Raw genomic sequence first — 56,554 nt, 5'->3', positions numbered from 1 at the left:
ATCACAAAGACGCAAACTTGACACTGAGAGCTCGACAGGAAGAATATAACACATAAAACAGAGAAGACAGTGACTTAAACTAGAGGCCAGAACAAGAAATAACGTAAAGAGAACAAAACCAAGAATAACCCTTAATACAAAATCAAACCAGCACAACTGAAAACCCCAAACAAATCATAATTTAGAAAAACACCAAAACAGAAACAGAAAAAACTGGGTCAAAATGATCCAGAACCGTGACAAGTTCAGTCTCAAGAAAAGTTTTCTGGGCTTCTTGAAGGACATTCAAAGCTCTTATTTGGATCTTGGCTGCTTTTTGTTCTGTTCTGTGTCAAAATGATCCCACACACGGGCTCTGGGGAGTTCATTTCCATGACTTATAGGGCTCCATTGTATCTTCTTGTATCCAGGTGTGCTTTTACTGCACTGGCCGTGTGTTTGGGAACCCTGTCACACAGCCATTGTCAATCAGATGCTTTCCAGATGCTTTCCATTTTGCATTAAAATTTGACTCTACTTTTATGTGTCCAAAATTCCATAAATTTTTGACAAAATCCCCAACCCCACTGACTGAAATGCAGCCATGCACCATGACAGAGCCTCCACCATGCTTTACATTCACTGCTGTACCTCCCTCCTGACCTCCTCTGCAAATACTGACAACAATTTGAACCACAAATGTCAAATTTTTATTCACCACTTCGTGAGACCTATTGCCACCAATGTTCAGTTCAGCTCTGGTATAATTTTTCTCTTTTTCCCTCATTAAGATGAGCTTCTGGATGATGCATGATGCATGTCTCAGATCCTGCGTCAGGTCTTCTTCATATCTCTTAGGGACATGAATTCCAGATACTGTTCATCTGCTGTAGATAGCGTTTAGCCCACTTCTACTTTTGTTCTCCACATGTCCAGCTGTTGTAAAAGACAAACTGCACCAAGTTTCTGTACCAAGGTGTACCAATTTTTGGCTCATAGCTCTTTGGGAAGCACCCTGATGGTCCAGAAATATTATTTTGTGCCCGTGTTATCTTTTGCATTCGTCACAGATTCAACTAAAGAAATTGGAACAGATTATATGTGTTTCAGCTGTTAGTAACAACGTGACCGAAGACACAATTTAAAATGAGGGCTTTGCTAAGTTGTCTGGTTCGTCTCATGAGTTAGGTGCTTTTCTCTGCTTCGGTGATTCAAAGGTAAAGTGAACAAGAAAAAGCTTCCTCATGAAATGGTCAGGTACAACTGGACTAAAAATAATTGAAAAAGCAACCAATGTCCAAAGAAAAATTTTGAAGGACCTTCAGAAACCATTTTATAAAATTACAAGAAAGTCTGGCTCCTTGAAAGCAAAATGTAAAGAGATAAGAGGTGGCGCAAGACTTTGAAGACGTTGAATAGTATTTATGCAAATACTATGCCATCCTAAGCAGACATTCTTCAGTTAACGGTATTTAACAAGTTTTTTTTTTAATCTTCTTAGTTAAATGTTGATACTTTTTGTTTTCCCACTGCTTCTTTTTTCTTTTTTAATATTCTCACCTTAGTTGCTTGATACAACACGTAGAGCTACATTATATGCTTCTATAATCGCTGACAACTTTGAGCAGTCACTGGCTGAGGACAAAGCCATATAAGCAATCTTTATCTGCTTTGGCCATGTCCTGTCCCCTCCTCCACTCGCATAATCAGCACAAACCGTAGTGTCTTTCAGCAACCGCACGTGGACGTGTTGGTAAAGGGGGGCATTTACATTTAACTTAAAGATGCGTTCAGTGCCAAACTATTGTTTACTAATTTAATAGCAGAAGAGCAGAAATTGGGTCACTATTATGTTAAGTTTTAACGCGAAGAATAATTGAACTGATCAGTCGATACATTTCCCTTTTCTTTTTCTAGTAATATTTTTAGAATTGTTACTTACAGTAAAACAAAATTTTTAGAGATGATACCGAAAGTGTTGGTTCGGGGCGATTTAAAAAAAAATTACTTAAAACTACGAAGGATTTTTTTTTTTTAAAGTTGTAAACTTAAACAAAATGAACTAAACTACTGAAAAAAAGTCATTGTAACTGTGCGACGCTGCACTGCAGCCGCTGTTGCTGAATCGTTGCGGCAATAAACCGAGCAGCAGAGAAGAGTAGACCTACAACATCCGGGCAATAGTCAGCTTGCGCAGAAACGGAATGGCGGAGGTAAGTGAGCGAAAACGAGAAATGTAATGACCCAAATGTTAGAGAAGCTGGGCCGAATTTAAGACTTCTGTCACTCCGTACGATACACAAGACTGCCGAGGGTTTGGCCGGCTGGTGAACGACCGCTGAAAGAGAGCTACGGGGGCTATTTAACTGGGAAGCGGCGGAAGAAATGGAGAACCTCTCCAGCGTATCGCCTCTCTCCGCGTTCTTGGCTTTAAAGAGCCATTCCCTCAGCCTTGATAGTAAAGCCGTAGAAAACAATAGGGAGCCCGGTAGGGTCTAACACGGGGGTGCTGAACTATTTCAGGTGTGCCTTGCCGGCGAAGTGGGTTTAGTGAAAAAGTTGGGAGACATGTCATGACTCGGCGGCGGTAAACTCCGACCGTCTCTTTCAGAAATATTGAGAAGTAGTTATTTCCTTCTTGCCACTCGTAGCGAGCCGGAGAGAGGAAGAGGCGTTCAGCACCAAGTCGCAGGAAAGCGCCCCTGGTCAGTCAGACAGCGACCGACGGGTTGGGAGATTTTTGGTGACTTTTGGCGTCGTAAGAAGTAGATTATAATCTAATTTAGAGAGCGCTGGGACTTCATGTGAAGTAGGTTTGGGCGAGATTCTTGTACGGTTACTGCTGTAAGCGTGTTACCCAAAGTTTCCCACTATGGTTATAAACTCTTTATGTGGCCTTCATCCTGTACGTACATTGTATCTGATTAGTTCAGACCAAAGCCGAGCCTGGAATCGTGTCGATGAATCAGGAAAACCACCGTGAAGCTTTTTTTGTTAATGTAGTATCACAGCAAAACCGACCATCCTGTGGTGACAATTCACAATGAGCTCTTGGACATTTAAATATCTTTAAAGTTACATTACATTGCGCTTAAACTTCCCACAAGTGCTATGATCAATCTGTTATTAAGTTTAATACCTAAGTCTGGATAGCAGCAGGTCTCATACGTTGAAAGAAGAGCCCTTGAAAAGTGAGGAGTCAGCTGACCTGTAATGGGATGAGCCAGGATCAGCCACTATTTGATCCTGTGTTGTTCATGTGTTCATTTGTGCCGAGTGCCACGGCACCATTTTAATGTACTGTGCTATTTTACATGAGTTTGAATGCAACATAACAGACATACTGTCTTTATCTATGTGCATGTTTGTAGGTGGGTGATAAGCATCTAAACATGAATGCAGAGCTTGTGGCCTAGTGGAGAGTGGAGGAGATACAGCAATGAAGGCCCTCATCTGGAGAAGCAGAAGTCTTTACGGGTCTTAGAGGAGTTGGAGGAGGAGAAGAGTCCTCGCTCGATGAAGATGGCGACACCATCCCACACTGTATGATCACGTTCTGCCATGTTTATATGTGTGATAAACACAAAAATATTCAGCAAAATAGCTTCCTGTGATTATGGGAACCTTATAGTTGCAGGGTGTACTACATCACTGACAGTAATGGCATCGACTACTATTGTTCAGTACAGTTTTGTTACTCTAAAGTCATGTAACATTTGCTTTTGAAATAATTCAGTTACTAGTTCATAGAAATTTTAACAGCAGCGTTTTTTGACAAAAACGAAAAACAGTCTGAGGACCAAAATCTATCAACCACATACTGCAAGTGAATGTGAATTTTAATAATTTCTCTAACCAGCAGCATCGATAACTCTTAATAAACCCCCCTTTTTATGGCCATTATTTGCCTTCAATATAACATTTCAACAGAATTATTTTAAATTGTAGTTTAACAGAGGAGTAAATATGAAGTTGAAGTTGATGAGTTTCAGTACCTGACATCAACCATCCAAAGCAACAGACAGTGCACAAGAGAGGTGTAGAAGAGAGCGCAGGCAGGGTGGAGTGGGTGGAGAGGAGTGTCAGGGGTGATTTGTGACAGAGGTATAGCAGGAAGAGTGAAAAGAAAGGTTTATAAGATGGCAATAAGGTGGTGGAGTTAGGAATGAGTACATCAGAGGGACAATTCAGGTCGAGCAGTTTGGAGAAAAAAGTTAGTGGGAAGCTGAGATGTTTTGACATGTGCAGAGGAGAGAAAGGCAGGCAGCAGGAAAATAGGAAGATTCATAGATGCAGTGAAGGAAGACATGCAGAGGGTTGGTGTGACAGAGGAGGATGCTAGGGATAGGGTGCGATGGAGGCAGATCATCCACTGTGGCAACTCCTAAAGGGAGCAGTCAAAGAAGAAGATGATTTAAATAATCAACGCAACCATTTACTTTTCTCATAATCTCTACGTCTGTTGTCATAACATGTAAAGTAAAGAAATATTCATTTTTACCTTTAAAAATGCTGAAATTCTGAACACCGTGTTCAGGAAATGACATGGGACGTGCAGATGTTGACTCTGACATTTTTACAGAACAGTTCAATTACTTTGAGTAAACTGAGTCCACTCTGGGGGTGTTTTAGGCATCTTACAAGGAGACTGCTCAATCAGTCTGATGGCATTATTTGGACAGACCAGGGAAAAGTGTCAAGTGTGCTTGAGATAGCTAAACTGACAGACATGTAGATGATTTTCAAGAAATGTGGGTGTTATTTATACATTTCTGTGGTTTCTTTCCCTCTCATACCCCATCACCTCCCCTCCACCTGTCACTGCCTCCCTCTGTGCCTTATTTGTAGGCCAGTGAGCTTCCCTTGGAGGAGCTGCTGGCTTTCTATGGCTATACAGTATCAGATCCAGAGAAGGAGACCTGTCACATGGCTGCCAGTTTGCCAGACATGACACTGGACAAGGTATACAACCTGAGGTGCACCAGAACACACCCGTGGCCTCATTCGTCTTTCATTTATTCATCAAAACAGATTTTGATTGGTCGAATCGGTCAGAGAACTTTTGAGAATCAGTCAAAAATATCAAATTGAATGATTGTACATCTAATGAATATGCTAACTCTGTTTTTCTATTTTTACTGTTCTGTCTTTTGTTTTTATTTTTTTGTCTTATTATTTCTTGTTTGGTTTAGGATCAGATAACTGAGGATCTCTTCCCTGGGGAGCAGGAAGAATCATTAGCCGACGACCTCACCCCCTCAGTCACCTCGAACACCTCGGATCTGCTTCGCCGCATCCAAGGTAACACCCAGGGAGACACGCATTAACACATTTTCATATAACACTAAAACTCGCTGAAATTCTCTGAGCTAAAGAAAGGTTCGCAGTTTGAAATCGAATCGAATCGAATTTCTGGTGCTTTGATGACATTTCAAATAACACAACCTGTCAGGGTTTGTGATCCTAGGGAAATGCACTCATAATAAGTATTGATTCTATACAGTTCTGTGGAAGTTGTTATGAGATGTTCCTGTCTGATAGCATATATGTGTCACTCTTCATATGACACCATTAAATCAAAGGCAGAGAGATATTTCAAACTACAGGAGTTTTAATATATTGAAACAGTCATATCCAGATAGTGATTCTATGTGAAAGGTGCTGACTCTATAAAACATGAAAACTAAATGTACAGCAGGTATGCAGCTTTAGTGTTGTTCATGGTGCACAGACTGAACACACTGAACAGGTTAAAAAGAGGAGGTGCCACTTTGCTCATTGATTTTGTGCTGAATTGTGGTTCATACTGAGTTAGATGCAGTGTATAGTCATTTTATTTTTTATCATGACTATAAAGAGTTGTGGTTTTAAATATGCTTAAGATTTCTTTTATTAATCAGCAGAAAGATTTGGCTTTTAAGATGGCATGGAAAATCTTGTGGTGTTATTTGAATGTTCTCCTGATCTTTCTCTGATATTTCATGTGTTTTAGGTGGAGACAAAGACACATTGGTCGGTTCATCAGATGAAGACTCTGATGATGTCTCTATTCCATCCAATGAAGAGCAAAAGGTGGGTTACTGAGTATAGTAATCTTATTTTGACTAAGTGACTCTCAATCACCTTTAAGTTTAAGGGAGACACATTACGTTGCAACTTGTCTTTATGGGAAAGCAAATCAGATAAAATGCCAATAGCAAGACAGTTAGGCAGCAATAAAATATGGGTTATCAACCCTTTGGTAATGGTTCTTTTGATCAGTGCAATCAAAAGCTGAATATACACTAGGCTTTGGTTACATTTATATAAACATGACACTTTTTCCTGCTCTGGCACTAATTATAATTCAAAGTTAGGCTACTGAGCTGAGACCTAATTTCAACAGAACCATGATGCTTTTAATGGGCTGGCCAAAAATGCTCTACTTAAGAAAATTCAAATTCATATAAGCCAGAGAAATGGTTAATAGGAAAAAAATCTCCCAAGTTCTAAAACCACAGTGGCTCAGCTTTCTAAATGTAACAGCTTGTTTTGGACAGGCCTGTGTTTCTCATGGTTGTAGGTCGACACAAAGAACACTAACATGTGTACATTTTAAAATAAAATTTCAGCTTTTATAGGCATGATCACACGTTTCACAATTATTACTATTCATGTTTGGATTTCCTGTTTAGGAGATCATGGTTGGCTCCATGTATCAGGCAAAAATCCCTCCAATCAGCCCGTACACCTACCAGGAGAGAGGTAAGCAACTGAAAATGTCATTTTTGACAGTTGTTCTGATATATATACACATTTATATATATCAGGGGTGCAACGATACACAAAATTCACAGTTCGGTTCGATACTTTGGTGTCACGGTTCGATATTTTTTCAATACAAATAAATGTTCATGCTTTTTTAATTTGTCATTTATTAAAATTATAAATATATATTTTAACTCAAAAGTACAGTTTTTAAATTTAATGTTGCTGAAACAACAAAGTAATAAAAAAAATAAATCTATCTGATCGAGAAATCACTCATCTTTGGAAAAGAGAGTTTATTACAGAGAAATGGCTCTTTCAAAATAAAAGCTATACTATACGCTTCTTCTGGGCTATATTCTCAGCAGCATATTAAACATATCAGGTCCCCATAAGGAGAATCCTGTGCTAACGGCTGTCTAAATGACTCGGGTAAAGTTTGTAGCATGCGTGCTTGTTGTTTTTGTCTGCTTCGACTTGTTTTTGCACTAGGATGATGTCGGGGTAAATGTGCAGTAATATTCGTTGTGTTCCCACTAGTGCTGTCAGCGTTAATCTGAAATGACGTTAACGCCACAACACGGCAAATCTCCGTTAACGTGCTGCCACGGATCGCCCCGTGCATGGGGCTAGACGGCGTCAACACGTTAACGGGCTAACTGCGCTAACACACTAGTTCCCACCCATGTAATTGAGCATTGCGTGGCACATCCGACATACTGTTTTACTTTTGTCCATGACGCGCTTACCTTCAGGGTCATACTTCACATGAAAACCAAAATAGTTCCAAAGGCCAGATCTGAATGAGGGTGGGGGAGGAAGTTTGCCATGTTGCAACGAGCTTCTGTCTTGCTAGCTTGCGCTGCGCTCAGTAATGGATCTGCGCTCGACAGTGCAGCCTAGGCGGAGTAGTCGAACGCAGATCCACTGAGCTCTCAACACAGACAGCATCGTCAGAAGAAAAGTTGATAAAATAAATTAAAAATTTTGTATTGTTCGATACATTTGCGTACCGAACCGAAAGCACTGTATCGAACGGTTCAATATCGATATGAGTATCGTTGCACCCCTAATATATATATACATATATATACTCGACTCGGAAGTAGACCTGTTGCTCTGTCTGTGGCTTTTCATCACACTCGGGGACCACAGTGTTGTTTTCCGTAGACATTTCCCTCGTTGCCGGGTTTCAAAAATGGCGATGTTGAGTTTCGTGAATGAGACTCTCTTGACTCATTAAGTGACACCGCTGACCAGCCAATTGGTGGCATGCAGTCTGACGATGTCACATTTTAGTATCTGCTCAGATCACTTGGAACCCCGGCCAAGCATGTGTACCTTGTGCCTGGTACGTTTTTTTAGGAATGATCTAATGGAAAATCCTGAAAACTGTGGTGAACCGTGGCGAGTTGATCAGATGGTACTAATGGAAGAGGGGATTACGTGTTTAGTACTGTGTCCAAGCACTTTTGACTCCCCAGAGTTGGTGTGATTGATGTGTACTGTGCTGTGACCTGCTTCAAGATGTAGGACCAGCACAGTTCTGTTGGACTCAGCTCAGTGTGCAGAGTGTGGTCGTGCTGCCTTCATTAAAAATTGCTGTTACATTATTAACAAATCTATAAGGAATGTGGGAGGACAATTTGTCACTGCTTCTAAAAAACCGCCCAAATACATCCACAAAAAAATACATCAACCTCATTGTGCTCGGCAAGACTGCCTTTCAAAGCATGTTGATGCATGAAAGAGTGAGTGAGTGTGAAAGAGAGGAGCTGAGGCACTGAGAAAAACCGAGGTGTATTCAAGTCCATAATGTAAAGCACAGTGCAAACACGAACACGATACAGAGTAAACGTGTCTAATGTGTCCGCTGTAAGTCTGAGAAACTGTGCCTGTCACCCTCTAGCTTACAGCACCGAAGACCAGTTGTTGTGGAGGCCAGGGGTTCTGCCAGTGCATGAAGTGGAGGAGTTCTTGCTGAATGCACAAAGACCCCGTGGCCAGGAGGAGGCAGTAGGAACCGAAGAGGTCATTGTCCAAGACAATGAACAGGTACATCTCAGCAAACACTGCTGGCTACTTTTGTTTGTTTAAGCTAGTCTGTAGTAACACGTCAGCGACCCCTCTTCAGTAACGAAGTACTCTTCCTTCATGGCAATGTCGCAACTGCCCCCCACACAAAGGCGAATGACTCATCTTAACCAGTTTTTAGCTGTGGTAAAATATATAAATGTGCCTTCTGTACACGCTGAAAGAAACAAACAGCTGGATAAAAAGAAGTCCATGTATTATTAGATCTGTGTACTTGAAGATTTTACTTTTGTCTTGTTATTCAGATGTCTGGATTACTAACCTCATCCCAATCTCCTTAAGACGTTTCAGAAGACTTCTTCTACTTGTCTCGTTTAGTCTGCATTACCTGAACTCATAGTGGACCATGGCTAAACATGGTCAGCCTTTATGTCCATAATCAAGAGTTCTTGTTTTCTTTAACTTGCCTTAAACTGAGAGGTAAGTCTTCACTGAGTGACAGTTTTTGTGTTTCCTCTAAACCTTCAGGCACTGTACGAGTTAGTGAAATGCAACTTTAATGTCGAAGAAGCACTGAGGCGATTTTGTTTCAACGTGAAAGTATTCAGTGGTAAGAACTATCCTGTTGTCCTACTTTCCCCAACTGGGCATTTTACACCTTTGTGAACAACCCAGAATAAGTTTGTAATAATGATTGGTAGTATGTAAATTTAAAGTCATCAGAAAATTGTTGCACCCACAGGTTTCTTCCTGTTAAAAGGGAGTTTTTCCTTCCCATTGTCGCCAAAGTGCTTGCTCATAGGGGGTCATATGATTGTTGGGTTTTTCTCTGTATCTATGAAGCGCCTTGAAGCGACTTTTGTTGTGATTTGGCGCTATATAAATAAAATTGAATTGAATTGAATATGTCACAGGTTTTTGCAGTTATAGTATTTTATACAATTTTGTAATCCATTAGCAAGGGCAAAACTTAACCGAGGAATTCCCAGACATGAAACTGTGGCCTATTTTCAACCGTTGACCCTAGTTAGGCATTTATACCCACAACACACAAAATTTTATCATATTTAGTTACATAAAACCGTTACCATACTATACAATATAGATACAAGTCAATAAATAGAGATAACTAGGGAAAAACATAAATAAAATGAAATGCACATAAAACGATACAGAAATTAACAAATGATTTTTATTTGCCATTAACCAAAATTTGACTTTTAATGAGAGTCAATATCTATAATTAATTTGATTTCAGGAGGCCTGACAGGACATGCTTCCTGAATAGGTGACAGGTCATTATGGAGAATGCTGATTGTCCAAATTTAGATCTTTGATGTGGAGTTTTACAGTGTCCAACATGGTCCTAGTGACTGCCGTCACCGTCTTATGCATCTAGATGTATGCGGCCAGTCTGCATTTAAAAACTACTTTAACATAAAAGATATGAATGAAAACATCAAAACTAAGTGGACTGTATTTTTTTAAATTCATTATTTAGAGCCTGTTTATAAAAAGATACAAGGTGCTTAGTTGTAGATGGTGATACTTAGACCCATACTGTCATAAAATATCACAAATTGCGAAAATATGAAAGAATGCATAAACAGCTGGGCTGCTGCAAAGTTCATCTAGTGTTGAATAAGATTGAAAACGCTCAGATTGGTCTTAACAGTCTTTGAATTTGTTTCATGTTTATCAAATTTGAGTTGCGGATCTCAAATTATTATTAAAAACGTAAAATGTTCAATTCAATTCAATTTTATTTATATAGCGCCAAATCACAACAAAAGTCGCCTCAAGGCGCTTCATAGATACAGAGAAAAACCCAACAATCATATGACCCCCTATGAGCAAGCACTTTGGCGACAGTGGGAAGGAAAAACTCCCTTTTAACAGGAAGAAACCTCCGGCAGAACCAGGCTCAGGGAGGGGCGGCCATCTGCTGCTGTTATCATCAGCCTCTGGGTAGCTTGCAGGCAAATCACTGATAAACAGAGTGCAAAGCATTGGAACAAGTAGCAGTCCTTGGGGAATGCCCATTCTGTTTTTCAATAGTTTCACTAATTTTCTTTCTTGTTCATCCATCACACACTGCACATTTGGGTATATCGTGATTGGCAGTGTCAAATGTGTTTTTTAGATCAAGAATAACAAGACCCTCAAAAGTTCGTGTGTATTCCACCCCCACAAAACTGCCACCAAAAAAGCCCTTAATACTGTTAGTAAAATAACAGGTTGCTATTTCTGCGTAATATTTTGGTCTAAAGCTGAATTGTTTCAGGGAAAAGAATTGATTGGTCTGTAGATGTGTAAATAGTTGTGTTACCACAACATTTTCAAGTATCCATGACAAAAAAGCGAGTATGAAAAAAGGGCAGTCGTTGAAAGTCAGCCTCCCCTGGTCTTCTCAATAAAGCCTGTGTTAGAATTAGATCTGCAGTAACAGCATACCAGTGTCAATGAAAAATCTATGGTATTCTTAATAAAAGAGAGAAATGCAGGCTTATTCAACAACCCAAGGCCAGTGTAGTTCTTTTCCGGTGCAAAGTATGACGTTTCATTACCATTTCGGTGGAACTATAGCTGCCAACTTCATCACTGCAGAGAAGGAATAACTCACTGATGTGACCTCATGACCTTCAAATCAGAAATGAGCCTTCAGTTTAAGTCCAGTTTTATTATGCTAGAAACAGGAAAGCAAAATTAACAGATTATGATATTAAGAGTGTCACTTTTCATTTCAGTTTTTCTGTTCTATTTAGTTTATGTGATTGTAATTACAATTATGTAAAAATGTAAAATTATTATGTAGTTTTATAAACTTATTTTTGATGTCCGCTGTCTTTAGAAGAGCTCTGCTCCTGGAGCGAGGAGGAGTGCAGGAACTTTGAGCATGGGTATCGAGTTTATGGGAAAAACTTCCACCTCATTCAGGCAAATAAGGTGAGCACCCAGAGGATGACCTGCTACCTGATATGCTGATTTAAAAGTGTTGACTATTTTCCGCTAATGCAAAAACAACCTCTTCTTATCCACAGGTACGAACACGCTCAGTGGGCGAGTGTGTGGAGTATTACTACATGTGGAAGAAGTCTGAGCGTCACAAGTACTTTACTCAGCAGGCTACCAGGCTGAGCCGCAAGAAGTACAGCCTGCAATCAGGGAGCATGTGAGTGTTGCTGGGACACCAATCTGAAGATAACCAGAGTCTTTTAGATAAAAGGTGCAATCAGAAAGAACGGCACATAAAAAGCAAGAACAGCCATCGGATTTCAGGTTTGTCTCCTTGTGGAGCACTGCACTGCTCCCCGCTGCTCCCATCTGTCCACTTGCATCTTAATTATGGCCAACAAATTCACTCAAACCTCTTTGTGAATTTGTCCTGTACTCCACAATGAAATCTAAATGGAAACAGTTTGGACTACAGAAATCCAGCAAATGTACATGTGCAAGTGATCCGAGTGGGACTTTACAGAGAGCAGTTCTGAAGTGTTAAAGTGTTGCACAAGGAGACAGCCTTGAAGGGGAAACCTGCTTTTAGGAATGTGTCAGGAAGTACTTCCAAACTCTGCCATATCAAACATGCTCTCCAGAGTAGCTCAAAGTAGCTTGAAGATTTTTGGTTTTTTTCTGATCCCTGCAAAAATTTTGGTATTTTGTTTTTCTAAATGGTAAAAATGGTAAATGGCCTGTATTTGTATAGCGCTTTACTAGTCCCTAAGGACCCCAAAGCGCTTTACACTACATCCAGTCATCCACCCATTCACACACACATTCACACACTGGTGATGGCAGCTACATTGTAGCCACAGCCACCCTGGGGCGCACTGACAGTTTGTATGATTCTGTCTCATAACAGAATCATACAAAAACTATGAAGCTCATTTTCATGACACTTGATAAAGAGGTAGAGTTCGGGTAAAGGAAGTGCTAATTTACACTTTGGTACATGTCTAGAATCACTTCCTGTAAAATTGCCAGATAGGCTTTGGACTTCAGAGAGGTCTACTTTCTAAGCGTGAGACCTGTCAGGTAGCTCAAGGATCAATTCTAAATCTCTTACTTTTTAATTCTTACATGCTGCCATTGGGCAGTATTTTCATGAGACACGGCCTCCTTAATATTCTGTGGGTTACTGATGATCCTGATAGTATTGATGATCTCTTGCTCGCTCAGTTTTAGATTAAACTGGTCTAGATGTTGCAGAATTTTTAAGAACATGATAAATAAAAATTGTTGACCTAACTTGCAAATTAGAAAACCTGATGCGCGCTTTTAGTGCGTTATTAGGTTAAACCATTGTTACGCTCTTTCTCCAGTCCACCGAATAAATTAAATAAATGTAGTACAGGTAAGTAAAAGGTCTACACTAAAACTACATCAGGTTACACCAGATGACCTATTACAACTGGAACCTGGAAGGGCCTAATTCTTCATTCCCACATGTTTTTGCTTCACTTTAACAGCATTTTGACAAATTCCACCTCACTTGATCTGTAAGCAAATAAAGTTTTCGTGAGCTATCTGTTAAAGTCTCTCACCTCAAAGGACATCTAAAGATGCTGGTGGTCTGCAAAGAGCTGGTTAATCCAAGTTACCGTATATGAACAGATTTTACAACAACTACTGTCTGAGTGAAAACTGTGAGCTCTGTAGGTCGCAAACACATAATTTATCAGAGCTGGAAGTAGTTCTGCTGTGTGTTGCAGGGAGGATGGAGACCAGGATGAGGAGGTTGTGGAACTCGAGGGAAACAACAGTTCCACAAGGTTGTTGCCTCACAGCTCCATGGGCACAGGGCAGCTGGAGTCCCCGTTACCTCCACAGTCGAACCTGGACCAGGACAAACAAGGTAAAAACCAGAGGTCGCCTCATAAAAACACCTGACGTGATGGCTCAGATGGAAGCTCTTTATATTTACTTTGGTCAGCTCTTGCCACACAAAATGTCCTTTCTTACAGAGAACTAAAATAATATTCAAATAATAGTGAAGCAAAGGCTTCAGTCTAAAGTGTTATTAACTGTGGCCTTAAGTTCAAAGTAAAGACACAAGCTTCTTCTTCTTCTTCACAAAAGAAAAAGTAGATAAACAGAAAAGTTTCAGTGTCTGATAAAACTGAAGCTATGTATGTTTATCCATCTTTTTGTACATAAACCATTTACATGCCATGTGAAACATACATGCCAAATCATCTTTCAGTCACGTTATACATGGGCTCCATTGATTTCCTGTTTGTTTATATATTCTTCCTGTTTATTTTGACATATTTATTATCCCTGTCTCATATGAAACATTTTATGTCTCCCTTCCTTTGTTTTCCCCAATATTTTCATGCTATACATTTGTTTTGTGTTGTGTTTTTGCTCGCATGTATGCACGTCTGCGCGTGTGTCTGTGTGTGCGCGCTTGGGCATGTTGTGCATGTTGATGGTGCTCCAGAAGAAGAGGGCCGCCCCAGGCGCAGACGAACTCCCCGTTTTCTCTTAAAGCCATGACCTCAGTCCACTCAGGCCACAGACAGCAGGTTGAGCAGCCTGCAGGTAAAGAGGATGAGTACAGAAAACTAAAATAATGTGGTCACTGGGAAATAATCAGACAAATAAATAGACAAAGTTTAATGAGAAAGGAAAGAAACGGGTCTAATGTAAACAGCCTCCTCTGGCTGTGTAATAATTAGCGCATTTGCAAATAGTGTCTGAATAATGTTGGAGATGTTATTTAAAATATTGCTTTTTGCTTTTTTCCCTTTGTTTTTTCCAAATACAGTTTTTTCTCTTATATACCGTCACATCTTTTCAAAATAAGACGGCTGTATTAAAATAAACTTCAAAATCAGTGTAGCAAAAAAAAATGCATTTATTGCAGTGGCTCGCTGATATACACAGCACAGCATGTGTAGAATTCACAGTATAAAACATGCAGTAAACAGAGTTGTGTAGATATTTCAGATAGTTCATAATCTCCTCATATGAGGAAGATGTTTGAGGAGATTACCCAGCAAACATGGTTCAAACTGCGACGTCGCGTCCCTGGTCAGGACAGGTCGGGGTGCGACGCCGATGTAGAGCGATGGATGTAGATGTTGTTTCCGCATAGAACAAAAGGGACGTCGGCTCGTCTCTTAAACGGTGAGAAATGAATATTAAGTTATTGCAAAGATGGAATGATAGCCATTTTTTATTATTTATTCATTATTTTTTCACAACTAATATGTGGTTGTGAGCAGATATCCACATGAATATTTCCGTGGATTTTCCATCGTCACGTACTCACAGAGTCGTTGGAATCTTTTTAAATGTTTTAAATAAACAACACTTTTAAGTTGTTTTCAGTTTCGTAAATCTGAATTTCTTTTCATTTTTTAGCACATTGGACAATTATTCCCTCTCTGTCTGCGACGTCGACTCAGGAATGCTTCATTTAAACATGAAGTTCGGTTTTCTCGACCTGAAAGCGTGAGGTCACGAGTTTGAGTCACCACTAAGGTTTCTTCTTTTCTTCTCATGCTTTTCTTGTGAGAATTTAATTTCTATTTCCTTTATTCTGACAGTAAAACAGAATTTTTAAACACAAACTTTCTCGTGCTTGAAAATCTAACAAGGACGTTCGACAAGAACATTCTTGATATGGGTTCAGCTTTCATTTTGGAACTATGACTATCGTTCGAGAAAAGACCGCCAGCCATTTAAATGTTTGCTGGGTACTCTGTAGTAGAAATAGGTACGCTAGAAGAGCACAAAAGCACTCCTCAGATGCCATTGTAACCATAGACATCAAACATACACCCTAGAATATATGACAACAGTAATGGAGGTTTTATTAATCTGTCGTCCTGTGAATTTCTGTACGTCTGTCCAGATGGCGAGCTGGTGATGGGCTTGTCAGAGCTGTGCGGCGACGAATGTCCTCAGCAGCTGTTCGGATGTCCTTTCTCTCTCCCGCCCATAGACGGCCTGCAGGAATCTGGCTCAGATAGTTGTTGTCCTTCAGCTCCAGTCCAGCTCCAGTCTCAGCTCTTTGCTGAGACCTCCCAGTGGGCCTGCGGGAACTCTCCGGCCCTCCATGACAACCACGGGCTCCCAAACTCTTGTTTCTTTCAGCTACACATGCGTGGCGAACATTTACTTTCTGAGGGCCCTGACTGTGGCACAGTGAGCGGTGGGGCCAGTGCTTCCCACATGCTGCAGGTGGAATTTAGCCTGCCGTCCTCTTCATCATCCTCAACCGCTGTCCTCCCGTCACACTTCCAGGCATTCGGCAGTTTGCTTCACCCCTCACCCGTCCAGCATCCTCGCTCTCTCACACAGTGAAGGGGACATGGAGATATCTAAGTGGTACTCTGTGTAATTTGCCCTGTGTGTTTTTGGTTGGTAGTGATCTTTTACAGCAGGGTGAAAAAGAAATGAGAGGACAAAAAGTGCGTTAATGCAACTTGCTTGAAAACAGATGGACCTATTACCTGTGTTAGCAGGTGACTTGTGTGCCTCTTCTTAAAAGGAGGCGCTCGAATCCTACGCCCATTGTGGAATGATGACTGTGTTAATCACTACTTTCAGGCATTGATTATGTGCTGCTGTCCATTATTCCTGAAACTGATTATTGACAATGTTGACCACTGCTGCTTTGTTTTCTTATTTATCAGAACAGACAAATTTGACTGCTGCTCAGATTTGGTTTTCCCCCCCAGATTCTTACCGTGAATACAGACAACATGACTGTTTTTATGCTCCACATATCAGTCAGCATTTTCACTGCTGCAGCCATTTCAGATCTGCTATTGGACTGTACCTCACCTGATGTAATACGGGGGTGGGGGGGTCTGACTACAGAGTAAAATCTGTCCACTTATACAACATAGAATAGTTTATTTAAACATTAACTTAAAATGTTTTCTCCTTTCTTGGCCCTACATATCTGCTTTGTCTTTATTCTACACAAAAGTTCATCTTTCTTAAGATTTAAAAAAATATGAACACCTTAAAGGAAAAAAAGTTCTACGGTTGATTTGAATATGCAGCAATGTAGGAGCCTAATGGGGCGCAATAACTTCCTGTTTTATTGTATTTTATTTCTTTTTTAAATTTCCTTTCTTTTTGCTTCTGTGGAAATTTTCCTCTTTTTTCCCACCACTGAAAATGTATATAGATTTATAAAGGTGCAGGGTTTTGTCATCAGTCATGAACACCATTTCTCGTATGATGAATAACTGCTACCATGACGAGCCTGTTTCATATAATGGGCTTAAAAATGAAAGACTGAAATATAAAACTTTACATGCTAAGCTGCCATATACAGAAGTGAGAATACCCGTGTGCAATATCGCTGAAATATAAAACGGTTCACGAGTGAAATATTTCCACCACATAAAGATAAAACAAAAACATAAAATATACATAAGCACAAAAACAAACAAACGCAGTTGTGGTCAGAAGCTTACACACGAGTCATCATGTGCATGAATGTCATTGAAATCTGGGGCTTTTAATTATTTCTTTGAACTGTTCAGTTTCTGGGGAGTCATCTTTAATGACTTTACAAACATGAATTGTGTTTGAATTTGTTTTCGATCTTCACTAATTCACACAATGTCAAAAATGTACATAGAGCTTTTCAGATTTATACATTTGGTTAAATTTCCTTTATCGACCTGCAGCTGAACCAGACACGTTAGTAGCTGACATTTCCAGCTGTAAATTTCTCCCCTCTTCTTGGCAGATTTGGTACAGTTCATACCCATGATGTATGTAAACTTCTGACCACAACAAAAAGATCAGCGACAAGTCAGAAAATCTGATTACTGAAACCAAAACAAGTCCTTCTCAGATCTCCAGTTAGCCTGGATCCATTAACATGAGCATCAGAACGTACAGTTTATTTATTTATGGGTGTCTATCAGCAAAAGAACAGATGCATAAATAATCAGAAGAAGTAGATCAAACCACAGTAGCTGTTCTCTAGCACGGGCTAGCTCTTGAAAACACAGCCACGTGTTAGATGACTCACATAACGTTCACCACAACGAACAGGAAGTCTCTCTCCAGCACAAAACTGTTACAAACATGAGAAGAAGCCTGACGCTTATTAGGAGCAGATTTCTTAGTCAGATGACGGATGAATTTGTTTTCCCTAGATTTGTTCCAGCATGTTTAGCATAAGCTGGGCCAAGACCACCACAGTGAATACAGTCCCAGCAGTGAGGCAGAGAGGTGGGACTGTGGCTGGATGAAGTGTTGGGGGAATGTTTCTTGATATCTTGATAAATGTCTTTAGATAAATTACTGGTTGACAGGATGACTCCAAGTCTCCAGAATTTTCAAAAAAGATTGTCACTGCCAAAAGTACCATAGGAAGAAAATAGTTTAAACTGAGACGACCACATCTGAATCCAACAGAGCACCATTAGAGTATTTTAAAGAGAAAGGCAGAGCAACAAAGAGCAGCTGAGAGGACTGTCGAACATTGAAGCCAACACGCTGAGTAATTAAAAAAATCACGATTTTTGTTGCTGTTTTGTCTGTTTTTAATATAATAAATTAAATGTTTTAATAAAATATTTAAAAAAAATTAAAAACTTCAGTTTTATAGATTAAATGTGACCTTGCTGTAAGAATATTGATATTACATGTGTTGCCTTCCAGCTAGTGCCTTGGAGGTTGTTGTTTGTTTTTTTCAATTTTCTATGTATATCCCATCCAAAGGGCACTTCAAATAAAGCAACAAAGAATCCAGAAGATGAACAAACTCATATATTGCTCGTGTTTTTATTTTAGCATAAAACCCAATCGCCCAAAGTTTGACTTAAACATTCAACAGTGTAGTGATGCTGCACGAGTGGACTTAATGCTTTTTCCACTCTGATGAATGAAGGTGAACAGTTTTCTCAGTTTCTGGTAAAATGATGCTTTTTGTAAAGTCAGTCATCACTCCGAACATCCAGAGAGGAAAGTGGTTTATATTTACAGCTTGTTGGTCCGAGACGTCGTGTATGAAGATTATGCCATCATAGAAGTTCAGAGACCTGCTTGTCTCAAGTTCCCAGGTAAGTCCCACCTTTGATCTGAGGAATCTTCTCTTCGAGCTTCATATATTTAAAATGACAAGTTTTTAGTTTATAATTGATCATTTATTGAACCATGCTGGCATGTCCCAAAACCTCTGCAAGCCACAAAGTGACTGAGAGCCTCGACTGAATGAAAAGAGCACTCAGCTAACAAATCTTAAAAAAGAGGCGAACATGATGATGACTCAAGAGATGATGAATGCCAGTTTATATATATATATTTGTATAGGGCATGATACACACCATACTATTAAATTGACTCTTACTGGAACTATTTCATGGATTCTTTTGGTAATTTCACAGAATCGTAATTGTACATATGTAATGTGTACATTAATGTACTAAACTTGCATGTCTGTAAGTTTTAGTCCAAGTTGCACAGAAAACAAAGATTTGGCCCCAGCTGTTTCCTTCCATCTATCCCTGTTTCTCTTCTCTCTGTGCTGGGCCTTTCAGTCCTCCAGGTTTAATGCTGGTTTCAGATCAGTGCTTGTTTTGTTGTTAAATGCTTATATATTCAGGCACTTTGGATAAGACAATAAAGGAAAACTAGTACAATTATTTTTATATTATTATTTTTGTCTGTATATTTTCTTTGTCTTTATGATCTTTGCTTTTAAGACATAAATGGCTTACTCATGAAAAAAGCAGACTTTTATCTGGCCTTGTTCTCCACATTTGTTATTTGCAAAGGAAAAGGAGTTATTTAACAGCTTTTCTCTTTTCTTCATTATTATCATTATTATTTTTTACTAGCATATTTATCCATCTATAAGCTTCTGCTTCTTTCTTATTTGTTTGTAATCGCTTTGAAAAAGTTAAAAAATAAATAAATTGAACAATGGAAATGTTCAGTTTCTTCCTAAAGTATTACTGGTTTTCACAGGTGATGTGGCACCACTTGTTTGTGCAATACGCAGTGTTCTACAAAAATATGAAATCGTAACAGCTAATAGTTGCGGTGGGAGAAATTGATTGCAAAAGAGCCATAGCTCAGCTGCTCCAGTAGCTCTCAGACTTGATCTTTAATGATGGCCACTTTTCTTAAGAAAAGCTCTTTGTTTTCCTTTTTTTCTGTCTTTCTTTCTTTTTTCTTTAATATAATTGTTATATGTTTATATCAATATTTTCGCTGTGTTATCCCCCTCTGTTCATAGTAAAACAGCAACTGTTAATGGGCCTGTTGCTGGTTAACCTGGCTCCAAATGTAGCTGTTAACACATTCACTTTAATAGTCCACAAGGAAACACCAACCCACCTTCAGGGGATCATGAGTGCTGATCCCAAGCCTGGGTTGTGTCAGGAAGTATAAAACCAGTGCCAGATCACATGTGGATCTATCCGCTGTGGAGACTACGTTGGGAAATCAGAAGCTGAAGTTTGAGTCTGAGTTTGCTGTCAGTACAACTTTAATTCTGCCCAAATTTTTACCCCTCTAGATTATGTGTTTTACCATCTTAAGAGATTTTGCCTTTGTGTCTTCTCTCCACTGTTATTTAAACAGCTTTGTGCCTTCTTACTACTTGATTCTCTAGCGCCCTCTTGTGGCACCAGGCTGCAGGTAAAGACCCAGAACAGCAGTGCAGCTTTCCTACGTTGTACGCGGACCATGGCCCCGTGGAGAAGCATGGACTTCATCACTCAGTAAAAACAAAGGCAGAAAAAAAAGAAAGTTCAATTAAATATTATATATAATTTTTAGGAAGGTTTACAATAAGTCAACCTAATTCCGCCACTGCCACTGATTTGTCAGCTGTGTTTCTGACATATTGGGGCCTTTTCTCACAGATTAACGATGCAGCACTAAAATATTTAACAGACTCTTCTCAACAAGAAGCAAAGTTATGCTGCGAGTCTACTCTGCAACCTAAGGCCTGAAAGTTTTTAATATCAAAGCTCAAATGGGAAGACGGGAGTGTTTGTTTTATGACTGTGTGAGCTGACGTATATAACAGTAAAGAGGTTTGTCACTGACATGCCACACTGATAATATTTTATCCATATATTTCCCTTCTTTTTATGGTCTTTATCTTTTTAAACTGAATATAATTACTTCTCAGAACTTCTATATATTTCAGCAGACTGTTTTCTGGCCTGGTTCCCGACAGTACGCCCTTCATTTATTGACATTTATGAGCTGGGTTCAGATAAATGATGGAAGGTCTTGTTTGTTGCTGGTAATGCTACTTTGCTCCATGCTGTCTGTGTGGATTTATGGGTCAGCGTGTGCTCCCACACAACAGCGCGTGAGCTAATTGGCAATTTCAGCAGTACCCTCATGGATTCAGTGCAGTGATCAAGTACAGCAAAGGAAAGAAAGTATTACATTCACACCAATGTTTAGTAGTGGGTGTATACTCTCCAAGGTAACAATCCGAAGGAGGGCAATCTAGCTAAAGGTCCCCAAGCTGCTGCATGTGTATGAGCAATGGAAGATTCATGTGTGCAAAGTAAGAAATCTCACAAAGAAACCTAAGAAAAATAAGAAAGACACAGAAAACGTGTATTTTTGAGTGTTAAATCTCATCATACGTTGAAATGACTCAAGAAGACATGTTGATACATATCCATGACAACAGATTTCCTCAACACTGTCTAAAACAGAGCCATAGATGACGGGTTTAGTGAGCAACAGGCAAAATGCGGCCTTCATGAAGAGTATCATTTTATATTTACTTGGGTTAAGTGTTTTTTAATCTCATATCAAAATTTATTTGATGTGTTGAAACATTAAAGTGTGATAAGTACAGAAACAAAGAACTCAGGGAAGGAGGCAAATGCTTTTTTCTCTTCATCACAAATGATGGCTTTCCAGATGTGGAAACTAATGGCACTAATGCAACTCTATACTGTCAGAGATGTAGGATTTAGAATTGAGCTAAGACACCATTTATATACTTAATCATCTCACTGACCTGTTGCCAGTGAAACTAATAAGTCGGAAAACGTTCCTCCAGTGTTTTGAGACTAATATTATAGCTAATATTTTCCATGAAGTAGTAAAATGTCTCAGTTTAAACATTTGATAAGTGTTCTGTGCTCATTGTAATAAAATATGAGACAAAACTGTGGTTTTATATGCTACATTAAGCACATTAAAAACAAAGAAACGTGAATGCAAAAAACATGCTAGTAACAACAATACCAACACCATCTCATGTAGATGTTTCTACCTTTGCTCAGGTGTTACCAAACTGGGTCACCTTAAATAAGGTTCCAGTTGCAGAGCAATTCAAAACCACTCCATTCAAACACTTTTTCATGAGAGTATTGCAGTATTTATCCTCCTCATTAATGAAATTACAATCACTCCAGTTGAATAACTCAGACTGAAAAAATAAATGGACATTACCTTCTACAGAAATGATAATGAAGCCTACTAGCATGCTTGAATTGTTGCTTTAGCAAGATATTTGACACTCAGACAGCTTTCAGAGACTCACCCAGTGGCCTAGAATTTAAGCAAAGAATGCTTAAGCACTCTGAAACATCTTAGACTCTCTGTGCTGACTCTTAACTGTCTGTTAAGATGCCCTGCTTCATGTCAAGGGGCTTGACATTGACTAACTGTGAGAAACATCACAAGCTTGTTCATTAATTGCCAGACTGGAAAGCTTCCCACTGGAATCTGAAATCTGGCAAGTAACAGAAAGTGTAAGCACAACACAAGAATTTCAAGGACCTTTATACATTTGTGTTGAATGAAGCTGAGATCACCTACAGTCCTATCTTTCACTCTGTTCATTCATCAGACCGTGAGAAGTCAAAGAGACACTGAAAGAAACAAGGTCACCTCTCAAACAGCTGAGCATGAGAACGAGAAGAAGATTGGACCAGTAAAAAACTGCAGCTCCATGCATTCTTTCCCAGGCATCAGCTCCATGTGTGTTAAAAGTTCACAAAGGTGTGTATCCGCTACTCAACACTCAAATAACACTACATTCACCTACCACAAAAAAAGAGAGCTGGATGCAAAGAAACGACACAAGCTTCAGGAGCTCAGTGATGCCCTGATCCAGATCTGGGAGATCTCCCTGGACACCATCTGTCTTCTCATTAGGAGCATGCCCTGATGTTGTCAGACATGCATACAGGCACGTGGAAGTCAAACAAACTTGTGAGTACCATTCACAGATGCTGCAATGAAATATTTGCAAAAGGGACCCGCCTGCCGCATCATTTTGCCACTTTGATCTGCAGGGTGACAATTGATGTGGCATCCTTTCGTTCCTAATACATTATTCAGCATTATTTTTGTGACCTCACGTGTTTTCAAAGTCTGTCTTTAATTTTTTTGAGCAGCTGATTACAAGTGTTGGTGCTTGCTTTGATGGAAGCACCAGGACTTGATCTGACCACCCATCAGTTTAAAGCAGGTTCCTCAATTGGATGTGCAAACTATGTCCACGCTGAGGATGCTAGCTTGCCAGAGTTGCACATAAACTCTTTGCCATGTGGGCACTCTGACTACACAGCTTCATGGTAAATGCCAAATACATGTTGAGAGTTTACCACCTTCTGAGACAAACCAGGAGTGAGAATGTGGACGTTGTATTCAGTGATCTGCCACTAGAGAGCGCTCTCAGTCTTGGGAAAACATTTTGAGTCTGACCACTTCTGACTTATTAAGAACCTTAAGGATCCCATTAAGCGTGCGTGTAAAGACAGGAAAAGACAAGGTTTCTTTGTTCAGACTCTTTACTCGATCTGCAGAAATAACATAAGCAGAACAAGCTGCTTGAACATCAAGCAGACTTGCAGTTAAGAGTTATGCTGACTTAGTACAGGACCTCCTGCTTGGATCAACCTACATGCATGAAGATGTGCAGCTGTTTCGTTCTGATAGGACAGTCATGCTGACACATCACCAGGCGATAAGGTGCACCAGGGTGTTAGAAGACTTTGAAATGAAAACTAAACACACATTTACAGATGAAAATAGTTATTTAGTTGTTTATTTTAATGGATCTCCAAATTTGTTTGATTGACCGAGTGACTGATTAATTGGTTACTTTAATGAAATGACAAATTGTGGTCAATTTGGGGAGGAAACAAAATAAGAATCAATGTGTTGGCTGATGGCATCTTTCTCTGTTTTCAGTGAGTCATACATAAAACCATAGATTTTTTTCACCTCAGAGTCTGTTGCAGAGTTTCTCAGCTTTTAGCTCATTATTTTTCTCCTGCAAACCTTTCTCCTTTGAGAGTGTGTTGCTCAGCACCTCCTGACTTATAACTAGTCTTATAAGTACTCAAAGTTTCATAAACTTTGACTTTCATTGAGAGTAATTCTTTTCTTCAAGGCATCAGCGTTATTTTCTCAGCTTGTGCTTATATTTCCAAGCTTCTTCATTCAGAGCCTTTCTGTAGACCTTCACGTGAGTTTTAATTAGGACTTTGCTCTGTGCCTGCATGGTGCCACCTTCTCCTCAGCTTCCAGTTAAAGGTATCTGTCCTTTAAAGTTTGTTCGATCCGCAGCTGATGGTTGACAACAGCTTCCAATTTGTCCTTTTCATTGTGTTTAACCGCACAGAGCCTCTCCAGTATTTACTTTTTCTTTCATTCTTGAAGAGATTCTGGCGTTCCCGTCGTAAGGCATCACTGTGATGACTCAAGGCCTCTTTTGACACTACACTGTTGTGGTTTCTTGCAGAGATTTTGCTCTGGATGTGTCTGTGGATCTCCTGAATCTCCTGTTGCGAAGCTTCATTCTGCTGCTTTTGTGACATCCAGTGAGTTTGGTTGTTCATGCTTGTCCTTGAGTTGCTGGATTTCCTTTTGCATTGCTGTGTTTTGTTGTCTAATTTTCTCTGTGGACTTTTTTAATCTCACCACACATTTCCTCAAAGGCTATTTTGTTGTGGACCTCTTCCTCTATGTGCTCAAGTTCATTATTGAGCACCTCATGCTGCCGGTTTATGGCTTCACGTTCTGCTTTAATTTAATTAAAGTCAATGGCCATGGCTATGTCTTTCAGGCTTTTGTTAAATTTGTTGCTACAGAGTGTGAATTTTATAGTTCAGCTCCTCATTAGCTTTAGAAATTTCATCAGAAAAGCTGTGACTCTGGAACAGTTTGTTGAGCTCATGAATTTGGAGTTGCAGGGTGTCAAGCTGCCAGCTGATGGCTTGCAGGCTCACATTAATGGTGCTGTAGCTGGCTGCTTCACCTCTCTGTTCCTGGTGGAGGTCTGTGTTGGCACACCCTGCAGACTCCTGTTGGCTGCAAATCACTTTTTGCTTTCTTAAAGCTGGTCAGTGAAATATGCCTGTCTGCATTATATTTACTACAGCTACATAAAAATAATAAGAGACTGATCGCACTCAAAAATGCTTGGTGTCCATAACTGTAACGGTACAATCTTCAAAATGCAAAGCAAGTTTCCCAACAAACATGAACAATAGTTCCACTGATTTTAGCATGTTAACAATTTCCCTGCAGTGTTCATGAATGTGTCAGTTTAAGAGGAATAATATTTCTGCAGTATTCTTGGCGTTTTATACGACAATCTGCTCCTTGTGCATTGTTCTCCATCTCTGTATTGATGTGTTTGAATTTCTTGAGTTTTCACTTCAAGTTTCTAGTTTGTATTGTAAAAAATATATTATATATATTTTATACTTTATATTGTAAAAATGAGACCCAACAATATTAGAAAGAAAACCTCAACAATCAGATTATCCCCTGTAAGTGTGGACTTGGTGACAGTGGGAAAGAAAAACCTCCGTTAAACAGTAAGAAAGCCAGACTGATAACTCACTGATCTACACGCTCAGGTCAGTAGTGTACATATTTAATGTTATACCTGAAATTTGAATCTGTTCATCTGGATGCAGCATTTCTATGTCCACATGGGATTTCCTTTTCTGGATTGTTGAGCATGAACAAGTGCCACAACCATTCATTCCCGTATGAATGTCCACTACACTTGTGAAGCTCTTGCCTGCTCAGTATATGAATGACTCTGTGAATCCCTGTTTCTAGCTTCAGTACTGTAAACTGGGGGCGAATGGGTTTGGGGGGAGGATCATATTTCTGGCTTCTTCTGGCACCTAAAAGAAGCCGTCTATGGTTAGGAACAACCAGAAGGGGGCAGAGAAGCCATAGCTTTAAAATGACTCCAAGTATGCAGCTCTCTGTTGTTCTGTGTGTTGTTGATGTTTACTTTGCACGCTATAACATTTTAATTTATCTACTGAGTTGATTTTACTGCTTAAAAACGTGTAAAATTCAAGTAAAGCTTCAGTGTGTGCATGCAAGATTATCTGCTTAACTCAAGGATGCTGAACTAATATTCTTCGGGGGGTAAACGTGGTGTTTGGCATGCAAACAGAGTGAACTGTTAATGCACACTCATGACTTAAAGCTCTACACACATGACTGCATGCAGACAGCAAACCTTGTAATGACTGGCGGAGGGGAAACATCCTGACTGCCTGGGGCATAAAGCACTGTGGCCTGGAGTCCTACTGATGTAAAGTCATGCTAATTTTGCTTCAGCCGCAGGATGCCTTGTAAAAATCTCCCTGGTTTTGTTGGGATGTAAATTCTGTCTTCTACCAAGTGTGCTCAGTCCTAACTTATATAAAAGGGTTGGCTAATATGTTTACTTCTTAGCCATACTTTAATATCTCTCTTTTATATGTGTGAGAGGGGTTTGGGGGAAGAAAGATCTCAAGAGAAAAGGGCACCAAGTTTGTTGTGTGGGTGTGATTTAAGAAATGGGAGCTGGATATTCACGTGAGGCTGCTTTAGTTCATTTAAGTAAACGTTAATAATTAACCCCATCAGTCAATTCCTTCTGTTAATACATTTATCCGTTTCGGGAAATGGCATCTTCCTTCTTCCTTCGTATTTTAAATCCGAGTGCACTTTTTTCAGCTCCAATTAAAGCAGTAATTGAGTCGTCTCTACTGAACATACATGAAAGGCGTAACACTGGCAAAAGCACAAAGAGAAAAAAACGTCTTCCTCCCTGTTTTCTGCGCACATGTGCGCAAAAGCTCGGTGCCTGGTGGCGATCGGATGAAGAGAAGAGCCAGACGAGGAAGCAAGGAGGAGGGATCAGGAGCAGTGGCGTGGTTTGACCGGAGTAAAGAGTTTATTCTGGATTCTGCGGACGCCTCCGTCACAGTTCAATCGGATGGTCTCTCTCTGGTCTTTATTTGATACCCAAATCAGTTATGTGCGCAAAAGGACGCAGAGCGTCAGAGGTGTGCTGCTCTGAAAGGAGTTTGGATAAAGTGGCGCTATAAGAAACTTACACACCTCCGCTGTCACTGTCATCGCAGCACAGGTACGAACCAGGATCCCGGAAGAACTCGTTGTACAGGTTACCCTTTGTTTTTAGAGTTACTTGTACGTTTCTGAGTGAACGAACTCAGATGGACTTGTTTACTTTATTCAAGAAAAAAAATTATCTCTCAAAGTTTCTGATTATAAAGTAAATTAGCGGAAAGAAAATGAAGGATCAGAAGAAGAAGAAGCTGTTCGTGGTGGTGGATGTGCTGTGCGTTACAGCTGGTAAGTTAACAACCTGTTCCTTTTATTTAGCACACGGACAATGCGCAAAAGTCGCTGGTAATATATTTGCGGCTACATCCGTTTCTTCTCATAATTCGCATTTTTTGTGTGTGTTTTGCACCGATAACAGCAGCTTAGGGTCTCTTGTAGTGATGGGAACTCAGCGGTGTTTGTTTATTTGCACGTTAAACTTTTTTAATCAGACAAAAGGTTTTCTGGCTGGCTGCTGATTTTAATCTCTGTTGCTGATCCAGCAGCTGGACTGCCACACTCGGGTCTGGCGCTAAATGAGCAGCCTGTCACTCACTTTGTTTATGGAGATCCGGGCTGGGATAACGTCCCGGCCTTAAATGTTGGTGCAATTTCACCATGGCAGAACATAAGAGGAAATCTCAGTGTCATCCTCCTCGCAAGCTTGCATGCTTCAACCTACTCACCAAAACTTTGCAGGACTTTACAGTGCCCCAGGAAGCTGAATATTTGTTTATGGAAATCTGATACGCATGTGTGCGCCCCGCTTATTCCACATATTTTGTCTGCCAGGAATCCTAAAAAGACTGCAGCCCAACTTCCTACGTTTGGTGCATTTCTCGACATTTGACTTTCTGCTGCGCTCGGAAACGGATGTTCCGCGTTTAACTTCAGGCAGAAACAGTATTTTCTGCTGTAACCAATGAACTAATATGTATCGGAATCGTCTCCTCCCTCCTCTGGATAGTGTCAGAAAATGCACCATACTAACAAACATTGTAGTAACAGCTTTCCACACTGATGAGTGTCTTTTGACATTCATCTTCAAGGTATGGAACACGATTAGGGAGGAAACAATGAATCCATTATTGGAGATTTACACGAACTGTATGAAATTACTTAATCAGTGCAGCTGTATCAATAACTCAATGCATTATAAAGATAATATTAATGTCACCGTATTCAGATTTGCATGATGAAAATAACCATGTACATACTGTACAGACTTTTGACAGACGTGTGAATCTTTTAATAATTAGCTGAGACTCAAAGGGGGTTTGTTAAAAACATATAAATACAGATGCCAAAATAAATAAATCACTGGGTTTAATAATCTGACAAATGTTTTCATCATAAAGATAATGATTAGATCAACTTTATCAAACAAAAAAAAACAACAAACATAAAAACTCTGAGCTGACATGTCCAGAAGAAGTTGTTTTCAGATGCGGACACAAGGATAATATGCACATGTGGAATATACCAGTGTGGTGGGAGGTTGGTTCACTGTGTTAATGCCACATGAGCACGACAGCCATCTGTTTTGCAACTTGCTGGTGTTTGGCACCTTGTTTATCACTTGTTTTGTCTCGGTTCTACCGGCGAGGTACAAAAGAGGAAGGAGTTCGGGACAAAGACTTCCAGGGCCCCCACTCCATCCCGGGCTTTACAAAGAGCTTAGGAGTATTTTCCATCAGTGGGAATATCCACAGACTGCTGAACATGATAAGCCTTACCATTTGGTTGTCACAAGTCTGGGGTTAATGTCTGGGTTGGTCGGATGGTTGGTCAGATCTCGATGGATTATCCACCCTTTTTGCCTTCGCTTTCCCTACTGCCACCCATGTCATTCACCCAAATAATCGTCAAGTCAACCCCAAGTTTATGTGAGGTTTCCCCAGGCGTGTAATAACAACACGATAGAGCTTATAATTATGCTGACCATTAGCCTGTATGGAAACAGTGTTGAGTTGGGTTTCTTCTGCATTTTCAGACTGTTTACATTTCTTGAATTTGTGAGCCTTTCAAATCTGCCTTTTTCTTCTCTCTGGACTTTTGCTCAGCCGAAGAAATATGTCTCACATTCAGCAGACTGCCTTCATCTATCCTTTGTTCAGGAATCCAAAGGCCAAAATCAATGGTAACATGAAAGAAATATTTCTTTGGCATGCTCTCTATCTCTTTCACCCTGCCCTGCCCAGGTCAAACTACACTGATAACTGGTGGTTTCATATGAATAGATGTGCTTCTGTCTTTTTTGTTGTGGTTTTTTTGTTTAATACAGTCCACAACACAGTTACTGAGCACCTTAATGGATGAATGTGGTGTAAAATAGCTGGTTTGTGGTAGTTTACTGATGCCTTCCTACTCGAGGTCTGTCGTATTGTGTATTATTTGTCTAGTTTAAGCCTCCTGTCTCTTTTTTTTGTGAGGGACATTTGAGGTTGTTGTACTCGTCAAAGATCTACCTTGGTTTTGAATTTCTTGTTTATTGTGAGCTTCTGGCCTCGGTTCTTCGTCTATTCTTCCTCCCTTCCTCCCACTCCCTACCCCGTCTGTGTAAGTCTACACTCAGCACAAATAGATATTGGGTGTTGGCTCGAGAAAGGAAAGACCGTGTTTTAACCTCTCCCTGCCCACAGCTCTGCAGGTGTAACATGTATGTCACAGCTCACCTCATTTCATGGGTGCTCCTGTTGGAAAAATGAATGACATTTTGAATCATGAGTAATGCGCTCGATAATACACCAGGCCAATAGACTAAAAGGCCTTGGGGCGAGGCACTGCCAACGCATTCTTGTTTTCCCATGTGTCCGCTCGTTATTGTCTGTAAGATTGTGCCAAACCTGTTCTGTGTCATTGATTGCTGACCCACTTACAAAACGTGTTATGTATGTATTGTACAGTATGTAAAAGTTGATATTATGTAAAAGAAACATACCTGCATTTCTTAAAATGGTGTTAGAGTCCATCCATCCGTCTCTTCTGCTTATTCTAATAAGGGTCACTAATCTCTAAGATTTACAGTATTTTATAATTTTGTTTTCAGAGAGTTGTATACTTATCACTTATCACTCTGCATTTGTTGGTTTCTTTTGCACAGCTAAAGAACAATGGCAGCAGAGTTTTTGATTTGCGCCTGGCCTGCACATATCAAGTTGTTCTCAGTATTTTATATGATCACAATCACAGTGACACATACAATAGCGCTTGCTCACAGATTCCCACGGCAGGAAAACTGTCAGACTTTCTACACATTTCATTGCATTTTCTACTCTTAATGCACTCTGTCCCCTTGCTGTGTTGCTTGCCAACTCTGGTTAGTTTGTCGGTGAAGCCATCCAGCGGAGTCTTCTGGGAGCCGGGCCTCTCATGTGGTTTTTGTTGGTAAGACTGATTGGCTTGAGTTCTCAGAGCAAAGCTATGAAGATGCTTGATGGGAATGGTTTTCCTTAGGAGAGCCATGTCATGGAAACTGAAGCCCTTTTAAACAAACAGACACGTTCCACTGAGAGAACTTAGTTTCTTTATATTTTGGTTGCTGATATTCAAATTATTTTAAATCGTTGAAAGTGAGGTTGAGTGTGGAATTCAGGTATTTTATAGGCATACATTGATTATTTTTGACTGTTTGTTTCTACAGTTTTTTTTAAGTTTTTATTTGTATGTTCTTTTATGTAGCTCTGCCATGTCGACATCCAATATTCTATTTTTCTGTATATTTATTGATGTTTATTACAGGATACCCACTGCTCTTTGCAGATCTACGTTATTATTTTGGACTTTACCAGAGCTTAGCATGATTCACAGTTCAAAATAATCTTTGTTTTGGTGTAACCCCCCAATTCGTGCACTCTGGAATAATCTCTATAAGCACTTCTCTCCTTAGGTAACCTTTTTTTCTGAATGATGAACAGCAGGTGTTTGGGGCTGCTGTGCTCACTGCCAGAGCTGTCACTGACATCATATAAAACCTCGAGTATCAAAAATGTAAACAGTGCTGTTTGATCACTAGAAAAAGATACGAGCTGTAAATAAGCCAAACGCAGTCTAAAAGACATGTTTCTTGTTAATGTCGAGCCAAACTAGATTTTAAGGACTAATCCAAACAAGCTGAGAACGTATAAAGGCAACATCAAATATATACAGGATAAAGTACGACACAGCAAGGCAGCAGTTTATTTAGTAAGGTCAGGATTATTCATTGTAGCTGCACACATCAGACTGCCTTTTAACTCCTCCCGCAGGCCTTTCTGGTTTAGGTTGAAACCTGTGTGGCCTACTTCTTTGATCCCCTCCAAACCCAGACTCTTTGATTGCTCACCCAGATTTAGCTGCTCTCCCACCACTCGCACAGCCTCGCCTGCCGCCATGTCTCCTTCTGCTCTGCTTGAAGCTAAGCACGCGTAAATGATGGACGGAGTGAAACAGTGGGATTAAAAATAAAGAATGGACCACAGCAGCAGCAGGATTTGGTGTGACTGGTGAAGTTGGGCGTTCCTCATGTGAATTAGAATTCCAGAGGCCTACGCCGGCAGAGGTTGTAGGCTCAGCACATACCTTCCACATTAGTCAGTCCAGCTTGGAGGGGCGACAGTTAGAAGGAGAGAGAGCTTTAGCTGGTTTTTTAACTGCAACACATCTTCTTGAGCATGACCTGCTTTGACATAAAAACATGTTTGAATTGGAGGGAACAAACGAAGGAGAGAAATTTTTATTCAAAGGAATAAAAAGTGGAAACACTCCAGCTAAAAGAAAGGGGGGGGGGAGCCTCCCTCTGTCCTCATCCACGCAGTCAGGAATTGAGTAAATGACTAAAGAGTGACACAGATTTCTAAGAAGCGGTGAAATGTAAGATGAAACTAAAACAGTCAACAGGAAGAAAAGAAGGCTAGAAATACAATAAGAAGAAGGTGACCTTCATGCTGCAAAGGCAGGAAACCAGAGTGGAAGAAATTAGATGGAAGAGCAAATGTTCCAGCTACGACCCCGAAGGAAAGTCTTAGGCCCCGCAGGGCATCCTAAGGGCATGGGAACACCCATCTCACGCCACACACAGGCCATGCACTCTTTAGGTATGCATAATAAAAACCCACACTGTATGTTTTTCAAATTAGGGAACATAATTGTCCATCTGTGTGGTTATGCAGGTGCAGCAAGTTATGTCAGAGAAACCACGGTGAGTAGGTGTCAGTTATTCTCAAACTATGACTTCCAGATAATCATGGCAGTTTGACTCAAGGGACTAAGGTCTCCAGAGCAGAAAAATGGACCCTGTACAGCAAATACATGTAGACATGAAAAGGAGGGAAGGGAAATGGAAGAAAAAGACCTAAGCTAGCAGAGGATGTGACGGGCCTTGAATGTCAGCACCAGAGTGCGATTGTGGTCCAAATGGTCCTGCATAATTGCACATCTACCAGCTAAATAAAGCATCACCCAGTGAGGCCTCTATATTTACAACAGAGGGAGAAGTGTGTGGGAGGACACTGTGATCGAGTGAGTGACAGAAAGAGAAGAATGAATGGCTTTAAGCATGACAGAGAAACAGGGGGAGAGGATGTGATTCAGCAGCGGTGGAAAGAATGAACATGCTGCTGTTGTTCATGTATTAATTAATGCAGAAATCTCCCTCTGACTGAGCTGGATTCCTCAGACAGTCATTCTCAGTTACTCTCATATAGCTTCATTTTGCTCTAGTATCCATTGTAGCAGTGGGAGTCACCAAGGTATTACTGCAAAGTGGAACCAAAGACTCTAAAGTGAACTTTCTTTAAACGGAGGCAGAAGGACTGCACATTAGAGGCTCAGGCAGGAGCGTTTCCTGGCCACATTCTCCTCCCTCAATCTTTGGAGGAAACATCCAAAAACAAGGTTTTCCGCACGCACAAGAAATAAGTCTACTCTTTTTATTGTTACTTCCATGTATTCTGTGTTCTTTCAGATTTTCTCAACAGAAAAATCTCCAGTAGAGTCAGAGACACTGCTCGGTCTTTAAGTGGAGGCAGCTCTGGAGCAATGTCAGTTTGGGTTGTGGGATTGTCTCGTGGTATGCTGGAGGCCTATTTTGTGTGCCGATGGGTCTAATTTTGTCTGAAAACTGTGTTGGAGTATGTCTGCTTTTCCAGAGACTGGCTGGTTTGTTTCTTGCAGATATTATACGCAGGGGGACTGCTCATGAGACACACTCGCATACGCACCTCAGGGCGTACCATTTATTTTGCCCATGAGAGCAGTCCAGACTCCTTACATCATTTTATTTCTGCCGTTTCCCCCCCTTTTCATCTGAGCTTCTGATTCATGACTTAAAAGTTAAAGGCAGGTGTCAGCTGAATTAGTGCTTCGTGGATGAAAACAGACATGAAAAATTAATACTTTTTTTACAAGTCAGAGGGGCTTTTTAAAGACCTGCAGGCTGACTTCATTCAGTCCATAAACCCTGTCCTGTTAAGAGGATTTAGTAAGCATTAAAAAACATAAAGATATTGAGCTGATGAGATGAATACATTTTTGCAGGCAGTAGAATAATGGTGATGATGGACGTGCAAAAGCTGTTTAGCCATGTGTGAATTTGTGCGATATTTCATTAGCTGGCACATCATTTTAAAGGTTTTTTCCCCCTTAATTCTTCTCCTGCTTTGCTGTGATTAATGGCCTGGTTCTATCATGCGACTCCAGCATAGAAATAATTATGTTGTACTGCTGCTTGACATTTACCATTCTGTGTTAGGTAAATAAACTTCTCTCTAGAGTTTGTCTAGGCCAACCTTATAAAAACCTTCAAACTTGGTGCTATGTATTCATGGAGGTAGGTTTCATTTAAACCTGACTCTGATTTTAGTGCAACTATTTTTTCCTGACTCCACAGAGAAATAAAAAGTAGTAGTTGTTGGGTTTTTTTTTAAGTTTGCTCCATTCTTTCCAGCTGGTAGCAGGATGCAGGATACAGATGGATACGCTGCCACCCAAAAGCCACATCAGTAAATCTGCATCAGCGAGCTCCCCTGTGGTGCTTCAGACAGGATGTTAGTTAAATATAAGAGACTGTATTACACTACAGTTATCACAGACAGGATTTGGTGGCTGTAACAGGAAAATGTGTGGAATAGGACTTTAAAATCCTGGTTTACCACATCCTGCACACTGGGGTCCTGTGCTCATGCAGTGATTGGTGGGAATCTGCCACACAGTGAAAGGTGACAACCAGCTGCTGCTTGTAATGTTACTGGTCTTAGAAATAAAATAATAAATGTACTTAAACTGCCTGTAGGCACTAAAACTACTTAAACATTTATGGCTGCTGCATGTAACAATAGTTGCATGTTCTGGGAAGTGTTTCTAAATGTTTTTACGCATAGTGGGAAAGCTTCCCGCGTCCTCCCCAGGGTACTTTGATTAGAAAGACTAGTCTGGCAAAAGGCTTTTAAATAAATTTACTTTGTGACTGAACACTGTCTTTGTTAAAGGTAACGTCTCTACTTTTTTTCCTTCAATGTTTGTCTAGTCTAAATCCAGCTCCATCAAGGCCAGGTCAGCAGGGGTCAATGCACAATCATGTGTTCATCCAATTGAGCACTATTGTTTATTCTGCTCTCAGCACAAAGCCTGTATTTTGCTGCTGCCTTTGCTCACTGAGCCCATAAAACCCTTTGTCCACAGGTGTGCAGGCGATATGTCTCTATATCCCATCTCATCCCGTGTCACCTTCGACATAGAGATAAGATCAAGTGCATGTTATTCTTCTTCTGTCATCATACATGGCCTGTTGCCGAGAATACTGAACAATAGCGAGGGGTATTTCTAAGAATTTAACCGAGTTGTTAAATGTACTGAAGTGACAGTTTTCGGGTCCACTTACAACCTAAGTAGTGCTTTTCTTTGTGACAGTGTTCATACATTTGCAGTAGGCTGTTCTCCGATATCTGTCACGAGGTGGAATTAAACATGGAATCAACAGAGCATTTATCTCAGCTGAATCCCAATCTGCCTTCCTCTTGTATATTTTCCTTTAGTTTCAGTCTTAATGGTCTCTCATCAGTCAGGCTCACTGGAAATCTTCCTAGAAATATGTCAAGGGCAGACTTTTTTTTTTGCTTTTAAATGGGAGGGGTGCACAGTTCATTTACACAGAAATTCAATGCTATTGGTGAGTGAACTTTTCAAGTTCTTGCGATGCTTTTGCATTGCTGTTTTTGTTGCATTTCGCATGCAGGCACTTGGTATTTTCACAGTGGGCCCAAGACTGTCCGCCTTCTATGGATAGCAGTAGTGGGTATTAGGGTGGAGAACACATTCCTTACTAGGGCTGGAACACCTGATCATTTCCAGCCATTTGTCAGTTGATTGTTTAGTCTTTGACTTCTCTAATGAATGTCAGAAATACCCGTAACCCTATAAAACTACAAATTTGCAGTGCCGTGTAAGGGACAAAAGATACTTATTCCCTGCATTTCTAGGATGTTATGTGTCATATATGTGCTATATAATATGTCCAACCAATAACTGGATAATGTATTAGTTATTTCTTGAACATTAATTACTTTACTGTTCCCATCAACAAGCCCAAGGTTGGATCAAATACCTCCAGTTTCTGCACCTGTGCATTTCAGGCCTTTGTCTCACATATTGTCTAAATCTCCCTAGAGTCATTCTTCACCACTCTGCATTGTAGCCTTGAAAGGGGATCGCCAAAGACAGCTAGTAGAAGCTCGTTTTAATTGGGTCACATTGCTAAGATGTAGAAATAAGTATCAGCTGTTTTTCAGCAGTCTCATATCTTCAAGTCTCATTTGAGCTTCTGCAAATTTAACAGGTTTTTGATTCACATAGCAAAGAAGCAATTTGCAAAATGTATTCAGAAACTGTTTATTAGTTCTTCACATTCTGAAATGTGCTTGTTAGTGAGTGTCTGTTAGACAGAGAGGAAGATGGTGAGCGTGTGGTTTAGGAATTGAGTTTTCTGAACCTCTCGAGGACATCATGCATTCTCGGGGGAGCTGTAAGCAGCTATATTTGGGCTTATTTTGCACACAACCACATGCCTGCAGGAATTTGTGTACAGTTTTTTAACTGTTTATATTGTACACATGAGTATATGTCTGATGTCTGATCTTTTTTTTTTCTTTTTGCATATGCTCATGAATATAAAATCTATTTCCCACTGTGTATTTTTGCCTACATTTAAAGCACAAAATGTGTTTCTCCTTGTGGGTTGTTTTCATCCTTGTGAACTTAGCATTTATCCCTAGAAAAAATTTTCATCCCCCAAGTTAGGACATGAGGTAATGTCTGAAAAATACAGAAAAATAGCCAAATGTGTTTTTCTACCTCATTAGTCTTTGATTTTAAAGTACATTAACTTGGATCTGGGATCCTCTTATGTGCCGCCCAATCACGGCCAAAGCCCAGGAACTTCTGTTACATCACAGTCAAACACCTATGCATCCATCTCATCCCAGCAAGAGCAAAATTTATCCAGATATGCAATTAGTCTAACATAATAAGACTGTTCATCTGGTTTGTTTTCCCTCCAGCGGCACTGCCTTTCATCATTATGACCATTGTCTCCAAGCCATACCAAAGAGGCATTTACTGCAATGATGACAGCATCAAGTATCCCCTAAAACTAGACACCATCACCCCCGGTATGCTGGCAGCTATCACCATCTGCTGCACTCTCGTCATTGTAAGTGTAACAGGACGTTTCATGACATCGTTCTAGCTGACTTTACTCATTTGACACGATCCTATGGTCTTTCTTAAATAAATGAATGCATTTTGCCAGAACTTGACAATAAGTTGATATAGAAGTAGGAGAAGACTTTTTATGTAATGGAGGAAAAATGTGGGGGAAAAAACCCAAGAAATAATCTTTGATTTTTTTATTCTCTCTCCTCAGATCTCATCTGGAGAGGCTTATCTGGTCTACAGACAGAGGATTCAGTCTAACACACAGTTCAATCAGTATCTAGCTGCACTCTACAAGGTAGTAGGCACCTTTCTGTTTGGAGGAGCTGTCAGCCAGTCACTTACTGACCTTGCAAAGTACACTATTGGGCGTCCAAGGCCAAACTTCATGGCAGTATGTGCACCGAAAGTCTGCACAGGATACATGCCGGTGATCAACTGCACTGGGACTCCTGAGGATGTCACAGAGTCTAGGTAGGAGGGAAAGAACTTCCATCAGTTTCTTTATAGAGGAAACAAGAACCTCACTCAAATTACACAGATTGTAACATACTGTAAATTTAAAAAAAACAGACATTGTCTGTGAAAAGGAAGTCTAACACATTTTACATGATATTGATGCTACAAAATGCTACTGTACAAATATCCTGTGTAAAGCAGTTACATCTGAATTGTGTTTTTTCTCTAGATTGTCCTTCTATTCTGGTCACTCCTCTTTTAGCATGTACTGCATGCTTTTCCTAGCGGTAAGTACAGAACGTGAGCTTCAAGAAATAAAACCCATCTCTCTGTACAGTTAAAAAAAATTAAACCTCTGGGCTCCTTTAAGAGCATTCTCATGCATTTAGAGTTGTACTCAGAGACATAAAAGGGAAAAGTGGAGTCCAGGGGAAGAATGTAGTGAGACAAATGATCTGGAATAGTCTGCAACCCTTTTCCCAGCAATGATGAAGGCAAAGCACGAGCTCTGACCTGTCTTCCAGGCCTATTCAGCTCTTGGCCCCATCTCTTTGTTTTAAAAGGCACCGCAGCTAGACAGCAAGCTCCAAGCAAAGCAGCTTTTTTTTTTTTTTCAGTTCCAAGAAAAGAGCGTCCAGCTAGTGTCCATTCCTGTCTTTGGCGCTCTCTGTTTTGCCAGCCATATGCTGCAAACAAACATAGAGCTCAGCTGTGACATCCAGCCCTTGTCCTCTGGGCTGCCTTGAAAGAGTATGCTATAGTGCTGAATGCAGCGTAGCCGTACGGCAGGCGGACGGTGGTGCGATGCCAATTTTTACACCTTTAACAGCAGCCGAGCAGAGTTTTTAACTATTGCCAGATTCATATTTTGTTGGCATCGGTGCTTTCCAGCATAAATGGGGTTTGAGAACATAAATTAGATTTGTACTCAGCACCTTTTTAAAGTTAAATCTAATTTGAGAGGTGCCAGCTACTGTTTTCACTGCAAACTCAAGCACCAAAGTCATAGCCTGCTTTTTAAAGGATCCAACCAGTATCTTGATAGTGCTGCAGTTTAAGCACATTTAGAAATGGCACAAATTTCCCTACTTTACTGTTTTGTTAGCATATCACATTGCAGTTATGATGTATGATGCAGTGTTGCCATAATATAACTGGTGACTATGCTGTTATGTATTGGTGTGATAAGCTTTTTAGGTTCCAGCAGTGCTAATAGCATCATTGCTCTCTTTTTCCTCTCTGTTTCCACCTCCAGCTTTACGTGCAGGCGAGATTTGTGGCAAAGTGGGCCAGACTTCTCCGGCCCACCATCCAGTTCTTCCTGGTGGCCTTCGCGGTTTATGTGGGTTACACCCGAGTCTCTGATTACAAGCACCATTGGAGCGATGTGCTGGTGGGGCTGCTGCAGGGAGCGCTTGTTGCTTTGCTAAATGTGAGTCTCCACGGCAACGTCCTACAAGATAAATGCTACAAAAATTAGTGATTTTATAGTAACACAGCCATTACTTTTAAAAGCTTACGCCTGGGAACTTTTGCCAGTTTTTCTTTTTACTTCTCCTCTTGAGAATTTATGATTACATGGAGACTTTTTTTCATTACATTTTTTGCACCACCAGCTTCCTACCTGATGACATATTAACTTTGCATCTTAGTCCTGTGGTTTCCAAGTGCTGGAAAGGCAAACACGGGTGTGACCGTCTAAATCATAAAAATGACATTTAGTGGAAACGTTAGCAGAATAGCTCAAAACATATATTTTATTCCCAAAGTTAAAAGCCATGTAGAGAGGAAGCATGAGTAGAGTGAAGTGTGACAGCAGCATGGTGTGTCTTGATACAAACCCACATACTCACAGCTGGCAGGTAACAAGTCCATTCACCTGCTTCATCCAGCTGGGCTTCTTTATTGTTTGGCCACTTCCCTGTTATGATTGAACCACTGTCAGCTCTGCCTCGTGGAAATTCTGGAGTGGTGGAGCGTGTGTTTGTGTGTCTGTGTGTGTCCATGCATGATTAATTGGGATGTGAGCCTGCACCTTTGGCCTTCACAGTGCTGCGCGCAATTAGAGACCCTCCTGGGCATAGGATTTTATGGTCTGCAGGGGTTGTGCCTGCTCTCTGTGTGTTCCTCTCTGATGTGTGTGAGAGTCTGCGTTAGTGTGTCATTTAACAGCTGTTCACAGTCCTCTCCAGACACGTGTAATCACAGTTTCCAGCTCTGCCCGACCTCCTCAGTGTCCCTTACTTGTTTATACTCCAATCTCTGTAGCACAAATAATTTTCTAAGTGACCTGCAATCTTGTCTGGCTTCCTTTTTTTGTCCCCTCTTAATCTCTCCTTTCCTCTCCTCTGCAGGTGCACTTTGTGTCGGATTTCTTCGAGAAGTGTCCTAAACGTTCCAAGAGGCCGGGCACTCGCGATGGTGAGGAACCAGAAAGGAAACCCAGCGTGCAGATTGCAGACTCTGAGAACAGCAACCATTACAACTACCACAGTCGTGGCACTGTGTGATAGTGGACTTAGGAACAAAGACTGCAAACCTGCAGACCACAAACCTGTGTGATAGCGTCAAATCCAGGGGCTTCAACCTGGTTAGATCAGGTAATAACCTGGGTTATATGCAATCCTGACTCTTCAGGATGCCTTCTGTCCTGGAACTGTGTCAAATTTTAATGTTTTGGTAAGTTTTGCAATCGGCCCTTTGTATTTGTGTTTTAAAAAAGAAAGGAAAAGCTAGACTTCTGGCCTGTAACTTTCAACCTCTTTTCTCTGCATCAACCACTCACTTTCCACCTGCTCCACTGGACTGAGGGATGCAGCCCATCCCGAGGCACCTGAGACACAACCATGACACTTTTCTCCTGTAAGAGAGAAAGAAGCATATTTTCAAGCTATCATTATTAACGGTAAAGCAAAAAAAGCTTTACCAAATGCAACATGGGTAACATTGTTACCTGTGTTAGCAATGCAGGTTTCAATAGCTGTAAGCTTCCAGTGTCTTTTTCCAGCACACTGACAAAAAATGTCAGATAAAAGTTTCTCTGCATTTGGGTTGATACATATTCTACTTTCTTTACTCATTACTTGCAAATTAGGGTTGTTATTATTATACAGTATGCATGTTATCTGTTCCAGAATGGATCAGTGACAGCACCTAGATTTCAGTTATACAGAGCGAATGCAGTGATAACCTAAAAGTGCCTGAAAAGTGCCAAAAACTGCACCAGAATCTGGGCACGGTTTCAGAATTCAAAGCAGCTATTTCACTTCCAGTGAGTTCTTTAATTTTAATTAAAACTACACCGATTAATGGAGGTTTAACATTAGAGTGTATTTTTTGATTTGTGAAAGTAGAAAACCAAATTTGTCTAGAATAATTGTAACGAGAAGAATGTTCAGGCAGGAAAGTTTCTAAGTGTTGGTGGATTCATGTCATTTTATTGGACCTACAGTAGAAGAATACTGAATTTCTGACTGTCGGTTAACTTATTTTCCTATATAATGCCATCCTGTTGACAGCATGTCTCAAATCGTGGAGTCTGTGTCACCTCGTTCAACAGAAATCTATGGATCTTGCTGCCTGTTTGATAAACACATTTTTAAAATGCTTGAGTAAATATTACCCGAATTAACAATGTTGTTATAATTGTTTTATTACATTGCTGATTTTGTGGTGGTTTTTCTTTGGCTCTGGCTAAAATCTTATTGGCATGTGGCCCCAAAAACTCCTGAAACGTTAGCTATAGACCATCCAGAGCTGCTTAGATGAGCTGTAGAGCCGGTTAACCAACATGGGAAACAAGAACATCCAGTAATGTTTCATAACTGCCGTACAAACAGATCTGTGTCTCTGCTAGAACAAACATTTTGTTCTTAAAGTGCTAGACAGGTTTACCAGCTGACAACACACTAATTAGATTAGTGCTCATGCATGTTGGCAGACTTCACTAACTGTCATGTGATATCACTGATTTCATTACGTTTAGCATGAAACTGAGCTAAGGTGAGGACACATCGAATCTTCAGCTTTTAGGCTCATGTCCAGACTGGAAAGTTTCTGAAATGTAAACATGTAATTGTGGATTAGATTAATGATTTTTTTGATCACCTATGTGAAATGGTCTGCAGTAGCAGACACCATTGATGCCTGTAGCTTTTATTTCTGCTGGACTTGATGTGTCATACCACTACTATACAATCAATCAAATATTAAGAAACGTTGCCTCTATCTTGTGTCCCTTTTCCACTTTTTTTTTTATTTTTTTTTTGGCAAAAAAAATTTGTTTAGCAAATAATAATCAAAGATGGACGAGACAGCCATTTTGAAAGTGGTTAATAAGTTATTTTGAATATAAAATGTTCTTTATGTACTTTTATAAGGTTGGAAGTGCCAGCTCTAAGGTTTTTTGTGCAATCACCCCAGCTTGCCACTATGAGCCACAAATACTGTATCCATGAATGCTATAAGACATGTTTTTAAGTTTTGTGAAGTACGTGTGTGTTTATACACCTATATTTGAAATAAATAACAGACAACAACAAAAAGAATGATTAATATATAAATTGTATGCTTTTATTTCAAATGTAGGGATGTTTTAGTCTTACCTGTACAGTGTGCTTTGGCCCGGGATTTCTCAGACTGGTGCCTGTTGGATTTGCTACACAAACAAATCCAATTCCAGGTCCAAACGGATGCCAGATGCCTTGGCAGGGCTCTTAAATGGCTGCTGTAATGATGAAGAGTTACATACCCAGCTGTGTATTTGAAGCTTGTAACACTGCTCTGGTTCCACTTCAAACATTGGTCCATGTTCCTTTTCCCCTTCCTGTGCTGATGAATGGTGTGCATAAGGTCTCATGTGTAGATCTTGTACAGTGTATAAACAAGCACAGGGATGATGGACAATAGATCAGACAGACCACAAACCTGATAGGCTGATGGACTTGGTGAGAAAAGAACACAGAGGGAATCTTAACTGGCAGCGACTGTGAGGCCCCAAAGCTGTGCTGTAGTGGGGGTGGGGTATCCTATGGCAAACCTTGGTCCACAGGGATTTCCACACATTTAAAGTGCACATTTACAACAAGAAGCATCTGGAAGTGGTTGCACAGATGTGCAATGCTCTGCTTGTGCTTGCTACTTATATCTAAAGCATGTGTATATAACTCAACCTGACGAATGGCAGAAAATGAGGATGAGGGTGTAGGGGTATCACGGTGTTCGACTCCCCTCAAGCTTTTTGGAAACGAAAGTTCTCAGCTAAGTCTCCATGTGTATGCTTAATTGGTTTAATACTTTAGATTTGATACTTCTGTTTATATATCGACTTGTGCCTGTGGTTCATGTTGTGTTTGCTTGTGTGTAACCTATAGATTATATCTATAGTCTTTAAAGCAGCAAATTTTAAATAAAGTTATAATTTACACTTCAAATGTATTTTTGGAATGTATCTCTTTAGCATGACTGATGTTGCAATACAAGCAGAGCTGGCTATGAAAAGCGTTAACAATAAGATTTGAAGCTTCATAGATTTCATATATAATATAGATATTGCCATGCTTTATAAAGGCATTACTTCAGGTTTAGGTTGCTGAAGAGAGTTATGTGAAAGGAGCTTGCAAAGAAAAGCGTCTGGACTTCTTTAAGTTGCTTGAAGACGTTTCACCTCTCATCCGAGAAGCTTCTTCAGTTCTAAGGTCAAATGGTGGAGAGTCCCAGATTTAAACCTAGTGGGAGTATCCCCCCCACAGAGGGACAAAAGGACCCCCTGATGATCCTCTAATTGCCTGAGCCAAGGTGTGAAACTGGGTGTGGGTCCCAATCAGCCAGCAAGAGAGTTATGTGAAAGAATCACAGGGTCACATAAAGGTACTGAGCCATAATTCTAGCTCTAGATACTGTTAATATTTCACGTGTTCTCAGTATTATATAGGCCAGTTTTGACTCAAGAATTACTAATAACGATTGTGTGTAATTAATCTTAAATTAGAGATCTATTTGAAATATTAGATATTGAAATGTCAGTCCCTCTGACTTTAGTAATGATTGATCCTTATTTAAAGTTTCAGAGACAAGAGATGGCATCTATCATTAAATTTCCCAAACCAATTCAGTTTTATTTATATAGCATCAAATCACAACAACGGTTGCCACGTGCTTTATATTGTAAGGACCCTACCATAATAGAGAGAAAACCCCAATTAGCCAAACAATGAGCACTTGTTGACAGTGGGAAGGAAAAACTGAATTTTAACAGAAAGAAACCTTTTCTGCCAGAGGTTTGACGGCGTGACAAAAGACACATTGTGAAAAAGAGATTAATAATAGTAATTAAATGCAAAGTGGTGTATAAATACATAGTGAGGGAAGAAGAAGCTCTCAGTGCATCAGGGGAAACCCTCAGCAGCCAAGACTTATTGCAGCATAACTCGGGGAGGATTCACGGCCACCTGATGCTGCGAATAAGCTGCATCAGCTGTAATGTTCGTTTTTTGTAAAGCACTTTTTAAATGAGAATGAGTTCACTGCGTCGACAGGCTGGAGTCAAAAACGGATTTTTCCTTGTCTGGCTGAGTTTACTGAGCAGCAGCGCTATTTTATACAATAAAATAATCTCTTTCCCCAGAAACATCCAAACAGTTTACAAAATAGCAGGTTTTTAACTCACAGACTGGAGAAGAAAATGGAGAACCTGTTATGCTGTTAACTGTTTGGATGGGATTTTAAATACCTTCATATAATATACTCATGTGCCTTTAAACCCCTCTGGTTTTATCTCAGCCTGGTTCTAATTTATTTTTAGATTATGTATAGTGCTTGCAGGGGCAGATCTCATGTCTGCGTTAGGGCACCCTCTAACCTCTGTATGACCTCTGTTCCATGTGTGCACCACGTAAGATTTGTCCTTTGGTGTTTTACTATTTCATATTTTCAAATGGCAGCAGGTACCTTTCTCTGCAGAAACATGGGAAAATGTGGTTGTAATACAAATATTTCTTTTTGACAGTGTCAAGGTTTAGTATAATCTCTGTCACCACTGTCCCATAAACAAATACACACAGATAGGGCATGTAGTGGTTCACGGTTTCAAGATTCCCTAAACCACAATTTTCCTTGATTTGACCCACACCGGTGAAATGTGAACAGGAGCAGCCTCAATATACACAAATTTGCTGCACTTGTACAGTGGTAAAATATTTTCATTTTTGTGTTTTTGTGGTCACTTTTGGAAAAGTCAGTGACTTTTATAGTAAATAAATCACATTTAGGGAATTTTTGCTGCTTTCAAACGTCAAAATGGGGAATATTTGACTCGCACAGTATGTGAGGTTTCAGATATACCAAGTGCTTTGAGTGCTGCTGCACTGAAATTCTTATTTAGTTTTACTTTGGGAGACATACTGAATAAATGTATTTCTTTTCATCATGAAAAAAAATCCTGTTGCTGATGAATCAGGAAGGGTTAATCAAGCCTCGCTCTGCTGTCTCAGTGCGTCTCGGCTGGAGAATGGAACAAGCCACAAAAATAAACACATATATTTATAACGAAATAAACACTGGACCCACGGGGTACATTTGTGGGAGTTTTGTTGGCAGCGGTACTGAAAACCACTACCATTCCTCATTTAAAACAATATTACTCACTTGCATGTTGTGAAAGTTACGCAGACACAGGGTGATTTTTTTTACTGCGATGTCAAAACAAGTAGAAATGGAAAACACTAAGTTCTTCTATTTATGTGACTATTTAGCCATTTAGCTGCTTCTTCTTCAGGGTGATTTACAATATGTAAGTTCACCGCTGTGTCATTAATTTCTCCAGAGAAATGCATACTATACCCCTACTGAATATATTACCCTGCAGGTCTGGTGAAAAATATAATCCTTTGTGTCACGAGATGCTGGTAACCAGGGCATTTATGAGTTTACTAAACAATTAACTAAAGGTTAATGAAAGATTAAAGAAATATTTCAGGTAGAGTGCAGACAGAGATTCCACCGGTTTTAGATTTTTTTAAAAAGAAGAAGAAGAAGAGGAAGAAATATTCAGTAATGATGGTAGTGATGCATCAAAATCCTAATTTGATTGTGCCTTAACATCCTGTACTTAACTAAAAGTAGTAGTGGTAGTTCCAACCATAGACTCTGTGTATGGTTATGTATACTTAGACCCATGACTCACGCGCTGTTTGGTGAACTCCTGTTTGGATAGTTTTATTTTAGCCCTTTGGCCCCTGCTAGTGTTTAGGAAACAGTGGTGTGTAAAGTTATCAGCTAACTAGGAAGCTTGCTTAACAAGCCGTTTCCATAGACCCTGTGTACAGACAGGAGAGTGTGGTGTGCAAAAGTCTATATTGTTACCAAAATAAATCATAGAGCTATTCATCACCTGCTCAAGTGTAGCAGAAGTAAGAACAATGTTTTTTGTCAGCTGAATGGGAATAAATAGAAACACTCTAATCTGTACTTAAGCTACTTTCTGCAGTTCCAGTATTTCACTCCTTTCAAGCGCATGTTCAAAAAGCACAAAAACAAAAAACAACAAATGGATCGGATCTACTCTACGGAAACAAGCTGAAAAATATTCCTTAGAAGCCATCACAAACCATGAATGGTCCTGTCCTCCGAGATGGAATTATGTGAATGACTGAGAGTCTGGTGCGAAGTGGCTCTTGAGATGACTGGTTTTGGAAAAACCTCAGCACTGAAAGCAGTAACGCATGACAGAAAAAGACTTAGTTGCCAGTATTTTGATGCTGCGGTAGACAACGCTGGATGTTATATACTCACTTTGGTCAACGTCCCCGTGGAAGATGGCCATATATTTAAAACAGGAAGGGGTGCTGTTTGAAATCCTATTTCACACAATGAAAATCATCTTATTTAGAACTCTTTTCTTCTTAATTCGTCCCTTTTTTCTCTTCCTCTTGCTGTATCTTTGTAACTATGAGTGAATTTCTGATGGAAAAATTATATTTTTAATATAATGAGGGGAAGTGATAATCAATCACAATAATCTGTATTGTCTATCTATCAGTTTATGGACAGACAGTAAGGGAGTATGCAAGTAGAAAAGGGAAGGTCAGAATCAGACATGAGCTGTTTTATATAAGCAGAAGTGGCTCCAGTGTTTAATTTAATTGTTCTGTGGCTTCTATTGAGCTGGAACTGATTATATCATATTTTCAGCACTTAAAGGGGGGCAGGCATCTAAATCAATTAGTGTTTAGAGTCTCATAACCACAGATATGCATGGGGCACCACTACTGGAACTACTGGTGCTACTGACTGAGAATATCTTTTTACTCTGTAAACTTTAGCAGGTTTTTTTTCTTCTTTTTTTGCTTTTTGATGCAGAAAACTAGTTTCATCTAGCGCTATTAGTACATTGCTGTATGATGTTAATTTTGAAAATTACCATTTTTTCCCCTCCAGTATTGATTCGGAGGTGTTACAGGGAGCAGCTTTTGTTACTTTCTCATGCTGGAAGCCAGTGGAGACATTTTTAGCTTGGCTCTGTATTCTAGCAATTAAAATGCCTCCAGAAATGAGCAGCTAGTCTCTGTTGTTTTTCTCTTCCTATTATAGACAGCAGCTAGTCCTTTCATCATCGCTAAACGCTATGCTTCTGCAAAGAGACACATTAATTGAGCCCACTCTGTTCCTCATACAAAAGGACATTCTCAAACATACCTACATTATTTATGCAGGATCATCAACCAGTAGGTTAAAGTATAATTGGCTCTCAAGTTTTAGTCTGAAGAATAGTTTGGAGTGACCCTTTTGTAGTTTTTATGGTTAGAGTTTTAGTAGTTAATCTTTTTTTTTCTTAGGTCCTATGTGTTACACAGACACAGCTGTTCTGTGGGTCAGCTGATACCAGCCTAACAGTAACTATGATGCAGATACTACAACAGGCTTTACATTTTATGAATAAGAAGATGGTTTAACCTCCGGCAGAACCAGGCTCAGGGAGGGGCGGGGCCATCTGCCATGACCGGTTGGTGTGAAAGAAGGAAGACAGGATACAAGACATGCTGTGCAACAGAGCCAGAGGTTAATAACAGAGAGGTCTATTAACACATAGTGAGTGAGAAAGGTGACTGAAGAAGAAAAACTCAATGCATCATGGGAGTCCCCCAGTAACTAAGGGAGGATTTGGGTCACCTGGTCCAGCCCTAACTATATGCTTTAGCAAAAAGGAAAGTTTGAAGCCTCATCTTGAAAGTAGAGATAGTGTCTGTCTCCTGAATCCAAACTGGAAGCTGGTTCCACAGAAGAGGGGCCTGAAAACTGAAGGCTCTGCCTCCCATTCTACTTTTAAATACTCTAGGAGCAACAAGTAGGCCTGCAGTGAGAGAGTGAAGTGCTCTAATGGGGTGATATGGTACTACCAGATCTTTAAGATAAAATGGGATCTGATTATTTAAGACCTTGCATGTGAGGAGCAGGATTTTGAATTCAACATGATGAAAGCAGGAATCCATCCTGCTTTGTATCAGGGTCACCTTGCTATCGATGTAATGGGTACCTCACAGAACGCTGATCATGTCCATTCCTTTTTGGCTCTAGTATACCCATCTCCTCATGGCTTCTTCCAGCAGGGCGCAACTATGAAGATTGACTTATTTTTGTGTATTTTGCCAGGTGTGTTCTTGTGGGTGTTGCTACTTTATGTACCCACTTCCAGTTGAGCTACTGCCTCTCTTGTCCAGGACACAATGGATATTGTTTAATCTCAAGAGTCTTGTTTTTCTGTATAAATATATTTTAACAATTACCTTTGACCCAATCATCCATTATCTAAGGGAAACTTTATATCTCTTTGTCAGGTTCATCACACTTCTGTCTGGTTGTTTGTGCTATTGTCTTCCTGCACAATGACACAAAGACCAAACATATGTTTAAAGAATTTAAACATCTACGGTTCTTAAAACATTTGCCCAGCTATTTTTAAAGAGATATCATTATCTTTCAAAGTAAAATGTATTTCTTATACATTTAGCTCAGCCAGAATATTTGTTCTTAACATGCTGTGCTTAATATCCTATTTTCCTTTTTATGAGCATTTAAATGGTTTATTTCCAGGTTACAAACCCGTTGCTTGTCTTTGGTACATCCATATGTTCACCCAAACTGAATGCATTTTTAAATTTTATTCAGAAGACGGGATGGTTGATTGTTCTTACATGTTTTTCTATTTGAAATACCAGAATAATTCTGTTACTGACTGGCAGTTGTTGGTAAATTATAATTACACTAGTAGACGATGGGGAGTGATTAAAATGTTGGTGAGTGCAACAACACTACAAACGGATACCAACTTCTGACCTTGATAGGCTTGACTGAATTACTGTGCAGCAAAAGCTGTGATGCGTAACTGTAGCCAGAGCCCGACAACACTACAACCCCAACTACGCCTGTAATATAAAGTTTACAAGTAGGCTCTCCCTGTATTTAATTCACTGATGGTCAGTTATGAACATTTTCTACGGAGGGAAGCCACAGCTTCTTGAACATCAACAGTGCCTGGTGCATGTGAACTATATCAAGACTATTTTATGAGAAGCTACCGCTATATTAATAACTCTTTTTCTAAAATTGTATTTATTTTATTTGCAGATGTTTTTCTCGAGAAGTAAAGGTCATAATCGGTAGTTACCAGGCGTCTTAAGCTTTATGACACTGTATTAACAGACAACACAGACGTGGCTGCCAACAAAGTGGACGAGATAAGCTGATCTCAAAATCTCCACTTTGAGCGCGCAGTTTACTGCAGCACATTAGCAAAAGAAGAAACTAGAGCCAAAGCACACATACACATATAGTGGTATCATGTTTCTTATTTGATGCACTGCTCTGTAACGAACAGTTGCCCATTACTTGTCCAAGGACAGGACTCTAAAGCCATTGTTGTACTATTGATTAAATGAACTTTTTGACCTCTTGTCAAATATTTGCATGTGAAGCACATATGGCTGCGATCTGACTTTGACCAGTATCGTATCCTGGCTCCAAGCACTGCTTGGAAAGCCCACTGAGTCTCTCAGTTAAAGACCACAGAATGAGCATCCATATAGAGTCGTGAAGCTGTTGCTGAACAGCATGCTTTTAGTCATCACCTTTTTTTGCCCCATCAAAGCTCTTGAAACAAAGTGTCCAAGAGAAATAAGTGAGTAAAGGAATTACTGAGGCCTGTCTTACTGCTTAACGGTCAGATGAACATATAGTAAGCAGGAACATTTAATGCATTATTTGTGACTCTTGCAATCTTAGCTGCAGTCTGGACAGCTGAGTGAGACTTTTGGTTTGAGAAAAGCCTTCTAAAGTCTCCAGACTAATTTAAATTTTCTGGAGATCAGCCTCACACTGGCTGAGGAAAGCCTGCATAGCTTCACTGAAACCGCTTCATTCTAACTAGCAGTGGCCTGCTGGGAAGAAAAAAGTAGTAAAGAGAGGGTAGTGAGGCAGGAGGAACTTTTGGCTGTAGCAGAGGTGGTCGTAAACAGTCTGAGGAGGTATCTAAAGCTCTCTCCCATGCAGCTTCCAGTCTCCAGTGTCTTGGCATTTGCATGTTGCTTTGGACACTAGTTCTGTGCTCGGGGGCCCGGCTGCAGGGGCCTCGCTGGATAATGGCACATTTCTTTCAGGCAGCTCAGAGAGAGTCAGAAGGAGAGAGAGCAGAAGCAGCTTATCTGGCTGCTGGCCATCCTCGCCACTACCACCAGTGACCCTGATGAGGGATTTATATATTTAAACACACACACTGCTTTACTTGCTTTGACCATGGGCTTCATGTCCCTCCACCTCAACTCTGCAAGTCATGCAAGACTTTGTAGATTTATGGTTGAGGGGAAAACGTGTCCCACTGTGGAATAGTAGTGACACAGAGAGGTAAACAAACCTTGCCATGTGTGACACGGCCTGCGTTGGGAAACAGCCCGAGGTTCTGTTTCAGACTCAAATGATGTCATTGCAAATGGAAGTGCACGATGTAGTCAAGGCCACATATATTCATCTCTTAGTATTAATGCACAAGAAGGTTAATCCGGAAAGGTGTAGTTCTGTTTCTGTCACATGTTTACACAGGAAAAATATGCGAATATACAGTAACAGACTGTAAAAGACTCTACAGAGACCACCCATCTCATCAGCCAAGAGCCATGAGTCTGTTTTACAGTTTTGTTATGCCGTGCTGGAGTTTCCAGATTTAGATTCCAGAGAGATGTGTACTATCTTTTGGAAACTTAGAGCAGATACAGGCGTCAGTGCACTGTATTTGTGGATTGAACCCCACAGTAAGGCCAAGACATACAGTTCAAACTCTCTAACTCAGCATTTGCACAGTGTCGAGATGGTAATTCACAATTCTCGTATTTCTTAAATAACACTTTAACAGCATTTTTTGGGAATGAAAACTAAACGTTCTGACCAGTTGTTAAATCAGTACACAGACAGTCACCTCAATGGGGTTAGGAGGTGTTGTATATCACGCAGAGCTTGTCATTTAATACTGCGACTCTAACTTGGGTCTGTCATAAAGAGCCAAATATGAAATCAACAGCTTCGCAAGATTTTTTCCCCTCTTTCTATTGGACTGTGTTCAAGATTACATGATCTCTTCAAACAGCAGGACCAGAAGGAGAAAGCAGAATGAGGATGTTCTACATATACACGAGTATTTGACTTCTGACTCTTGAAAAAGATTTCACTCTCGCTATGAATAACATTAAGTCAGTTTTTCCTCTCTGTAGACTGTCAGAAAAATGATCTTTAATCTTTCCAACTGTCTTTTCTCTTCCTCTGTAGCCGCAGTGCACGTAGCTGTAGAAAAGAAAAAAGGACCACAAGGGGAAACTGGAGGCTCGGGTCTGCTTAACTATACAAGTTGCCTTCCTGTGCCAGAAATCTGCAGATCAAGAACAAACAGTGAATAAAAGAAGGGAAAATGTTAGTGTAGTTAATGCCAGCCAAGACGGAGAAGGAAAGACTGGTTCATATTCTTAAATTCAACAATCTTCTGGAGAAAGGAAAGTGCTGGCAGATATTACTAGAAGGTGTAAAGAAAGAAAGTTCCTTTTGCCTCAGAAGGTAAAACTGATAAAGAAAAACCTACAGTCTGGCCTGAGACATTAAGGATTATGTTCTTTTAAAGATAGGGTAGGTAACGTATGTAATACTGGAAGCTTTTTCTTTAAAGTGAGTTTGAAGTGCTGTTTTTCTTTTGTATGAATTAAAAAAAATCCTCAAACAGCCCTTATGCTAAAGCATTTAATGACTGTTAAATGACTTTTTCTTTTCATGGGTAGGTTTACTGTTGTTTGCATATTTCCATACTATTTACAAAATTTCCAATTTGTGCAGACTTTACACAAAAATTCAAAGAAAAAGACGATGCTTTTTGGTTCTTAGTTACTCTAATCTGAATTTACTTATTCTGATATGTAAAATGTACAAATAGCTTGCGGGATACAGTATATAGAAGCCAAAATCCTTTAATGGTTACAGCTTTCTTATTATTTTTTCTTTATTACGGCTTTTAATTTCAGACCCATTTAGTTTCCACTACCTCTCTAATGCTTAAAAACTCCATCAGCACCAACCTTGTGAGATTTGACATTTAACACACACTTAATCACAGAAGGTGCCAATAAAGGGTAACTGTTTCAACAACATTAAAATTAAAGTCTTTTTCCTTTTTAGCAGTATGTACCGGTATGTTTTGTGGCTCATGTTGACACGGGAACTTTTCCAGGAGGTCACTATTATGCTTTTGAAACATCAAAGTAAAAAAAAAGACTTTAGTTTGTTTCAAAGTCAAAATTAATTGCAGTATGTAGCAACATAAGCAGTTGCAAAAGCAGCCTAAGTGGCTACAAGTGGTAATTACACAATTTTGGTGCATTAAATTTTGCCGGGGACCAAGTTTAGGCAGTGAAGGTCACTCAAACACATCCTGTCAGTTCCTCTTTCAGCAACCACAAAATCATCATCTTTAGTATATAGTAGTAATTTTAACTTCCACAGCAACAGGCAATTTAATAATATATGAACCTCAAGCAAAAATGTTTCGTTTTATATTACTTTACTTTGTAAAAAGTCCTTGAAAGAAACTGCCTCCTTCGGGCTGTGTGCAGTGACCGAGATCCTTGGTAGGAGACGACGGCTGACCTTCTTGGCCCCAGGTTACTCCACACTTGTCACAACCGTGAAAGAGAAGCAGGAGAATTGGTTATTATCATGGATCCCGATAACAGCTGTGGGAAAAACAATGCCAGCAATTCCCTGCAAAGCTGAAAAAGCCCAGGCTGGGGTGGAACCATTACTGGTCAGTGATCTGTCAGTGCTGTGGTTAGACCTGATCCCAACCAACTAAATGTGGGACAAAGAGCTTGTTTGTGTGGAACAGTATGGGAAATGTTGCTAATTCTGTAAGGTGGCCTGAAATTTTGACCAAAAATCTAAACAAACTATGGTTATGGTTCAGCATGTGAAGCACAAATATACAGCATTTTATGTGCAAGTAACTTTTCAGACGAGCATAAAAAGAAGCTGAAGGTTGTTCAGTAATCTTCTCACGCTCATGAATTTCCTTCTTTTTTGGTTTCTTCTTTGTTTGGAATGACTGTTAAAAAAAATTAAAGGTTATTTGTGCTGTTCAGTCTAATTGTCACTTTCGCATTTCACTGTGGATGCATCTCCACACACACTTCTGTTTTTGAGGGTTTCTTATGAGAAGCACATCATTCGATGTTATTCTTCTTTCAGGTGCAAAACTGAAATGTTAATAGTAATTAAGCCAAAGTACACTAAGAACTAATTTCAGCCTTTTCAGTATTTATTGTAGCATTTTCTTTATTTGCGGTAGTTTCCATCATATTCTGTAAAAATCTGCACAGCTTGTAACTTTGTGGTGACTTGCAGTTTTTCCTGTTGAGTGTAGAACACGCAGCAAAATAAAGGAAGACATGTTAACCTGCACTTGACCCATAATGACAGTCTTCCCAGCCTCCTCCACACTGTTTTCTAAAGCCAGACTTTATAAAAGTGTCTCTTCTGCAGTGCTGACTTTTCAGTTCTGCAGCCAATCAAAATGCGAGACATCATCTCAGTAGTAAGACAGAAACACAGAGGATCAACATGTCAGTCCTTTATTATCTGGTTCAACTGTTGCAACCTAATTACAAATTAGTTTGAAATTCAGCTTCAGTTTCAAATATGAACGGGCAGCTGCTCAAGAATCCCAAGCTTGTTCTGTAAGACCAGGAGTGGGGAGAGGTATCCACCAATCAGTGCAGATGGGAGGAGTTTAGTAATCAGGAGATTAAATAATGCTGGGTGTGTTCTGTTCAAAGCATTTTTAGGAGACCGTGTTACCATACAGGTCAATTTCTATATGTGACTTCTTGTTTATATTGTTTGTGTAGTCTTGATTCAATGTGTGTTGTTGTGGAGCTGTTTGATCCCTACCTTAAAAAAGTTTATATAATAAACTCATTTTAAGATTATCCACTAGATTTGACTATGAGCTGGAATGTTTCCATAAGGTACCAGACATTGAAGTAGAAGATTTCTTACAAAAATAATGGCTTATGAGCTTATCCTAGTGTCAACAAACTTTAAAAATCTCAAGAAACCATGATGATAATTAGGCGCTTAGTGCTAACTACAAAATACTTAGATCTCCATCAAGGTGGAATAATAGTTAAAATTTAATTCTCAAATGTACTTTCAGAAAGTACATTTAAGTACAACCAAGTACACCCTTACGCCTTCCATGAGAATTAAGAGAGGAAACAGCAGCAATGTGCTTCTAAAGGTCACAGTACCTCAAACGCCCTTGATTTTGGCAGTTTCCTGGTCTGGAACAATCAGATGTTTGTTAATACAATGCAAAATTCATTAAAGTTCATCCATCCATCCATCCACCAATCCTCCTCCGCTTATCCTTATCAGGGTCGCGGGGGGGCTGGAGCCTATCCCTGCCACCATAGGGCGAGAGGCGGGGTACCATGAACAGGTTGCCAGTCTGTAACACAGAGAAACAGAGGACCATTTGCACTCACATTCACATCTATGGGCAATTTAGAATTAGTTAACCTAACCCCACTAACTACATATCTTTGGACTGTTGGAGGAAGCCGGAGTACCCAGAGAAAACCTATGCAAACTTCACAAAGAAAAGCTGATCGAGTTGACCTTTTTGCTGTGAGGCAACAGTGCTAACCACCATGTCACTGCTGCCCCACCCCAAAGTCAGACCATGCACACAAAAAGAAAAGTTAAGAGCTATATCTCAGACACTACAGGTCTTAGATAGCATGTTGAATGTTAAACTTCACAACAGTATAATTAGATATGGATTAAACAAGTATTGCATGTTTGGAAGGGTTAACAGGAAAAAGCGTCTTCATTCTGAAAAATGGCTGCACGGTTTAAGTTTGCAAAGCTGCATCTAAACAAACCACAAGACTTCTGGAACTATGTCCTGTTGGACTGTAATGCACAGCACCATATTTGGAAAAAATCAACCAAAACAGCACAAACACACCTCATACCATCCACCAAGCAGATCATGGAGCTGTTTGCATCCATTTGATAGCTAAAGCTATACCAAATTGAAGGGTGGCATGGGGTAGCACATGCCCCCTTCAAATAATTTTTTCAAACAACTTGGCTGCCGATCACATCTTTCTTCATGGTTGGTTATAAAGCTCTAAAGCTGTGAACTGGGATGTTGTGTTTTTCTCTGTGTTGCACAGTATACAGCCAAATACTGCTGTAATGCTTAGAATAGCTTTTATGAGGGCAAATACTGATTTTAAAACATGTGGCTGTTATCTTACTTCATGTGACTGGCTTACTTCTGTTTGGATTTGTAGCTGCATAACTGTTAATAGCTTAAATTTATCTGTATTTTTAAGTAAAGCTTGTGGTTTGTAAGGGAACAAAGCATGTAAGAGAATTTTAAAATCTATAGAGTACAAGCTGAGAACATTGGTTTGTTTGAGAGCAAATACACTTAAATGATTGTTACAAATACTTTAAAACTGAAGCCCCCCAATTTAGAAATTCGTAGAATCGCCCCTGAACCATCCGGCTGAAACGCTGTAGTGGGATCTTTGTAGAAAGCCTCAACAACTGAAAAATGGGCCAAAATTCTTTCACAAAAAGGTCAATCACTTACATTTACAAAAATAAGTGTGAAGCACCTGGCAGGCAAACATTTACCTACATCAGTACACCGCAGTGTGAACTTCTGTTTGGCTCATTCCTGAGCGGAACAACAGAGCTACACGCAGCACGGGATTCACTGTGTAATGGTGACACCGTGTGGTGAAAGTTCTTCACTGCAGTTTGGGACAGGATAGTGGCGTCTTGGCACGCGACAGTATTTAGCGTCAGTTTCCACTCACTGATGGAGGTTTTCAACGTCTGAGACGGACAAGCGCAGTGAAACTGGCGATTAGAAACGCCCAGCAGAGCTTCTGATGGGTATGCAGTCTGTCAGCGTGTCTGTGTCCGCCTGGTGAGCTCCTGGATTTGGTGGAAATTGCTGCCCAGCGGGTAACCTTGACCTTACCCCTGGGGGGAAAGCAGGTTGTACGAGGTCACAGGATTCAAAGTCCGCAGTGCTGCTATTACAAACCCCCAGTGAACATATGAAGCTATATGAGGTATGACAGACAGCGTAGACAATGATTTATTCATTTATACCGTCCTGGAATGACACATAAATAAGATACAGTATACAATGTAGCCTACGGTACTGTATATGCCGCTGATTGCATTACTTATAGATTACAGCAGGTGGCAGCATAATGCAGTGTGGTAGCTTGTTCGTTGCACGTCTAAGTACAAATTCACAAAATACATATTAGGAGTTTGATATATTTGTGTTGTTGTTTTTAAAAAGAAAAGCTCTATGTTTAATCTTTTATTTAAACGAACCCTGATATCTACAGGACCACAGTTAAGCTGTAACTGTGTGCTTTTTCTTTTAAAATGTTTTTCATGCATAAATGTGAGGTACTCAAATTATTTATTAGTTTTTTGTTGATAAGGAGAGTCGTGTTGTTATAGACACATTTTGGAGGCAAATTCTATCGACCCAACAGGATTTTGTTTTCTAGTTTATGTGAGTTTTCTTCCTGTGGAAAAAAAAAGTATAAATATACAAATTATGACCCGATCTGCACTCTCCACTTTCACAGCACTCAGTTACAGCGGAAACCTGTGGCAGTGGCTGCATACTTCTCACAGGAGAGCATCCCACCGCTGTGTGAGATGAGTGACAGCGCACGCAGAG

At 40.0% G+C, this 56,554-nt stretch overlaps 2 protein-coding genes across 4 annotated transcripts; both read left to right on the top strand.

The window, feature by feature from the left end:
• The first annotated feature begins 2,145 nt into the window (after positions 1-2,145).
• On the top strand, positions 2,146-17,288 carry mier2 (mesoderm induction early response 1, family member 2). 3 transcript variants are annotated; one of them, XM_005734092.1, is made up of 13 exons: positions 2,146-2,192; positions 3,351-3,522; positions 4,828-4,941; positions 5,172-5,280; positions 5,972-6,051; positions 6,654-6,723; positions 8,636-8,781; positions 9,289-9,370; positions 11,612-11,706; positions 11,802-11,932; positions 13,473-13,615; positions 14,207-14,304; positions 15,623-17,288. In XM_005734092.1, exons 2-12 carry the CDS (start codon positions 3,376-3,378, stop codon positions 14,257-14,259), a joined length of 1,170 nt encoding a protein of 389 aa, XP_005734149.1. In that variant the 5' UTR covers positions 2,146-2,192; positions 3,351-3,375; the 3' UTR covers positions 14,260-14,304; positions 15,623-17,288. The 3 variants fall into 3 exon arrangements, with proteins under 3 accessions (XP_005734149.1, XP_005734148.1, XP_005734150.1); XM_005734091.1 differs by having other exon boundaries at positions 14,204-14,304; XM_005734093.1 differs by lacking the exon at positions 2,146-2,192 and having other exon boundaries at positions 3,459-3,522; positions 4,833-4,941; positions 14,204-14,304.
• Positions 17,289-26,846: 9,558 nt separating this feature from the next.
• plpp2b (phospholipid phosphatase 2b) lies at positions 26,847-41,501 on the top strand. Its single transcript, XM_005734090.1, has 6 exons — positions 26,847-27,348; positions 36,633-36,784; positions 36,998-37,260; positions 37,475-37,532; positions 38,501-38,677; positions 39,600-41,501. Exons 1-6 carry the CDS (start codon positions 27,288-27,290, stop codon positions 39,753-39,755), a joined length of 867 nt encoding a protein of 288 aa, XP_005734147.1. The 5' UTR covers positions 26,847-27,287; the 3' UTR covers positions 39,756-41,501.
• Positions 41,502-56,554: the final 15,053 nt, after the last annotated feature.

This window comes from Pundamilia nyererei, unplaced genomic scaffold (assembly GCF_000239375.1).
Source record: "Pundamilia nyererei isolate P.nyererei 1_Seehausen unplaced genomic scaffold, PunNye1.0 scaffold00056, whole genome shotgun sequence".
Lineage (NCBI taxonomy): Eukaryota > Metazoa > Chordata > Actinopteri > Cichliformes > Cichlidae > Pundamilia > Pundamilia nyererei.
This window is presented reverse-complemented; position numbering and strand designations above follow the sequence as displayed.

Bases quoted from the DNA above. Each gene is read 5' to 3' on its own strand.
- mier2 (XM_005734091.1), top strand. From the start codon at position 3,376: ATGCAGAGCTTGTGGCCTAGTGGAGAGTGGAGGAGATACAGCAATGAA. The intron at 8,782-9,288 runs GTACATCTCAGC...CTAAACCTTCAG, and splicing joins TTGTCCAAGACAATGAACAG to GCACTGTACGAGTTAGTGAA. The intron at 11,707-11,801 runs GTGAGCACCCAG...TCTTATCCACAG, and splicing joins ACCTCATTCAGGCAAATAAG to GTACGAACACGCTCAGTGGG.
- plpp2b (XM_005734090.1), top strand. From the start codon at position 27,288: ATGAAGGATCAGAAGAAGAAGAAGCTGTTCGTGGTGGTGGATGTGCTG. The intron at 36,785-36,997 runs GTAAGTGTAACA...CTCTCTCCTCAG, and splicing joins TCTGCTGCACTCTCGTCATT to ATCTCATCTGGAGAGGCTTA. The intron at 37,261-37,474 runs GTAGGAGGGAAA...TTTTTTCTCTAG, and splicing joins GAGGATGTCACAGAGTCTAG to ATTGTCCTTCTATTCTGGTC.